This window comes from Chionomys nivalis, chromosome 11 (genome assembly GCF_950005125.1).
Source record: "Chionomys nivalis chromosome 11, mChiNiv1.1, whole genome shotgun sequence".
Taxonomy (NCBI): domain Eukaryota; kingdom Metazoa; phylum Chordata; class Mammalia; order Rodentia; family Cricetidae; genus Chionomys; species Chionomys nivalis.
The window spans coordinates 25,592,557-25,661,847 of NC_080096.1; the positions used below are offsets into that span (position 1 = coordinate 25,592,557).

General features: G+C 45.1%; 2 protein-coding genes across 2 annotated transcripts; both read right to left on the minus strand.

Annotated features, from left to right (window-relative positions):
• Positions 1–1,427: 1,427 nt before the first annotated feature.
• On the minus strand, positions 1,428–7,069 carry C11H1orf216 (chromosome 11 C1orf216 homolog). The gene is made up of 2 exons (XM_057785591.1): positions 6,875–7,069; positions 1,428–4,128 (listed from the first exon to the last, which is right to left on the minus strand). Exon 2 carries the CDS (start codon positions 4,121–4,123, stop codon positions 3,431–3,433), a length of 693 nt encoding a protein of 230 aa, XP_057641574.1. The 5' UTR covers positions 4,124–4,128; positions 6,875–7,069; the 3' UTR covers positions 1,428–3,430.
• A 16,950-nt stretch (positions 7,070–24,019) lies between these two features.
• Positions 24,020–58,930, minus strand: Clspn (claspin). Its single transcript, XM_057784377.1, has 25 exons — positions 58,907–58,930; positions 56,893–57,001; positions 55,916–56,355; positions 53,071–53,232; positions 52,068–52,145; positions 51,344–51,416; positions 50,323–50,431; positions 49,556–50,133; positions 44,233–44,424; positions 43,203–43,405; positions 41,156–41,331; positions 40,806–40,870; positions 39,663–39,862; positions 39,184–39,338; positions 37,683–37,912; positions 37,100–37,211; positions 34,474–34,549; positions 33,958–34,055; positions 29,659–29,823; positions 29,433–29,554; positions 28,672–28,799; positions 27,320–27,422; positions 26,705–26,787; positions 26,416–26,577; positions 24,020–25,230 (listed from the first exon to the last, which is right to left on the minus strand). The coding sequence occupies exons 1-25, from the start codon at positions 58,928–58,930 to the stop codon at positions 25,120–25,122; spliced, it is 3,954 nt and encodes a 1,317-aa protein (XP_057640360.1). The 3' UTR covers positions 24,020–25,119.
• Between the last annotated feature and the right edge of the window lie 10,361 nt (positions 58,931–69,291).

Below are 69,291 nucleotides of genomic sequence, written 5' to 3' on the forward strand. Positions count from 1 at the left end.
TGCAAGCTAAACAAGTACTCTAGCAACTGAGCTACATCCCCAGCCCAGCAATGCTCCCCCTCCCAAATTAATCTTATTTGATGTGAGTGTTCACAGTGTTTTTTCACAGCAGGATAAGCCCTAAGACAGAGACCCTTGTGGGCAAGATCTGGGTGAATGGAACCCTCCTCTCTCTCCCTATGGAGGGCTGTCTACCCTTAGCAGTTCCTTCGTGCTTCAGGTCTGGGACTGCAGAGCCTGTTATTTGTGTCAACATTACCACATGTTCTTCCTAATCAAGACCAAGTTCTTTTTTCTTTTCTTTTTCTCCCAGTGAAAGGGTTTCACTGTGTAGCCTTGGCTGTCCCGGAACTCAACTCTGTAGACCAGGCGGGCCTCGAACTCACAGAGATCCGCCTGCCTCTGCCTCCCAAAGTGCTGGAATTAAAGTTGTGTGCTACCACCACCGGGCTCCAATTTCTTCACGTAGCATCCAGAACCTGGGCTGGATATCCTTGCTGTGGTCATTCTTCAGGAGGGGAAGAAGGTAAAAAGGACTTTTGCTCGGACCTTTTCAAGTTCATGAGTCTCTCCTTATTCCCTTCTGCCCCCCCCCACTAAAAAAATCCCCATTCCAACAAGTAACACAAGTCTCCAGATACTTTATGTATATAGTACTGTTTATTTATTTTTATTGTTTTTATTGAACTATATATTTTTATCTGCTCCTCTCCCTTCCTCCCCCCTCCCGTTCTACCCTCTCCCATGGTCCCCATGCTCCCAATTTACTCAGGAGATCTTGTCTTTTTCTACTTCCCATGTAGATTAGATCCATGTATGTCTCTCTTAGGGTTCTCATTGTTGTCTAGGTTCTCTGGGATTGTGAATTGTAGGCTGGTTTTTCTTTGCTTTATGTCTTAAAGCTACTTAGGAGTGAGTACATATGATATTTGTCTTTCTGGGTCTGGGTTACCTCACTCAATATGATGTTTTCTAGATCCATCCATTGAGATAGGGTTTCTCTGTAGTTTTGGAGCCTGTCCTGGAACTCACTTGGTAGACCAGACTGGCCTCGAACTTATGGAGATCCACCTGTCTCTGTCTCCTGAGTGCTGGGATTAAAGGCGTGTGCCATAGTACCACAATAAGATAAAGACATCTGTGTCAGAGTCATGTGAAGACCCTCACACAGGCTTCTGCAGTCAGGACATCCTTCAGAGCAGGGGTGCACAGCATGGGATGCTCCCTCAGCATCTCCTCAAATCCAAGTGTGACTTAGGACAAGGACAATCCCTAGTGGTGCAGTCAGGGCAGAGGCCAAATCTCCACTGTCAGCTGGGGAGGGCCTGAGACTGCTAGGCAAATTCTCCAAGACTTTCAGCACTTGGTCCCAGCTACCGAGAACTCAGAGAGTGTGGAGGAGGCCACCAGGCAACAGATAGAGCAAAAACACATCCTCAAATGATTTAATTTTCTGTCTTAGTTTATTTATCCTGGATTGGTCCAAAGGCCAGGTTCACATTCAACATGCAAGAACTATAGAAAGTCCCCGGGACCACATCTCACCCACCCTCCAATCGAAGATGGAACTCTTTGGAGATAGAGTGAGAGGACCCCCACTTGGCAGGTGGGGAGACCGAGGGACAGAGGCACCATCAGTGCCTTCCCTGTCACCTGCCACCATTCCTGCTTCATATCATTGCATTCACTTGGCACCCAGAAACAAAACAAAAGGCTCCACTACCTTAACTGTTAGTCGACCCAATATGTGTTCATCTCCAAGGCTTGACGCCTCTGCTGGGGCTTGTCAATCCCTGTTCAGAGGGGCCATGCAGAAAAGGCAAAGAACCATCCCAGGATGCTGGACTGACACTGTCCCCGGCTCACTTGGGAAGATGAGCTCTGGCTCCTCTGGACTCAGATTGCAGAAAAATGAATGAAACCAATTGGCCATTCACTGTTGCTAAGGCAAGGTAGACAGCAAGGGCGAGGTGAAAAGAAGGAAGGTTTCCTCCTTGTGCCCCGACAGCCTTGGTGCATCTGGTCTATTACCTGCATGCTTCTATGCACACAGTCTCCTTCAGTAGAAATTTAAATTAACATGGTGGCCAGCCTCTCCTCACAGGGGGGCAATATGGTGTGTTTCAGAACACCATTCTCATGTTCTTCACAGAGTTCCACACCACCATTCTCTTCCATCCCCATCATCCATCCCATGGAGCCAAAGATAATTCAAGAGGACAGTTTCTTTTACTTTTCTTTTTCTTCCTTCCATCCATCCTTTCCTTCTTTCCTTCTTTCCTTCCTTCCTTCCTTCTTTCCTTCCTTCCTTCCTTCCTTCCTTCCTTCCTTCCTTCCTTCCTTCCTTCCTTCCTTTCTTTTTTCAAGACAGGGTTCCTCTGTGCAGCCCTGGCTGTCCTGGAACTCACTCTGTAGACCAGACTGGCTTGGAACTCAATAGTTCTGCCTATCTCTGCCTCCTGAGTGCTGGGATTACAGGCATGTGCCACCACCGCTGCACAAAGTTTCTTCTAGCTTTTTTTATCCCCTCCCCCACCCCTGCCATTACCTCCACCATCATGCCAGCTCCCTCCCTGACACCAGTTCTCCACCAACTCCCCTGACCAAACCGCAGCAAATGTGCAACGGAAGGCCAGAGCAGCCACAAAGACTCTAACCAGGGGCTGGGGGTGCAGCTCAGTGGTAAGCTGTTTGCCTTGCACGCACAAGGCTTGGGGCTCAATCCTGCGTACAGTAATGAGCAAAACAAACAAAAAGCAACCACCCCACACACACAAAAAAGCTCTTACCAAAAAGCCAACATTAGGGACAGAGCAAGACCTGGGTGAAATGAGGAGGAGGGATAGGAGGTACCCTGGGAAACTCCAGGAGAATGGAGCAACCATATCAACCACCACCTTCCAATATATGACAGCAAGATAGGCTCCTTTCTCCAGGAAGCTGGGAGATGCAGTAGAGAATGAGGCTGGGGTGGACTTTGGGAACTCGGGAATGGGTGGATGCCCTGCAATACAACTGAACATATATCTATCTGCTCACACCTGCTCTTAAGTCTCTCTGCAAATACACACATCCCTAACATACGCTTCTTATGCCAGCACTGGCACACATAGATCTCAACACACAAAGGTTCATTCATACCCAACATAAGCCTGTACATTTAACTGATACATATGCATACAAATATTTTGCATATACATCTTATTCAGGAATATATATATATACATTCTTGGGCATCTAGCCACACATGCATACATAAACATACATGCTATACATAATGCATACAACTTCATCCACACATGCCTGTAGATACCTACCTACATGTTAGCACACACACACTTATTACCTTCACTCATGCCTACCGATACTCACGTACGTACTTGTACATAACCACACACAGGCTTGCAAATATACACACTTGCGTACACCCTTAGCAGTGATCCTGGTGCCCGCACAATGCTTCCCTCTGTTGGAGGCAGCGAATAAGTTCTTTACGGTTGTCTAGGATGGTGTCGAAGCTCTCTTGCAGTCGGGCCTGCTGGTCAACCAACTGGTGCTGGAGAGCCCGGATCCACTGAAGCAGTGCCAAGCGACGGTACATTACCAAGTGCGCATGGTGCTTCTCCTTCTCCTGCTCCTTATAGCGCTCCTGAGCCTGTAGCTGCTGCACAGCTTGGGCCACAGAGGGCAGAAGGGGATCCAGAGGGCTTGGGCATCCAGGAGTCCCACAGGTAGGCTCTGGACTGCTGCTGAGGCTGTCGATGCTCAGGGAACTGCTGGCATAGCCAATGTCCTCCAGAGGCGAGCACACACTGCTAGCAACACTCAGCTTCTCAGGCTCAGCACCAGGGAGCTCTGCACCCTCGGGGGGACTGCGGACTCCCGCCTCAAGGAGCCCAGTGGCTTGGAAGACCTGGTTGTCAGAGGGTGACTCAGAGGAACTCCTCATCGGGAGGGGTTCCACTTTGCCTGGCACACCATGCCAATTCTTATTGGCATCCTTACCACTCTCCACAAAGTTGGAATTATTGTCTGGTTGGAGCTCGGACTGACATATTCCAGGAGGCAGGCCCCCCAGGAACTGGGCCCCCTCTGCTAGACCTGGCTGGATGGCAGCGAACATCTGGTCTGTGAAGGGGAAGCAGAAGAATAAGTCACAGCAGGACATGGTGGAGTGGCAACCTGGGCCCCAGTCACCGCTTCATGATTTCCTTCCCTCCTCTCTGATTATTTGGTGTGTCTTCCTCATAGGCTTTTCCTTTTTCCCTTTAAGGCTGACCGTCTCTCCATGCTACACACTCTCCCCAGCCACTTCATTCTCTGTGGTAGCTTCAAGAACCAGCAAGTGTGAGTGACTTGCAGGTATGTACCCCGCCCACATACAACCGCTATTCAACTTTGCAGTACCAAAGGTTCCTCAGATACTACCCATGCAAACAGCTCTCCTCTTCAGGGTCCTCCAGCAAGAGATCTACCAGATGCCTGGGAGCACCCTGAACTCTGACCCTCCTTCTTCACCCCCTCCCACCGCTGTCCACATTCTGACAGTTCTTCCTCTTCCCTCTCATTTGGCTCTGTTTTTTTTTTTGTTTTTTGTGTTTTTTTTTTTTTTTTTTTTGTCCAGATGAATGCCACAGACTTTTCCCTGATCCCCCTCCAGTTAAAAATATAAATGCAGTGGCTGGAGAGACGGTTCAGCAGTTAAAAGTACTAGCAGCTCTTCCAGAGACCCAGGTTCAAATCCCAGCACCCAGCTAGGATGGCTCACAACTGCCTGTAAAGCGAGCTCCATACCAACAGCCTCTTCTGGCCTCTTTGGGCATCCACATGTGTGTGCGCACACATACAAATACAATTTAAAAAAAAATTTTTTTAAATGTGCCCAGTTAAATAACAACAAATAATACTTTTTTTAAAAAAAAGAACATATATCAACCTGGTGGTGGTGGCTCATGCCTTTAATCTCAGCATTTGGGAAGGAGGCAGAGGTAGGTGGATATCTGTGAGTTGGAGGCCAGGCAGGTTTACAGAGCAAGTTCCAGGACAGGCAGGGATACTCATAGAAACAAACAAAAAACAAAATCTGTGTGTGTGTGTGTGTGTGTGTGTGTGTAGAGAGAGATGAGTGATCACACACACACGCACACACGCACGCACACACGCACACACACGCGCACACGCACACACGCGCGCACATACACACACACTTAGCCAGGTAGGACAGCTCATACTTATAATCTCAGCACTCTGGAGGCTGAGGCAGGAGGGTTGCAAGTTCAAGGCCAGCTTGGGCCACATAGCAAAACTGTATCTCAATAAAACAAAATGACCCTTCTTGTAAAATGTGTATATTTGACTGGAAATGGCTTTGAATGCTGCCCCCCTAATTTACTGTCAGACTGCTGCAGTCCTTGCTTTGCCTGGCCCTCTCTGCACTGTTCCCACTCTGTCTGTCTCATCCCAGCAGCCCACCAGAGACCCCTCCCCAAGCATACCACTCTCCAGAGGCCCCCCAGGCACACACACCATTATCCGACAGTGTTCATTTGGCCTTCAGTGTCCTGAAATTCTGATTTTGTGTTTAAAGTCTCCCTGTCTGAGCCAGAGAGACACTACACTGCGTCCTGCCCCGATATACACCAACTACACAGTAACTGTGACTCTGGCTCCCCACTGCCTTCCTGTATGCCGTCCTCTCCAGGTGTGTCTCCTATCCCTGGCACACACTGTTGATGGCTAGCAAATGCCTAGCCAACTGGAACTGATTGTTTAAACGATCTTGTGATCCTTTTTAATCCGGCTCCTTGGCCAACACTAAGGAACGCCTTTATACAACCTCTAGTGCAGTGCTTCTCAAACCGTGGGTGGGCCACGGCCCCTTGGGTTGGAAAAACCCTTTCATAGGGGTCCCCGAAGACAATCGCAAAACACAGATATTTACATTATATTATGATTCATAACAGTAGCAAAATTATTGTTATGAAGTAGCAATAAAAATAACTAAATGGCTGGGGGTCACCACAGCAGGAGGAGCTGTATCAAAGGGTCGCAGCATTAGGAAGGTTCTAGCACATACCCAGCAATAGCAGGTGTCGGTATTTACCTGCTGAGAGTGAGTGAGAGGAACTAGGGTGGGATTCCTGTCCTCAGGAGACAAAGTAAGGTAAGGGCAGCCGGAGGCTACTGCGGAGGACCCGGGGCTGCAGAGCTGGTCTCAAGCTCCTCCTCCACACTAAGGAGCCCCTCCCTCTGGAATCCACAATCACAAGCCTTTCCCCCCCACCCCCACCTCCAGTGCGCCGTGCCCAGTTTGCTACGTCCTGAACCCTCCTCCCCTCCCTTCCCTCACATCAGCTTTTGAGTCTGAACTGATAAGAGGTTCTACTGACCACATTACCAAGACTGGAAGAATCGATAACTCCTTAATAAGGAATACTATTAAGTCAAGCAGCCAATAGGAAGGTTCTCCCCATAGGTGGTGAGGACCCCACACCCAGCAATGGGCAGAAGGGGACAGATGCTTCAGAGGCTTCACCCTTTTGGCTCATGAGAAAAGGCCTGAAGCTCTTCCCTCGCCTCTATTTTAAAATTTTTCCTAAAAAGTCTGGCCGGGCTCACAAAGGCAGCTGGGGTGAGGCAGACTGAGATTGGAACTAAAGATCCAGGTTCAGAGTCAGTGAAAGATGAGTCCAGACATCCCAGGATCTGGATTTCCCCCGAGCTAATCAATCCACAGTGTAGGTGGGGAGGGGGCGGTAGTAGTATGGGGACTGGCAGCCGAGACTGCACAGTGACCCTAATCTCCGTAGAAGCAGCTCCCCACCCCGCTCTCCCGCAGCGGGGCCCCAGGCCCTCCATCAGAGCCCGGACTCACGGCCTAGAAGCGCCGGCTCCTGCAAGGCTGGCTACGGTTCTTCCGGGGCCTGATCGCAGCGGGGTAGCGGGGGGTGCTCGGCCTGCGCGTGCACGCGTCGTGGCGTGGCTGCGTGGTCCCGGCACCGCTCGCCCAGCCCGGCCCCGACCTGCAGAGCCCAGCGGCGTCTGCGTGGCTGGGCGGGGCGGTCTGACCCACGTGGGCCGGTTCTGTTCTCCGCGCAGGAACTGCCTCCTCCTGCGGCTCGACCCGATCCTTCCAGGTCCGGTGTCATCTCATCACCACCCTGGCCGGCGCCTTGTTGCAGACAAGGCGACGATGTGCCTCCTTCCTGGGTTTCCCGGTTGGGAGTCGAGAGGCCGCGGTTCGCCTGGTCCCGCTGCTGTCTTCACCCTGCCCCGCTCCTTTGATGTTTTGCACACACTTTTCTGCTATTAAAGTCCCCCTTCGTTTCCACTTGTAGTTTGGATCTTTGAGAACCCTTCTGAATCCTAGACCTGGTTATTCCCTCTTCTAGCCTGGGGGGAAGGGGATGGGGAGACGGACGACTTTTACATTTGTCTTTGTACTGTGCCTATTTGATTAAATTCATTTAGTGAAAGCTATGTGGATTTTGTTGTTTTGCTTGTTTGTTGTTTTGAGACAGAGTCTCTTTATGTAGCCCTGGCTGTCCTGGAACTCACTATGTAGACCTGGCTATCTTCCAATGTACAGAGAAATCTGCCTGCCTCTGCCTCTCCAGAGCTGGGATTAATGAATGGTGTGCACCACCATGCCTGGCTATGGTCTGAAACAGAGGTTCTCAACCAGTGGGTCGCGACCAGTTAGGGAATCACCTAAGACACCACTGCCTGGCTAAAGATTTAATATTCTCTCTCTCTCTCTCTCTCTCTCTCTCTCTCTCTCTCTCTCTCTCTCTGCTGGGAACCGAACTCTGGTCTTCGAAAAGAGCAGCAAACTTTCTTAACCTCTGCCATCTCTCCACCCCCAAGGGACTCAATTTTCAACCAAATAACAGCAATTCCTGACCCAGTGATAAAGGCATCCTCTTGGTGTCAACTTGATTTCAGTTCACTATTCTGCAAACTACTGACCGAATGACTCAATAAATCACACCAGCAAATAAGGAGACAAAAGGGGAAATGGGAGAAATGGTGGCAATCACTGTTTTAGAACGACAAAGCAAGTAACGTGTGGTGGCACACATCTGTGATCCCAGCACTTGGAAGGCAGAGGCAGAAGGATTCCTGTGAGTTCAAAGCCAGCCTGATCTTCCACAGCGAGTTCCAGCAGAGGCTACATAGACTCTGTATCAAAATCCAAACCAATCAGCCAAGCAAACTCAGGCCACTCCTTTGTATGTGTATATGTATGTGACAACCTCAAGCCCGTTTCTTCTTCAGGTGCTCTGAGGGCTGACTGGGCTAGGGTTATGCAGTGTTCTCTCTATCCTAGAGCTAGGAAGGGGGTGTAGCTTGGTGGTGGCTCACTGGCCTAGCACAAGGGCCTAGGTTCAAGGCCATCATGGAAAATAACAGCTGTTTAGAACAGCTCTTCCTTCAGGCTTCCAACTCTAACCACATGGCTCAAACTAGAGCCCAATGAATCTAAGGGTGGGTATCCTGCTCCAGGTAAGTCATGGTTCTTCCTTTAGAGGTGAAATTAAAAGACAAAGTAGGGGCTGAAGAGACGGCGCAGTGGTTAAGAGCACTGACTGCTCTTCCTAGAGGTCCTGGGTTCAGTTCCCAACACCCATATGGCAGCTCCTACCTGTCTGTAACTGAACTTCACTTCCAGGGGATCCTACACACTCACACCAGAAACCACTCTCCTGCCATCTGAATTGGGGTCATTGTTGTGGATTTGGGGAATTTCCCTAGCACCAGGTTTCTTTCTAACCCCATAGTGGCTCTATCAAGATCTCTCTTTCACTGCTCTCCCACTTCGTCCCTCTCCTCCCTTAACTATCCCATTTCTCCATGTTCTCACTCCTATCTCCTCCTTTCTCCCACCCTCTCACCCCCAGATTGAGTGCCGAATGCCGTAGTTCTATGACAATGGAGACGTACACCAAGTGTGTGTAAAAAGGCGTCTGAGGCCAGACAGTGTATGGCAGAGTGAGAACCTCTACCCAGAGTCTTTTTTTTTTTAAAGATTTATTTATTTATTTATTTATTATGTATACAACATTCCTTCAATGTATGCTTGCATGCCAGAAGAGGGCACCAGATTTTATTATAGATGACTGTGAGCCACCACGTGGTTGCTGGGAATTGAACTCAGGACCTCTGGAAGAGTAGTCAGTACTCTTAACCTCTGAGCTATCTCTCCAGCCCCTACCCAGAGTCTTTGAACAAACTTCAGGTCAGAATTTATTCGTCATGGGCAGTCCAGGACATTGGCAATGACAGGGATTTTAGAAATTGGCCAAAAAAAGATCCAGGCATAAGAGTAGCCTTCTCAAGAGACAGGACAAACGTGCTACAAGTGTTAGCGCTGTGGAAGCAGACCAGAAAACCTAGGGGGTCAGGAGGCTCAGGCGCTGGCGAGCCCCGAGCCTGTCTCTCTTCCTCCTTTACCTTCTGTTGGGAGGAAAGAACCTGGGGCATAGAGACCTAGGGCATAGAGGTAAGGTGGAGGCAGATGAGAGGCCCAACTGCAGTTAGAGCCCTAGGTAAAGTCCAGATGTGTGTTGGTTGGAGCCCCATGCCCAGTTAGCCTGGCATATCCAGATGAATAGACAAGGCTATCAGATCAGGGGAGTCAGCCGGGAGGGGGGCTAAGTCATGGGTAGAAGCCTAGGTGGCAGTCAGCAGCACAGCAGGGCCCTCTGCAGGATGCAGAGGAGTCAGACTGAGACTCAGAGGTCAGAATGTGACTTCTGCTCTCTGGGCAGGAGAGGGGCTGGCTGTGGAGTAGGGTGGTGTTTGAGACAGGACAGCCTGAGCCCAGCAGGGAGAGTGTTTCTCCAACCAGCGCACCCTCAAGCATCCACCATGTGCCAGGCACAGAGGCTGGCCGGGAGGGGAGTCAGTGGGACGGAGAACAGAAAAAGGTTCAGAAGGAACTAAGCACTGGGCTGGGTGACTGCAGTGACCGTTTTCTGAGGGCCTGCTGCCTACTTTGCTCAGGTTATGCCTGACTTCAGCGCAGTGAAAGGGAGGCTGTAAGGACGAAGTGATTGGCAGGTAAGATTTCTGTTTTCCTGGTACGACACCAGTGACCACGCTGACTTTGGGATGTGAGGAATCCCTGGAAGTCGGAAAGCAGCTTGTTCACCTGGGGCATTTCTCTTCTAGTCGGCACCACACATTACTATTCGGTGACTCCATGGGATGGGACGCACCTCCCCATGCAGGGGGACAGAGAAGCACTGTAATCTTGATAAAAATCGGAAGAGTGCTGTATTGAGTAAAGAGGGAGATGTGGTTAGTGCAGGGGCTTCTGAATGGGGCCAGCAATGTGGCTGATAGATCACCTGCGTGGGGACTTGTGGCTTCCTGTCAGGATGTTATCTAGAACCAGCCGGTCTGTTCTTTCATTATCACTTCAAGTACATAACTGTGAGGTGGGTTTGCTTTCTCGGCTTGCTGATAAGACGGGAGAATGCCATGCAGTAAGAGAGATGAGGTTCCTGGACACTTGCCCCAGACTATTGTTCGCTGTAGACCAAGATGACCTTAAACCTGCAATCCTGCTGCAGCCTCTGGAGTAGCCAAGATGATAGATCCCTGTCACCAGGCCTGGCTTCTATCGACCTGTTAAGCACAAGAAGCCTTTAATCCCAGCACTTGCAACGCAGAGGCAGATGGATCTCTGAGTTCAAGGCCAGCCTGGTTCACACAGCAAGTTTCAGGTCAGCCAGGGCTACATCATGAGACCTGTCTCAAAACAACAATAAAAACTGCCAGTTGCTTCTGAATGACACAATGACACATAAGTCAAGCGGATTCTAAGGGCACCAGATAGTGGCCTCTCAGTCAAGGGTGGCATTGCAGGAGAGACTCCAGCATTGTATAAATAATAGAAACAGTGATTCTGATTGTTTCATAGTTTTTGGAACCCCGAGACTGTGGAGAACAAAAAGGCCCAGAAAGCCGCGGCTAGCCACGTCTGCATGGAGACAGAGAAATAGATACAGAGGCACCTGCCATTCACTCGCCAGCAGCTTCTCCAGTCAGGACACTGGGAGATTAGCCACCCCAAATTCATGACTGCGTCCACGCCTCTCGTCACTGATGTCAGAGACACCGAAACTACGAGCTATCCAGGGCCCAGCTGCAGGCTGTGGCACCAGGAAGACCTACAAGTGAGCACTATGAATATTGGCAAGCAGAGGATAGGGAGAAGTCTCAGTGGGCAACGTGTTCACTGCTCAAGTTTGAGGACCTGAGTTTGGATCCCCAGCACCCATGTGAGAGTCAGGCAATGGTAGTATGCTCCTATAAACACTAGCACTGGGGAGGCAGATTGGAGATCTCTGGGCTAGTCAATGTAGCTGAATCATCTAACTCAGGGTTCAGTGAGAGACTCTCAAAAAAGGTGAAGGGGCCAGGTGGTGGTGGCTCAAGCATTTAATCCCAGCACTCAGGAGGCAGATACAGACGGATCTCTGTCAGTTTAAAGGGAAGCCTGGTCTACAAAGAGAGTTCCAGGATGGCCAGAGCTACACAGAGAAACCCTGTCTCAAAAAACCAGGAGGGAAAAAAAAAAAGGATTGGAGAGATGGCTCAGCAGTTAAGAGCACTTGTTGCTATTGCAGAGGACTATGGTTTAGTTTCAGAAACCAAATACCGGTTCATAACCATCTGTAACTCCAGTTCCAGGAGATCAAATGCTTTTTAACCTTCCCAGACACCAACCACACACGGTGGATATACATACATACAAGCAAAACACTCATACAGATAAAATAAATCTAAAAAAAAAAATAAGATGAAGAACAACCTAGGAAGATACTCAAAGTCAATCTCTGGTCTCCATATGTGTATACAGGTCCAGACACACCAACATGGGCACACACAGGCATAAGACAGACAGACAGACAGACACACACACACACACACACATACAGAGGAAGATACTCAAAGTCAATCTCTGGTCTCCACATGTGTATACAGGTCCAGACACACCAACATGGGGGCACACACAGGCATAAGACAGACAGACACACACACACATACACACACACACACAGAGGAAGATACTCAAAGTCAATCTCTGGTCTCCACATGTGTATACAGGTCCAGACACACCAACATGGGCACACACAGGCATAAGACAGACAGACACACACAGAGGAAGATATTCAAAGTCAATCTCTGGTCTCCACATGTGTATACAGGACTAGACACACCCAAATGGGCACACACATGCACACACAGGCATAACACACACACACACACACACACACAAAATGTTGGCAAACGATAAATGACAGAGCCAAGAGGGGTCAGCAGTGAGTAGCCAGGTTCAGGCCCCAAGGTCTGGGGTGTCAGACAAGGATAAAAGAAGAGAGGAATTCTTCAGAAAAAAGGACAAGGCTGAGAGTTCCTAATAGGTAGGTGAGTTTTCAGCATCAATATGCCCAGGAAGAGAGGGGTGGGTGGTACCGACTCATCTCATCTCAGCAACCTTGCCCCTTCCCATCCATCTGCTCACAAGCAATGCCCAGCTGATCTGGGATTCCTCTCTGTGTGCTGTGAATACCACTGGTGAATAAAGAAACTGCCTTGGCCTGTTGATAGGGCAGAACTTAGGTTGGTGGAGAAAACTAAACTGAGTGTTGGGAGAAAGGAGGCAGAGTCAGGGAGAAGTCATGTAGCCCCTAGGGAGATAGATGCTGGAACTTTACCCAGTAAGCTATAGCCACATGATGATTACTAGAAATTCTAGATTACTAGAAATATGTTAAATTAGGATATAAATGTTAGCCAATAAGAAGCTAGAGCTAATGGGCCAAGCAGTGATTTAAATAATATAGTTTCTGTGTGATTATTTCGGGGCTGAACAGCCAGGAACTAACAGGCGGGTTCTTACAACACACAGCCACCAATTGCTCTGCTCGGATGCTACACTGGGAATTCAGAACAGACTCAAGCAGTCTTGAAGAACTACTCAATGAGAAAAATAGACTCCACACTGTGATGGGTCCTGTAGCAGAGTTGCTAGAGAAAGGAATGAGCGCAGGAGATGGTGGGAAAAGTCTCCTGAGGAGCCACCTGAGACAGGGCTTGACCGAATAGATATCACCAACACAGGGCAGGCCTTTGAGAGTCTTATTCAGAGAGTACTGAGAAAATGGAATATGCCAGGGTGGCTGAACTTGGAGGCAAAACAGAGGTAGGACATTCGGCTGAAAACTCAGCCTAGTTGTGCAGGGTCTTGCCCGAATTCCAGGAGCACAGGCTTCATCCTGTGACAGCAGGTGGTAACTGGGGAAGGCCCCCAAGGACTCCATTTCAGAGCGTTCTAGTCATGGAGGACTACGGCTTTCGGTTTGCTTTCTTTTTCCTTTCCTGTTATCGCCTGCCAACTTTGGAAACTTTGACAAAGTCATTTCCACATTTTTGAACTAAATAAGGCCAAGGTGCCTTTAGAATAGCTGGAGTTACCTGTGACTTTGGCATGAGCTTCCAAACACAGGCACAGCCCAGGAGGACTGTTGACTTAACCAGAACGCCCTAAAGGCAGATTAGAAGATTACTCCCAAGAACTAGCTCTTCTTGGGCAAGGAAGGCCCAGGAGCCTGAGACCTAGCTTTGTTCATCTCTGCTCCAGCACCTCTTAAAGGTAAAGGGCCACTTTAGACTATCACGGAGGCACAGTGTGACCAACCTACTTAAAAGGATAGGATAGGCAATGAGGGTGAGGCACTTCTAACCAGAAGTTTGAAGGTTTTGTTTTGTTTAGGAGAGGAGAGAAAAAAACAAACAAGGTTTTCAGTGTTGGGAATTAAACTCAGGGCCTCCCTCAGGGCTGGAGAGATGGCTCAGATGTTAAAGGTTAAGCTCCAAATCAGAAATCAACTCAGGGCCTCTCACATGCTAGGCAGAAACTCTGCCACTGAGCTCTGATCTCACCCCTGGCCCTGTAGGCTTCCTGAGTTCTGAGATTACTATAGACATGAGCCACTAAAATGCCTGGGAACCACTGTTAATTTTCTTTGAATAAAAATTTCCTGTCCTTTTTTTTAACTGGGTCTCACTATATAGCCCTAGTTGTCCCTGAACTCACGATGTAGACCAGGCTGGCCTCTCATTCACAGACATCGCCTGCTGGATTAAAGGCAAATACACCACACAGGGCTTCCCTGGACAAAATCTTTTGGACACGACCAGTTTGAGATCTCTCTTGATATTTCCACTCTAAACGGCTCCTGAGAGGTGCTGGAGACTTGCATTTTTGTATTTTGTGGGTGGGTTTGTTTTCATTAGTTGTGCTGAGGATTGAACTGAGGACATCTTATAGACTAACCCTCTGAGCTACACTTCCATACTAAGGGAAGGGGTTCATTCATTCATTCATTTTTGTGGGGAGGGGAATGCAGGGGCAAGAGAGAGAGAGAGAGAGAGAGAGAGAGAGAGAGAGAGAGAACAACTGTACTTTCCTTCCACTATGGATTCCAGGGATAAAACTTAGGGCTTCAGTCTTGCAAGCATTTTTTGTTTGTGGTTGTGTGTGTGTTTTCTTTTCTTTCCTTCTTACTTCCCCCCACCCCCCACCCCAGACGGGTTTCTCTGTGTAGCCCTGGAACTCACTCTATAGACCAGGCTGGCCTCAAATTCAGAGGTTTGCCTATCTCTGCAGGGACTAAAGGTGCAGGGCACCACGACTTCACCGAAGAAGGTTTTTTTTTTTTTTTAATATTTATTTATTATGTATACAACAGTCTATCTGTGTGTATGCCGAAGGCCAAAAGAGGGCACCAGACCTTATTGCAGATGGTTGTGAGCCACCATGTGGTTGCTGGGAATTGAACTCAGGACCTTTGGAAGAGCAGGCAATGCTCTTAACCACTGAGCCATCTCTCCAGCCCCGAAGAAGGTTTTAAAGCTCAGTGCGGCACAGTTTCAAACCCGCTGAACCAGATGAACCCAGAAAATGGATTTTCCTTTTATCCCTACCCCCACACCTCAAGAGAAAAAGGACGCGGTTGCTTGAAACCATGTAGACTCTTTCTGCAATACGCTCAAGCTTCTCCCAACCCCTTGCTAGAGACCAGGGAAGCCAAACACACAGGCTGAGGTTGTGGGATATCCCAGAGCCCACTGACCAGATGAGAAAAGCGGAACCGAAGGAGGAATGAGGGAAGGGGCCGCCTGCTCATTCTTCCTACTTATGTCCTTCCTAGCAGCTGCGTCTGTGAGCTCCGTAATCCCCTCGCCTCACCTCCACCCCATCCTCTGGCCGCCCACCTCTTCTCCACCCACCCCATTCATCAGTAGGAGGGCACCATATTAGTGCAGCATTTCAGGGCCTGACAGATCCTTTCTGGGTGCCCCCCACATGTAACCACTTAACCCCTAGCACAAAAGGCCATGCTGAATGGGCTTGGAGTCAGTGGCTCGTGCGGAGGGGTAGGTCTCAATAGGATTTGGGGAGCTGGGTGTATGAAGCGCTCTGCTCCAGCAGCCCTCAATGGAAGAGCGGGAGTAGGGCATGTGCCGAGGGGAGGAGCCCGGCAGCTGCATCCCGCCCCCGAACAATGATTTATTCATTCTCTTGGCACGCTCAGAGAAAACAGGCTCCAGGGACCATGGCCCCACAAATCGCCCTGAGCCTCAGATAATTCCCACCACCATCGCTGAAGTTTAGAGACCCCTCAACCCCACCCCTACCCCCTTAATTTATTGCCTAAAGCTTGAGGTTCCTCTTCCCTGTGAAGCCCCGGGTGGGGGTTGGGGGGGGTGGGTCAGACAGACATCGTCCTTCGAAGGGGCTGCACCCAGTTTCAGTTTCTCCATGGTCCTTCTCATGCCTATCTCACAGCCTGTAGAGACCCTGTAAGCACCCCCGCCACTCCCCACACACAAAGTAAAGAAATAAACAGTAAGGCACATAGGGTGGCTTGTTTTAGAAATGTCCGCACAGGGTAGGGCACAGGAAGAAGCCCGAAGTTGAGTGGGCTAGCCGTGAAATAAATACCTAACAGGTAAAAGGAAATGCATAAAGGTTGCCGGATGAAGGACAGGCTGCTAACAGAAGGTGTTGTTCTTGCTGTCCTCACTCGTCTGTCCAGCCACCTTCCTGTAGCGAAACCGCTGGAAACCTTGGGGTCTAGGTAGGCATGGTGGTGCATAGCCAGTAATCCTAGTATTTGGGGAAACTGAGGCAGGAGAATCATAAATTTGAGGACAGCATAGGCTCCAAATAAAGAACCTACCTACCAAACAAACAAACAAACAAAAAGTCAGGCAAGTAGTTTCTTTATTGAAAAAAAAAATTGTGTATGAGCATTTTGACTACGTGTATACATTCTCCTATGGGCATGCCTGATGTCCAGCCACACCGTTGAAACCCTATCTCAAAAACAAAACAAACAAACAAACAAAAAAACCAACCAAACAAACAAACAAAAAAACCAAAAGTGCCCTTGGGGTGGAGGTCAGAAGAATTAGATCCCCCAAGAACTGAAGTTATAGATAGTTGTGAGCTGCCATGCCGGTGCTGAGAATCGAACCTGGGTCCTAGTGCTCTTAACCACCAAGCCACCTCTCCAATCCCAAGGCTAGTAGTTTCCAGAACAAAACTGTGACAAGTGAACTTGCCTCCTCACATTCATAGCTCATGTCACCGGAGCCAGACTTTAAAAAAAAAAAAAATCATAAATAAAACTAAAAAATCAATAATGTTAGCAGAATCAGAGTGTCAGATTGAAGTGGCCATCCTCAGACTGGCCCCTGGGCCTCCTAGCTCCAAGCTTGTAATTACCTTGTCACACAGAAAACAAATCTATTGCCGGCCTTGCCAGAGAGAGTTGGGAGATCCCAGGCAAGGAGGTTGCCCAGTGCCTGGTTGGGAAGGGGAGGAAGCAGAAGGAAGACTGACTGAGCTTCAGTGCTGGAGGTAAGAGAGCTAAACACCAACAAGTTGAAGTCTAGAGAAGTCAGAAAGTTTTCTTCCTTCAGAAGGGCTGACTCTCCAGGAGAGCAGAAGGTCTAGGGCTCAAGCCCCCTCCGGGACGCCTCAAGAGGGATGATTGCTAAGAGGCTGCTGCCCTCTGGTGGACATAAAGAGAACTATCAAGGCCTCCGACACGGAAACTCCCTTGTGAAAGGAGCCCCTTTTCCTGTGATAAAGCCTGGCATCCTCAATGGGGCGGTGGTGGCCTATGCCTTTAATCCCAGCATTTCAGAGGCAGAAGCAGGCAGATCTCTGTGAGTTCGAGGCCAGCCTGGTCTACAAGAGCTAGTTCCAGGACAGGCTCCAAAGCTACAGAGAAACCTTGTCTCGAAAAAAAAAAGCAAACAAAAAAAACCTAGTATTCACTCAGACCCTTTTATCAAGAGTTCCTTTTTGAGGGCTGGAGAGATGACTCAGTGGTTAAGAGCACTGGCTACTCTTCCAGAAGTCCTGAGTTCAATTTCCAGCGACCACGTAGTGGCTCACAACCATCTGACATGAGATCTGGTGCTGCTCTCTTCTGGTGTCTAGGCATGGTGCTGCTCTCTTCTGGTGTCTAGGCAGAACACAGTATACATAATAATAAACCTTAATTAAAAAAGAGTTCCTTTTTTGCATGGCATGGTGGCACCAACCTTTAATCCCAGAACTCAGGAGGTAGAGGCAGGGGCATCTGTAAGAACCATCTTTGTGGTCTACAAAATGAGGATCTGTCTGAAAGAGTGCCCTTTGGCTGGCTGGGGTGTGTGTGTGTGCCACATCCCTGCATAAACCAGGCATAGTGGTGCATGGTACAAACTATAATCCCAGCATTCAGAAGGTAGAGGTAGGAAGATGAAAAGTTCAGGGTCACTTTTAGCTATCTAGGGAGTTCAAAGCCAGTCTGGGCAGCCCAGTATTAAACAAGCAGACAAGCAAACACACAAAAGACCCAGCGCCTTTGGGCTCAATATCTGTGAAACAGGAAGCGGGTAAAAGACGCTGAGTCACAAGATAAGCCTGGGGTACAGTCTCGGCTCCCCACAAGGAGCTCTGAGGTTACAATGGCTCTTCTGAGATTTCCCGACCTGTTCCGAGCTGGCCCGGCCTTGCTAGGTGCTCTGTGGCTAAGTTCAAGGGGGCTAACACAGGAAGGCTGTCCTCATAGCGTCCTCAGGAGCTGGGCTGGTAAGGTCTTCAGAGAAGGGTTCGCTCCATACACCACAAATGTTCAACTGTGTTAAATGGACCCCAGGTTTAGCTCGGGTCTCAAGTTCTGGGCTCAGGGGGACCAGTCTGTTCTACGCGGAGCCTTGGAGATGGTCAGGCGAGCCTGAATACTCAGCTTTGGGCCCATTCATCCAGCCTTCACTGGGATTTCCGGGAACCAGGCCTGAAGGCAGAGTTTCCATCTTTTGTATTTAATCCCCACAACTGTGGAGTGAGTCAGATTACTCAGACGGGATCAAGCTATTAAGTGGCTTTCACAGTCCAATGACACTTTTAAAAGTCATACTCACAATGGGACAAGTGTCATTCCTGCTGTCAGAGACTCTTCAGGCCACAAAGGGACTTGGCTGTGCTCCACCGGTGTGTGCTGTATGAATAGGACGGCTTGAGGTCTGCAGCCAGTGCATCCTCAACTGTAGCCAAGAGCCGGTCCCACGGCACCCTGCTTCAGCGTCCGACTGTAGCCAAGAGCCGGTCTCACGGCACCCTGCTTCAGCACCTTCCTAACGGCGCTGCTTCCCAGAAGTAAAAGAGCCATGGACTGTAAAGTCCTGGTATAAGCCATTACCAGCTGAGAGGAAACAGGTGTTCGCTGCTCCAGACACCCCACGGCACCCCAAAGAGGACATCAGCGGCTACAGCCCTGACCGTGATGGTGCTGTTTACCTGTAATTGCAATACTTGGGAGGCAGAGGGAGGCTAGCCTGGGCTACATAGTGAGGCCATCTCAAAAAATAAAAACAAAACCTTTCAGCATATTCAGGCACCAACATGAAGGTTTCATTTTGTTTTGAGTTTCTTCATTTTAGTTTAACTTAGAAAGATAGAATACTTGGATATTATACAATTTTTTTTCTGAGAATGGTTGGATACATTTACTCAATACTCTTGGACTCCCCACCACTACACACACACACACACACACACACACCACCTTCCCTACTGGGCTCTCAGAACCTAATTTTTCACATTTAGAAAACCCAGATGATTTTTGCCTGGGTCCATCTGGTTTTCCAAATAACCTGTCTTTTTGATAAATAACGTAAGTTAAATTAGACAAGACAAAGAAAAGGGTGAGCAATCAGCTTTTTTCCCCTTCTCTTGGCCTCTGAGAAAAAGAGGGAGCCAAAAAGCCCACAGCAAAGTTCACTCCCAACCAGGCCCCAGAACTTTCAAGCCCTTGGTCGGGGCCCTGTGCTTCTGCAACCCGGAGCTGGGAGCTGCTCTCTGTCACCCCCTCCCCTCGCCCAGCAGACATAAAAAACACCACATGCCGTGTTTCATCTGAACGTTAGCAGAGAACCCAAGTGTTCAACCCCAAAGCGTCCTCTAATCACCCTTAGGCTGTAGCTACTCCAACTCCCTCTTCTCATTATGTACCCACCACGGGGAAGAGCGAAATCAATACACTGAAAATGAAAAACCTTTAAGGTGAGAGAAGATGGGACAGGAAAAGGGGACGGGTAGGGCATGGATAAAACTAAGGCACTACAGCCAAGGGACAGAGAGGTCTGGCGACTTGTTCTCAGAAGGCAACAATCTGAGGTTGACACAAGCTGTACACAAAGCCAAGTCTCTTTCCCTAGTTCACTTTGAGAGTGTTGGCAATACCCATAGGCCTCCACTCCTACACCTGTCAAGTCTCAGTATAGCGCTGATTGCCATTGGCTGCTGCAATAGCCCCATGGGCTGGGAGACTGTGGAGCTTCGCAGAGGCTTGGCCTCTTCTACCCACTCAGTCTTAGTGTGCCCAGGCATCAGCTCCATCCCTTCCTGAGCAGTATGCTGGACATGCAGCATTAAATACATAGATCATGCCACATTCTACAGTACCTTCAGTCCAACCATAGCCCAGTGAGCCGAACAAAGTTAGTCTACATGGGCACTCTCCTCCAGTTAAGGGGAAAAGTTCAGAGAATGACTTATCACACACTACTTGTACGCTTGTACGCTACAGACAGAACAAGGTCCCACAGTCATCTCTACCACCCCATCCCATGTTGGAAAGCTTTGCAAGCCACTGGGCATGGTGGCTCCAAGGGATTTACACCATCTTTTTTTTTTTTTTTTTTTTTTTTTTGGTTTTTCGAGACAGGGTTTCTCTGTGGTTTTGGAGCCTGTCCTGGAACTAGCTCTTGTAGACCAGACTGGTCTCGAACTCACAGAGATCCGCCTGCCTCTGCCTCCCAAGTGCTGGGATTAAAGGCGTGCGCCACCACTGCCCAGCAATTTACACCATCTTTTGGCCTTCTTAGGCACCTGTACACATATGCCACACACACACACACACACACACACACACACACACACCACATGCAAATAAAAATAATAAAACATTGCACAAAAATAAAATTTAAAAATACTTCTTTTTGAGACAGGGTCTCACTCTGCAGCCCTGGCTGGCCTGGAACTCACTTTGTAGACCAGGCTGGCCTTGAACTCATAGAGATCTGTCCACCTCTGCCTCCCTAGCGCTGGAATTAAAAGCATGCGCCACCACAACTGACCAAAGAGTACTTTTAAAAAGTGTTGCTGGCAATACAGCTCTAAGCTTTTTACCAAGTCTTTCAACATCTACTTCTCAAAAGTTATTAATTAAATAATTTTATGTGCCAGGCATAATGCTACCCCCAAAACAAAAATAGACACAGTCTGTTTTCAAGGGATTTATTATCTTCATTGCTAAAACAGACCCAAATACAAGGTGACAAATTGTGATAGAAGACCCAGAAGAGCAGGGAGCATTACAATAGAGCATTACAGCCCTTTTAGTGATGGTGGTCAGGGCTGTTTCTGAGGAAGGTGGAGGTAGAAAAAGTGTTTTGAGAATTATATACTAGCCAAAGAGGGAGTTTGGAGGCAAAGCAAGCCTGGAGATTGAAGGGGGCTTCAAAAGGCCCCCCGAGGCTGAGTGTATGAGAAGGGAGCATAGATGGAGGCCGGGAAGCAGGGTTTTCTCATGCAGAGTCTGCTGGGCCTTGAGGGGTGTGATAGGAGACATGGAAGAGTTTGTTTGATTAGATTTTAAAAAATATTTATAGATTCATTTGTGTGTGTATATATATACACATATATATAAATTTCATTCATTCATTTATGAATATGTATCACCTGAGTACCTGGGAATTACAGAAGGTTGTAAGCCACTGTGTGGGTGCTGGGAATCAAACCCAAGCCCTCTGCAAGAACAACAAGTGCTATTTACTTGGAAGCCATCTCTCTGGCCTCTAATTTTTTTTTGTTTGTCTGTTTGGGAGACACAGCATTTTATTATTATAGACCTGGCAGGCCTAAACTATGTCAATGAGGCTAATCACTGACTTGTGGCAATCCTCCTGCCTCTGCCAACTAAGTGAGAAGTTTTTTTGTTTCTTTTTTTCAGACAGTTTTTCTATAAATAGTTCTGGCTGTCCTGGAACTTGCTTTGTAGACCAGGCTGGCCTTGAACTCATGGAGATCTGTTTGTCCTTGCCTCTTGAGTGCTTCACCCCCCGGCTGAAAAGTTTGTTTTTGGGATTGAACCTCGAGTCTTGTGCCTGCTAAGCAAATACTCTGCCAGGGAACAGCCCATCCCCATGGGAAGGTGTGATGTCAGGCAGTGCGTCCTCCACACATTATGCATATGTAAAGGTCACCTTCTGGCTGCTATGTAGATTGGATGAAAGGGAAGCAGAAACAGAAGTGGGGCCAGCAGGAGACTACAGCAGTACCCTCGAAAGAAACGGAAATTCGGAGTATAGACTGGCTGCAGAGCTGGATAAGCGAGCCGGTTCAAGATGCAGATAGGAAAGAACTTAAAGAAAGGTCCTGGAAATGGACACGAACACTCTCCATTTTTCCTACTTGAGGGATGGGGGTACAGTGATAACCAATTTAAGATTTGTTTTTATTTTAAAGTTATGTGTGCGGCCGGGCGGTGGTGGCGCACGCCTTTAATCCCAGCACTCGGGAGGCAGAGGCAGGCGGATCTCTGTGGGTTCGAGGCCAGCCTGGTCTACAAGAGCTAGTTCCAGGACAGGAACCAAAAGCCACGGAGAAACCCTGTCTCGAAAAAAAAAAAAAAAAGTTATGTGTGAGTGTGAGAGTTTGTGCAGGTGCCTTGGGAGACGAGAGGGAGTGAGTTCCCTGGAGCTGGAGGTACAGGCAACTGTGAGTCACATGACATGGATACTGTATGGGATCTGGGACAGCCAAGAGTATGTAAAGAGACCCTGCCTCAAAAAATAAACAACAACAAAAAGAAAATAAGTAAATAAATAAAAATAATCTCAAACCAGGGAGATGTTTGCAGAGAAGTTGAGGTGATGGTGGGTGCTCTGGAGATCTGAGAGACTCTCTGGAGACTTGGGAATAGGATTTGATACTTTATCGGAGGAGACTATACAGTTTATGCAACTGTGGACTGAAATGAATTAGACCAGACCAGAGATTAGTTTAAATGATACCACACGCACCACTCACGAGGAGCGAGGAAGAAACGGAAGGGCCAACAGTGACATACAGTATCTCTCAGACTTAGGCTCATTCCTCCTGACATGAAATTCAGAAGATGGTGGAGCTGAGTTCTACTGGAGTTAGAAGGACAGACCTTGGACAGATGGTATACAGCCAGGCTGAAACTCCTCAATCCGATACAGTTAAAAAGATGGAAGCATGGGGCTGGTGAGAACGGGCTGAGTCTAATTTCCAGCAACCACATGGTGGCTCACAACCATCTATAATAAGATCTGATGCCCTCTTTGGGCATATAGGCATACACGCAGGCAGAACACTGTATACATAATATATAAATAAGTCTTAAAAAAAAAAAGTGAAAGAGGCCAGAAAGCATGCCTTTAATACCAGTACTTGGGAGGCAGAGGCAGGTAAAATCTCTGTGATTTTGAGGCCAGTCTGGTCTACAGAATGAGGTCCAGGACAGCCAAGTCTACACACAGAGAAACCCTGTCTCAACCTGCTTCCCCGACCTCCCGTAAAAAAAGAATACATTCTTGGGGCTACCAAAATGGCTCAGCAGGTAAAAGCACTTGCCGTCAAACTGGAGGACCCGAGTTTAATCCCCAGGACCCATAAGGTGGAAGGAGAAAACCAGCCCTTGCAAACATACACACAAGTATTAAAAAATAATAATAATAATAATGTATTTTCCCAGGGACTCAAGGAAAAGTAATTTATTTCCCAGATTTCTCAGGCACTGATTTTCCTATATTTAGTGGCCAGTCCTTCTTTTCATTTCTCCTAAAAAAGAGCATGTGGGGAGGTTAGAATATTTGCTTGATCTAGGCAAGACCTTCAGTTTAATCCCAAATAATTTACCACTCCAATAGGGCATGTGGAAAAGCAAAAAGGGAGAAAACCAGAGCCTCACTTCTTGGCTTTTGCTTAGGGGGGTAAGGGGATGCCTGCTTTAGGTGCAGAACACTCAAAGAGAGTGGCAATAAGCTTGACCTTGGGCCAGAGCAACACCGAAGTACATACAAAGGCAGCTAAAGAGAAAGTGCCACTCCAAGGATGGGGCAAGTGTTGTATGCGGAGGCTCTCCCCGACCAGCACTGCATTCGGACGACTCCAGAGGGATGGAGGAGCCAGCGAAGGGCAAATGCAGCACCCTGTTATCCTGGGAGTAAAGCATCCTGAAGATCAAATACTCTCTGAACTTGGGCACTGACTGACCTAGGAATGAGCACTCTCGCTGGACAGCAAACCCTGCCCTCAGGGCAATGAGATTTATTGAAAACCCACATACATATTAAAACAGCTTTATACACACTCTCCCATTACAAGATTACAAATATACAAATGTGTGTTCTGTAAAAGTCAGCATCCTGAGTATTAGAAAACAAAAACAAAAAACCCTAACAATGAAAAGAAAACCTACATCTTAATTTCATCAATTAAATTGGCTGTTTTATGTCTCTCAATAAAAGACAGACACAATCTCCCCCACTTTCCCATGCTCAGCTTTCGATACTGGAATGGCTTTTGCAAAGCAGCACTGAGTTCAATCCTGAGGGGGACAATTGGTCTATACTTCCGGAAGCCCAGTGGCAGGTCACAGAAGGTGAGTGATGGCAGTTCTCTTCAATGTTTTTTAGTAAAGTCCACTGGTCTGCTCTCAATATTAGGGATGAAATATTAAAATGTTCTCTTACTGGTCAGGGCAACACACTCAGCCCAAGAGATGCAATAAATAGTGGTCAGGTTTCTTCTTGTTGGCAGAAGGGAGGCTCACAAACAAATGCTTTGAGCCTCTAGTCCCAGGGAAGGTCTCTCTTCCACAGACTACCCAGTGTGGGTGGACACTGGGTATAACCTTCATTTTCTTCCCATGCTCCAGAAAGTGAACTCAGTACCAGCTCAAGTCCTTCTGTCAAAGGTAGTAAAGGTTAATTAGACATCAAGGCTAGAAGCTTGCAGGAAACACAGAAGGAACAAGACTGATGCACCAGCCGGCTGGGTGGTTCCTAGGTCCTCCATCTAAGTCGCTTGCACTGAGTCCTGGTTACCATGCTACGGGTCGCGTGGGTGTGGAGGAGTCATCCCAGTTCTGGCTTGCAGTGCTTTCTGTAATTTTCTATAATGCCACACTTTCTTCCTCTTCCAAACACCTCAATTCAAAATGGTGTCGACCCAGGAAACTGCTAAGAAAAATGTCAAGTGCGTAACAGAAGAACTGAGACTTCAATTATTCTGTAAGTCGCTGCTGGAACTGTAGTGATAAGAATAGTGGCCGAACTGGAAAATAACACCAGGAAAGAAAACTGCTATCGAGAGCCGTGGTAGGAAGAACTGGAAACTCTGCCCACGATGCATCCAAGGGAAGGAGAGGTCATTGGCGCAAACGTCAGTCCCACATTAGGGGCCAGACCTACTTAGAGCAATTTTAGCAGATGCTGGCATCCTGGATAGTGTTAGCTTTCCAAGTATCTGAAGATGCTTCGCTTTGGGCCTGGACTGCTATTATCTGTCTTTAGCCGTTTTGGAGATGGTGACATCATTAATGATGGCCCCTTTCTTCTCACCTAGAGAAAAAAACAGGGAGTCAGGGCCAGCTCAAGACTCATACAAGCCTACTTTCAGTGAGTTCTTTTTTTTTTTTTTTTTTTTTTTTTTTTTTTTTTTTTTTTTTTTTTTGGTTTTTCGAGACAGGGTTTCTCTGTGGCTTTGGAGCCTGTCCTGGAACTTTCAGTGAGTTCTTTAGCAACTCAGTTAAACCATAGATGATTGAAAAAAAAAAAAAAACACAATAGAAACTTTGAAGGCAAATTTAAAACCTGGTTGCCTATTGGAGCAGCAATTCACCTATATATTCTTTTTCTTTTTTGAGACAGGGTTTCTGTGTAGTCTTGGCTACCCTGGAACTAGCTCTTGTAGACCAGGCTGACCTCGAACTCACAGAGCTCCGCCTGCCTCTGCCTCCCGAGTGCTGGGATTAAAGGCGTGCGCCACCACCGCCCGGCTTCCCCTATGTATTCTTGAGAGGTGTAAAATTCTAACACTATAGCAAACTGTTAGATGAGAATTTTTTGTTTCATTTTATTTTACTTTTTTTGGGTGTGATATATGCATGAGGGCGTGCCGTGCGTGCATGTGGAGGCCAGAGGATGCTGCATCTCCTCTATTGTTCTTTGCCACGTGCCTTTAAGATAGAGTCTGTCTCTGAACAGAAAGTTCCACCTTCTCTGCCCTGTGTTGGGGCTGCAGAATCACACAGCCATACAGCCATGCCTGGCATTCTATATGGTGCTAGAATTCAGACTCAGGCCCTCAGGCTTGCACAGCAAGTACTCTTACTCACTAAACCATCCCTTCCTCCCTCCCTCCCTCCTTCTCTCTTCTTTCTCCTTCTTTCTCTTCTCTCTCTCAACACACACACACACACACACACACACACACACACACGTTTTTAAGAATTAAATCAAATAAATCTGAGGCTGGAGAGATGGCTCAGTGGTTAAGATATTTGCTCCTCTTGCAGAGGATCAGACTCCATTCCCACACGGCGACTTGCAGCTGTAATTCCAGTTTCAGAGGATCAGGTGCCCTCTTCTGGCCTCCCCAGGTAACAGACACACACAGAGTACATACATGTAGATGCAGGTAAAACAAACAAATCTTAAAAATAAAAACAAACAATCAAATAAACCCCAAATCCCCAGAAATAGGCGCTATCTGGGAAGCGCCACCTCAGTTCCCCAATTCTCTACCTGAGGCTTAGATGATTCCTTTGCTGCCTCTGCCTTGGTGGGAGAAAGTGTATGGAAGACAAAGTTTCTTGAGTTTCGGGGAGCGCTGGGGTTGAGGTCAGATAGGGTAGCAAGTTTCTGAAGCACAGTCTTGGGCTGGTTCAGCAAGGAACCCGTCTTCAGCTGAGGAAAGAAGAGTTACCTGATACCAAACTGCGGATACTGAAGCAGCCCTTCGACCTCCCTCTGTGAATGACGACACACTATCATCTACAGACCATGACGTCAGACCAACAGGGTCCCCACTAACCTGGTGAGCACTTCCTGGTCTGATGGTTTCAAAAGGGTTACTGGGCACAGACTTTGATTCCTGAACAACCACAGCACGATTGGCTGGAAAGAAAACACAAAAAGAAGTGTTCTGGGCAGAGCTGGGTAGAATTCCTTCTATATTCAAAGAAGCTAAGAAGACTTAAGAGCTAAGAACTCTTATTATATTCATGACCTTAAAACTATAGCAAGAGTTGCTAAGGAGACAATGAAGTCAAGATTATCAATTAATCATTAACAAGGACTAATTTAAGGGGAAAAAAGCAGTTGGTATAAGAGCCCACTTATGAACACCTATGTTCAATCCCAGCTCTAACCCTTGAGCCTATAAATCCTGGGCAACTCAAAGAGAAGCCACAATGAACCAGCCAAGCCTCAAAACAAGAAGCAAACAAGCTACACAAACCTAAGTACAACTCTGCTGACCAACAGCTTAAGAGCCAACCTCAGCCTCTCCTTACCTCCATGGCCTCTTTAAGACAGTATTATAGAAATGTTTATATTAGCTGCCATAGTCCCTGAAGGTTAGAATCTCCTCCTGGGCTCCAACACTGACAATCCAAGCAGCTAGACCTAAGCAGCAGCAAGAGCTCACCATTCTTCTGCAGCGCTTTGGCTGTGACTTTCTTGGCTAGTATCATAAACTGACTGTCTTCCCCAATGTCCTCTTCTTCAGCAGCAATCTTCCCCTGTTGAACCTGAATACGAAGATCATACAGGATCAGCCAGGTGTGGTGGCACATGCCTATAATCCCAGCACTTGGGAAGCTGAGGCAGGAGGAGTACCATGAGGTTGAGGTCAGTCTGGGATACAGAATGAGTTCCAGACCAGTCTGTCTTCAAAACAAACTCGTGAAACATTTGATGATGATTACAGTTTCCCTAAATAGTCAATTTAAGGGAGCTGGAAAGATGGTTCAGCAGCTAAAAGCACTGGTAGCTCTTTCAGAGGATTTGGGTTCAATTCCAAGCACCCACAGGTTAGCTCATAAATGCCTGTAGCTCTAGCTGCAGGGAGTGAGTCTAACACCCTCTTCTGGGCTCTGTTGGCACCAGGCACACACGTGGTGCACAGACATACTTGTAGGCAAAACACCCATACACATAAAATAATGATATATAATTAGAGGTCAGCACAGTGGCTCATTCCTTTAATCCCAGCACTCAGGAGGCAGAGGCATGTACATTTCTGTGAATTCAAGGACAGCCTGATCTACATAGTGAGTTCCAGGACAGTCAGAGATACATAGTGAGACCTCTTCTCAAAAATAAATAAATAAATAACAATAAAATGTTTAAAAATATATAAGAAAATAATTTAACATAGGCTGAGGTGTAAGTCAGGTTACTGAGAAATCAGTTTCCCTTTTTAGAACCTTTGCTACTTAGATCAAAAGATAAAAGGACTCTCGGAGAGATAGCAGAATGGTTAGGAGGGATGACTAAGTGGCTAAGAGCATGTGCAGCTCCTCTAGAAGACCCAGTTCAGCTCCCAGAACCCATGGTAATAGCTCAAAACTGCCTGTAACTCTAGCTCCAGGGGATCTGATGCCCTCTTCTGGCCTCCACAGACACTGTACTTACACGCACCTGCCCCACCCCACAAATACATAATTTAAAAAATTTTATTTATTTTGAGACAAGGTCTCACTATGTACTTTTGGCTGGTCTGGAACTCACAGAGATCCACCTGCCTCTGCCATCTAAGTGTTGGTATATAACTTGTGCAACACAACTCTCAGTCCTAAAATACATATATTTTTTAATTGGACAGTTAGCCAGAGTCGACTATGGTAATCTTAACAGTGCAAAAACAAAACAAAAACAACCCATGATTAAAGAAAGAATTAGGTTGTTGTTGCTTAAGTTTTCATGGCGGGTGAAGTAGCTGAATCTTAGTCCCCTTAAACTTGGTCAAGATAGGCAATTTTCTTGGATGCTTTTTACCTGTTCCCGAAGCCACTGCTCTCGCTCGATTCGCTCCTTTCTCCACCTGGCTTCAGTCTCGTCAAGCTGCTCTTCAACCTGATCATCATCAGAGTCTCTGTGGAACAGATCCATCTGGGAGGTGTCATCTAAAGGAAAGAGGTAAGGCGTTTAGAGTTTGTAATCCTCAGAGCGATCAGACAGACATAAAACAAGCCTATAGGTGCTGTACGTTGGCATAGACATTACCCAGCCACAAAGAAAATGGATGGTTATAGCTACGGCGATGTTTTCTGTTTGTGTATTTTTTTAACTCAGAAAGGAGCCAGGTTGGCATTGAACTTGCTATGGAACTAGAGATGATCTTGACTCCTGATTGTTCTCCTTCTACTTCCCAAATCCTGGGATTACAGGCATGCCATGCTTGGTTGGCTTCTTCCTTCCTTCCTCCCTCCCTCTCTCTATTTTCCAAGACAGGGTTTCTCTGTGTAGCCCCGACTGTCTTGAAACACTCTGTCGACCAGGTTGGCCTCAAACTCAGAGAGCCGACTACCTCTGGTTCCTGAGTGCTAGGATTAAAGGTATGCACCACCATTGCCTGGTTGGTGCCCAGTTGTTCTCTATGTGGTGCTGGGGATGGAACTCAGGACCCCCATGTTCTGGGTAAGCATTCCACCAACTGCACTATATCTCTAGCTGGTTAGTTTTGATTGCCATTTACCAGCTTACAGGAAACAAACATATGTACATTGGAACCAATTGTTTCTAAAGGACCAAGATACCTATGTGTTTCCATCGGAATTTTCTCGTTCGTCCAGGCCCATCGCTGTGCAGATCTCCGTCAGCAAGGTACCTCTCTTGGTATAACCGCAGCCGTCGCTTGTCATCATCCAACATGGTTTTCCTGTAACAGTGGGAACAAGGTGCTCAACACCACGACTTTTCTGCCTGACAAAATGGCTGCCTTGAGGTACCCTAATGCTGAGAAGGGCTTGCTGGGACACTAACATATGTATCTTCTTGATCTGACTCTCCAGCTCCTCATCAGAAGGAAGCACTTCATCGATGGCGTCTTCTTCGTATTCGTCAATCTCTTCCCCATCATACTCGTCCTCACTTCCCACATCACTTCCTGACACTTCTGCCTCATCTTCCAGGTATTTCTGTAATCTCCTAGAAAACAATGTGAAAGATTAGAAATTAGACAATGGATACGTACACAGAATATGGATACAGCAAGAAAAGCAGACAGCCACTATGAGTTATTCATGCTCTGATGGATAAGCCCCATGGGGGTGGCTCTCATTAAACCCAGTAAGTCAAAAAGAGATGTGAGCAGAATGGGCTCGGTGGGGTAAAGGGGGTGGGGTGACGGCTGTCAGGAGGCAGGGACAGTGAGGGGGTAGAGGAATGAATGTGAACAGAATGCATTGTATACGTGTATGAAATAGCCAAAGAACTAATAAAAAGAGCAGAATGTAAAATCATCAACAATAGGCTTAAATTTATACATTTTGATAATATCTCAAATACTTTTTGATATTTAAGTGTTGGTCACTTAACTCATACCATGTACTTTATAGATACAATCACCCTATTATCTTAGGAATGAGTAACTCTCACCTCTGCCACTGTATAGTTAAGAAAGAGAATATTAAAGACACAAGGAGACTGAAGCTATAACAATAAAGATGCCATTAGTTCTGGAAGGAACTAGAGATGTCTGTACAGAAATCATTTAAGGAGGCTTAGAGAGATCAAGCTATTACACAAGGTCCCATAAGCAGGTGGCACTCAGCCTAGCTTGGGTAATCCCATAGACAGAAACTTTTAAAATGTATTTTGTGTGTCTGTACGCAGAGGTCTGGGGACACCTTCTGGGAGTCAATCCTAGAGCCTTCCACCTTGTTTAGACAGGGTTTTTGTTTTAGCTGCTTCGTTGTATACTCCAAGCTAGTTGGCCCACAAGCTCCCAGGTCATTCTGACTCTCTTAAAAATAACCAAGTAAACAAACAAACAAGCCCTTTTAGAATTTGTTGATTATTTTATGTGTACGAGTGTCTATCTGTATACCACATGCTTGAAGTGCCTTAGAAGACAGAAGGGGATGTCAGACCTTAGGGAACTAGAGTGACAGATGGTTGTGAATCACCATGTGGGTGCTAAGAATTGAATCTGGATCCTCTGAAAAAGCAGCCAGTCCTCTTACCACTGAGGCCCCTCTCCAGTCCCCCATTCTCCTGTCTTTTAGCAGCGGTTGTCTTGCTTGGCTCCTTCCTTCCTTGCAATATGTGGGTTCAGGGATTGAACTCAGGTCATTAGGCTTGCACAGCCACCAGTTTCACCCAGAGCCATCTCCCAGTCCCAGAAACAATCTCAGTATCTTCCTACACCTTTGGTAATATCTGTTGGAAGGTTCAAACTAATTTTTGTTTTGTATTTAAGCTCGTCAGTGCTTAGAGAACAGTATGGTACAGTAAGATCATAGAGCATGATGCCTTGTTGATTAAAACTACTATAGTTTGTCTTTTCTATTTTCATTTTTGGTGAGGTGCTGGATTTTGTCTACAGCCTTGCACATGCTGGGCAAGCATCCCACCTCTGAGCTACAGCCCGACTCTCACACTTCGAGACATTTCTAACAAGCTGCGTAGGCCAGGGTGACTTTCACGTATCATCTTTCTACTCTAGCATCCAAGTAGCTGGAGTTACAGGCTTGCACCACCAGTCTGGCTTAGCAACCTTTCTAACTTCATTCTCTTTGAGAAGGAGGTAGCTATTGACCTTGGGTTCAAAGTCTTGTTATCTATAGTTATAAGAAGCAGAAATCTGGTGAGTCTGAAAGGTGACTTTTTTTTTTTTTTTTTTTTTGAGACAGGGTCTGTTTACCTAGCCCTGGCTGTCCTGGAACTCACAGAGATGCTCTTGCCTCTGCCTCCTTTAAAGGTGTGCACCACCTCACCCAGCTTGAAAGATGACGTTTTAACCAAGTATTTGTATTGTCTTTACCCTTTAAACCCTAGGCTTCCTGAGGAATTCTTTCAAGGGACACTAGCCACCAGATTTCCCAGTCTTCTGAGCAATGTTGCTGAGCAGTTCAGCCTTGGCTGTCATTTTTACAGGATTTGACTCAAAGACCTCTGCAGTTAAGGTTTAACACGCCTCTCAGGGGAAAAGATCTGTGGATAACCTAAAGCTGTGTAAAAAAGTTAAGGCAACAGGTGACAAATTAGAACGCGCTGTATCTTAAGAGAATGGAACAATAGGCTGAAAGATCAGTGTAAATTTAATAGAGATCAATATGATGTCCTGGTGTGGGGGCTCTCTTTCCCTCTCGGCCTGCTGGCCATCAGTGTAAGAGGGGAAAGAGGAAGAAGGGGCGATAAGGGCCCATGAGCACAGACAGAGCAAGGTCTCCAGGAGACAGACTTCAGTGAATGAGCTCAACTTTATAACAGAATGTAAGGAATATATAGGATTGGAGAGCCTGGGGACAAACCCTAATTTGCATTAAGCGGCACATTCCAATAATAAGGCTTAGTATATGGAAGCAGGGTCCTATAGGAGAACTCCTAGCACAAATCTTCTTAGCAGGGATCTGTGCCAAGGATCAAGCTAAAGATGAATCAGACACAGACATCTGGTTTTAGAGACAGCTTTTAGATAAGGTCAGTCCTCCAGGCACAGGGACATCCTTCAGGTAAGGCTGGGTAGAGAGCAGAAAGCTTTGCTGGGAGGGAGGGAGTTTCCATATTGCCGAGCTTAGAGAAAGCTGCCAGGCCATGGCATACTGCGACCTCTACCAGCCAACTAAAATTTCCAACAACCTAGATATGAATCCAAAAATCATGCACATGTTATACATTACCAAATATTTATTAGAATTATGTTTGTGAAAGTTCTTTAAAATCATAAAATACTATGGTGGCATAGCTGGGCACTTGGGAGTCAGAGGCAGCTCGGTCTCTGAGTTTAAGGGCATCCTGGTCTATAGAATGAGTTCTAGGATAGCCCAGGCGACATGGAGAAATTCTGTCTCAAAAAACAACACTCCCCACCCCAAAAAACTATGGATATGCAACAAGGAAGAAAAGTCCTGATGCAAAATTAAGCACATAGGGAAATTATTCAAATATTAATTGTGCAAGAACATTTGCAAAAAAAAGTTATGAAGAAATTATTATCAACATTTGCATACATTCTGGCCAATCAATATGAATAACTGCCTTACTTTTTCCCTTCCTCCCTCTTCCCGCTCCTTCCCTTCATGCTGATGGTGCTGGGGAGAAACCCAGTCGTGTGAACATCAGGCAGTGCTCTACTGTCGAGCTGCATTTCCAACCCATCTGGTTGTCCATCTGTAAGTTTGTAGGTACATCCGGGATGTATGTGGTGTTGGGGATCAAGCTCAGGGCCCCATTCACACAAGGCAAGCACTCTACCAAGTGAGCTATATTCCCAGCCCATATATTTTTTTGTTTGTTTGTTTTGGTTTTTTTCAAGATGGGGTTTCACTGTGTAGCTCTGACTGTCCTGGAACTCCCTCTGTAGATCAGGCTGGCCTACAGAGATCCACCTACCTCTGCCACCTGAGTGTTTGGATTAAAGACATGTGCCACCATGTCTGGCTTTCATACAATTTTTTTGAATACTCTAAAATGTATAACTTTTATGACCAGAGTGACAAATATTTTAAAAATAAAAACTTAAACAGGCCATTTGTCCAAGATGATAATCAAGAAAATGAGGAATGACAGCAATTCACAGGAGCAAAGTTCTGAGCAATGTCAGTCGGGTATAGGACGTGATTTGGCTCTTGTAATCTTGGATTACATGATAACAGTACTCATCCAGCCAACAGGCAGACCACACCTGAGCAGAAAGAGGACATCCAGGACATCCAGGACAGAAGCGTAGAAGCAATGCTACTGAGAGTGTCATTAGGTCTGGAGGAATCAAGGTATTTAGTATAGATATGATTTAAGTACTCAAGAAGTAGCCATGGGAGAATTTTTTAAAACTATTATTTTGAGTACCATGGCATGGGTGTGGAGGTCAGAGGACAACTTTCGGGAGTTGGCTTCCTCCTTTCCCTGTGGGATCTAGAGACTGAACTCAGACAGGGTGTACAGGAAGCACCTTTACCTGCCAAGTCATCCATTTGCCTAGAGTCCACGAAGGGTTTGTGTAATTTATGTGAACCACAAAAAAGCAGAAACCAAACCAGCAAGTTTATATAAAAAGGTAGCAAGCTATACCTCAATTTAGAACTGTCTAGAAGCTGAAGGAATAGACAGAACACCTACATTTGCCTTTTCATCTTCTCAGATTGCTTTAGGAGCTCTTCCTCATCATCCTCCTGGTCCAGGGCCAGCTCTTCATCACCAGAGTCACTATGTTCATCCTGCAAAGTTACAATATCACATGCAGAGTTGCACACAATAAAAACATGGATCACAAGAAGTAAATGCTGTCCTGCTGTGAGCATATAACAAAAGTTTGCATGCTCTTTCTCCTGTTCTTAAATTTATTTATTTTGTAGACAGGGTCTTATTTATATATATAAATATATATATTATTAATATTATATATATGTAATCCCAAGTGCTGGGATTACAGGCACGTGGTCCTGGGTTTAAGTTCCAGTACCTTGAGACAAAAGCAAAAAGGAACAAGAGGATTTGTGAAGTTCTGTCCCCATCCTCATCTTAGGACATTGCTTCTAGTAAGATACTAAACTCAAATTCTCAAGATCTGATGATGTAAGAACCCGAGGGAAGCAGCGTATGGAGCTTGGCTGTGTTCCTGCCACACTCACTCACCTCATCACTAGCAAATCCATCTTCCTTTGAAACAAGCTGAAAGTCTCCAAATTCCTCCTCTCCACCTTCTTCCTCCCTAGAAGACAAATCACTGAGTTACTAGAGCAAACTACAAGCAGTGAGCTAAGTGAAGGATTTAAGACATTTAACAATACCAGCAATTTCCTTAAGAAACAGAAAACAAGATAGTTTGCCTTCTGCAATTACAGCCTCATAGGGCAGAGATTCCCTATCTAGTCAGGCCCGGGATGGGCTGACTAGAAAGCCCAGTCATACGCAGGCATAGTGGTGCACGCCTTTAATCCCAGCACTTGAGGAGCTCTGTGAGTTTGAGGCTAGCCTGGTCTACAGTGCCAGTTTCAGAATATCCAGAGCTATATAGTGAGACTCGGTCTCAAAAAAAAAAAAAAAAATACAGTTCATTATTAAGTTATTAAGTATATTCATACTAGTTAGGTATGGTGGCACTCATCTTTAATGCCAACATTGGGAAGTCAGAAGCAGGCAGATCTCTGTGCATTTGAGGCTAGCCTGGTCTATATAGTGAATTCCAGGACAGTCAGGGATAGACAGTGAGCCCCTATCTCAAAACAAAACAGAACAAAAAAAATATGTTGATACTTTTAGCAGTCTCCAAAGTCAAGTGGCTACTAAACACTCTACATATGTTAGACATATCTTCATCCTCTCTTCCCAGTCACCATCAAATCTCACTTCCTGTCTACATAAAACTGCCTATTCCAAAGATTACAGAAGTGGACTTAAACAGTATCTATCCTTTATGACGAATATTTCTTGCTCCTAGCATAATACCTTCATGGTTCCTCCATGTTGAGGCATGTGTGTCAGAATTTCCTTCCTGTTGGGCTGGGTGTGGTGGTACACACACTTGGAAGAGGAGGCAGAAGGACCACCAGTTTGAGGTCAGCCTGAACTGACAGTGAACTCCAAGCCAGAGTAGGGAAAGCCTACTCTCAGATGACAAAACCAAGTTTCTTCCTTTTAAAGCCATTTAATGTGTATACATTGTATTTAGCAGATGTGCTGGCTAGTTTTATGTCAACTTGACACAGCTATAATCACCAGGGAGGAGGGAGTCTCAAATGAGAAAATGCCTCCATCAGATAGAGCAGTATGCAAACCTGTAGGGCATTTTTTGTTTTGGAGCCTGTCCTGGAACTAGCTCTTGTAGACCAGGCTGGTCTCGAACTCACAGAGATCCGCCTGCCTCTGCCTCCCAAGTGCTGGGATTAAAGGCGTGCGCCACCACCGCCCGGCTCTGTAGGGCATTTTTTAAATGAATGTTTGATGGGGGTCTGGGGTGTTGAGAGAGCAGGCCGAGCCAAGCCATGGGGAACAAGCCAATAAGAAGCACTCCTCCATGGTCTCTACGTCAGCTCCAGCCTCCAGGTTCCTGCCCCGACTTCCTTGCTGATGAAGAGTGATGTGGAAGTGTAAGCCAAATAAACCCATTCCTCCCCTGTTTGCTTTTTGTCATGGTGTTGTATCACAGGAATGACCTTAACTATGATAGCAGACCACTGCATTCCTTCTTCATTTTGGCTACTATCAAATAATGTTAAACACAAACTATAAAAGTCTGTTTTATTTATTTATTTATGAGAAAGGAGTTCACGTAGCTGAATTTGGCCTTTATACATTTGCTTATTTATTTAATGTGTATACATGCACTAGCATGTGCATCTCTAACTACATGCATGCCATTGTCTGCATATAAAGGTCAGAGGTCAACTTGTGGAAGTCAGTTCTCTCCTTTTACCATGTTAGACCTCAGGGATTGAACCCAGGTCTTTAGACTTCAAGCCAAGTACCATTACCCACTGAGCCATTTACTTGGTCCTAAACTTCTGAGTTTCTTGCCCCTGTTTCCTGAATACTGGAATCCAGGCATAAACTATACCAGGCTTTCTGTTTTTGAGAGGCAGGTCTATCCCATGTCACTTGGCCTGGAGCTCTCTACATAGCTGATGCCCTACCCGCTTCAGAGTCATAGGTGCATACCACCACCTGCCCACTTCAATTTTTGCTTTTTTTTTTTTTTTTTTTTTTTTTTTTTTGGTTTTTCGAGACAGGGTTTCTCTGTGGTTTTGGAGCCTGTCCTGCTGTCCTGGAACTAGCTCTTGTAGACCAGGCTGGTCTCGAACTCACAGAGATCCGCCTGCCTCTGCCTCCCAAGTGCTGGGATTAAAGGCGTGCACCACCACCGCCCGGTTCGCTTTTAAATCTGTGTGTGTCTCTTTTAAGATAGAATTTCAATATATAGGCTAGGCTGCCTCAGTCTTCCCAGTGCTGAGATTATAGGCTACCACACCTACCATTTAGACTTTTTTTTTAACCTAAGTGGAGTTGCTGGATCAGATGTAATTCTATTATCAATTTTGAAAAACCATACTGTTTTTTTCTAGCAGCTCATCAATGGTAAACAGAGATTTTCATTATCTTCACCAATAGTTAGTTGTTTATATAAAACTGTAGTCATTCTAATGTATGTGAGGCAATATCTCTGGTTTCCCTTTCCCAAAATTATTTAGTTTATTGCAAAACCCCAGGAAATTGGATCCTAGGGTTTTATCTTCCCAAGTTCCTACCAATCTTTGAGACTCACCTGTCCGTTGGGAAAGAGCCTGAGCAAAGAGCAAGTGCCTCTTCCATAGGATCATCCACGCTGGTCTCCTTCTCCTGCTTGCTCAGCTCCAATGGAGCCATAGGGGAGGCATCTACCACAACAAGAAAAGCTCAGTGAGAAGGAGACGACACCTTTACTCTCCCTGGCCATCTAAAAACCATCCAACTCAATTCAGTTCTTAGGAAAAATGTAGAAAAGTTCGCCATCCACTCTTTCACAAATCATCGTACTTACTATGTGTCAAGCCCCAGGAAGACAGCAATGAACAAAACAAATGCCCAACTACCTCACAGAGTCTGTGTCCTATTCCAGCACGCAGCGTTTACTGTGTACCAGATGAAGTTTTGAGTATACAGGTTAACTTTAAGTTATACATTATGTGGCTGAAGCTAACATTCCTCTGTTGACAATGTCATGTCATTCTAAGAAAGCAGGAGCTGTACAGGTGAGGAACTAAGGATTCTATTGCATGCCTGTTTTCTGTGTGCTCACCTCAAGGGGCAGGGTCACTGATGTAAGCTGTCTGACTGTAGGAATCTGGGTACTTTCACTGAATATTTACCTTGAGAAGGAAATTTGCCCGAGCAAAGATTCAGAAGTTCCTCCATGTTTTCCTTTTTGTCAGTTTTCCTAGGTTGACATTTCTCTTCAGACTGAGATGTAAACTGCCCAGTACACAAATCCAGCAGCTCGTCCATGTTGGCATCCATGGCATTCTCATCCATACTGGCCAGTGGCAACTGAGGCTTCAGAGCTTGATATCGATTCCGGTGATTCCTAATGTTTAAAAATCTACAAGCACAATGAAATGTTAGACATTGCCCTGAGAAGGGACAAAACTACAGGTAAAAGCTGTCTGATTTCTAACACCAAGGTTAGAAGTTGAATGTGGCTAGCAAGATGGCTGTGTGGGAAAAGGTGCCTGCTGCCAAGTCTGATGAACTGACTTCAATCCCCAGGATCCACAAGGTGGAAGGAACCAACTCCAGCAAGAGTCCTACGATCCTCTCATGTGTACTATGGTACATGTGTGCTCATATGCACACAAGACAAATGAAATGTAACTTTGAAAAAATTATATTAAAAAACAAAACAAAAAGAAGCTGATGTGAATCGTGAATTTCAACTTGATGGGGTTCAGAATCACCATGGAAACAAATCTGTCTTCAAGGATCATCTAGACTAGGTTAACTGAGGTAGGAAGACCCACCCTAACTGTGGGTGGTACTATTCCATGCGCTGGCATCCTGGGCTGATTGAAAAAGAGAAAGGGAGCCGAAAGTAAGCATTTGTTGCTTTCTTCCTGACTGGAGGCAATGTGCCCCACGCTTTCTGCTCCTGCCGCTGTGCCTGACCCGTGTGACACATGGTGTCCATTGGAACCATAAGGCACAATTAATTACCCTTCCCTTCCCTTCTTCAAGCTGTCTGCCAGGTTTGTCACAGCAATGAGGAAAGTAATCAGCACACTGAGCCTCAATCCAGAAAACAAGATCCAAACGTTAGCCTCATGCTAACCTCAGGAGGGGTTGAGGAGGCTTTGTTGAAGGTGAGGCACAAAGGTTGGCTGGCTTCTAGGGATAGGCATTCTATCCCAATCCTACCCGACAATCAGAACACAGGGGATGAACACATAGAAGACCTATGTGTCCGAAATAAAATCAGAGGATTGAGCCGGGCGGTGGTGGCGCACGCCTTTAATCCCAGCACTTGGGAGGCAGAGGTAGGCGGATCTCTGTGAGTTCGAGGCCAGCCTGGTCTACAAGAGCTAGTTCCAGGACAGGTTCCAAAAGCCACAGAGAAACCCTGTCTCGAAAAACCAAAAATAAATAAATAAATAAATAAAATAAAATCAGAGGATTGGAATGTCAGCAAGAGGTTATTTACATTTTATTTTCTGGAGACTTCGTTCAAGCTCGTACAATGTAAGACTAGTGGTCGGCACACCTTCTCTTTCTCAGAAGAGAAAGCACAGATGGAGTGACAGAAGCTCATTTTATTTTTAAACAAAATTAAGCAGCACCCAGCCCCATTCCCACCCACAGAAACACAAAACTACCTACCCATCTGCATCCAACAGTTGGCTCTGAGTGTCATCTTCTAAACAGAACTGGAAGTCTCCTGCCCCTAGGAAAAGTGTCTTAGGCTCTGGGGAGGCGGTATACAGATCCTGGGAATCCTCTATGGGAAGTGAAGGCTCAGACAGTTTTCCTGAACTCTGGCACCAAAACAAAAACAATAGCAAAACATTTTACAAATGCCATTCGGTGTCATGACAACAACAGAAGTTGCTACTTGCAATATGTCATCTGCTCTCAGGCAACTTCAGTTGAGGAGGACAATGCATCGTCAAAGGAGCCTAAGGAAAAATACCTCTAGGCAAGAAGCACGCTTGTTAATACACGAAGGAGGTGGATTTTTACAGCTGAACACACAGAAGCTGAGTACCAAGGTGGTGGGAGTCGGTTGGCTGGGACGCACTTTATTTAGCAATGTGGGAAGTAAAATGAGGAGGAGATTAGAAAAACTATCACCACCTTACCTTCGAAGCTGAGCTGATCAAACTGGCTCGAAACAGTCCAGGGGAAGGGGACCTGAATCCCCCTGCTGTAGGAAGAAAACTGGTCCCACGGCCTGTTTGTCTGTTGCAAGGCTGATAGGATGGAATTGTGGAGCCAATCAGCTCAAAGCTGCTATTGTGGCTGCTCTCCTTTGTTAGCAGTGAACACAAGTCATCTTCATCTAAAGGAGATTATATAGGAGAAAAATACATCTTAAAGGTATGATTACAGCAACACGGTGCATTTGTTTAGGAAAAAGAGTTAAGAATCAAACAGGTAAAATTCACCCGCAAACCCCTTAAATTCTAGGCTGCAAATCATTCTGTTAAAGGTAAATTACTTTAATTTACTACAATAGCATTGCATAATCAGGGCTCATTACTCTGAGCTATGTGACAGCTAGAAGTTCTCTTCCTTCTCTTCCCCTGCCTAAGGCCTTCATCAATCTTTATTAGTCCATCAAATTACATTAATCTCTTTGATCTCTGTATAGAAATATTTCATGTTTCACTCAACTAACAAATCAACATATGTCCAACTCAGGTCCTACCATATGTCCTTGATCTACTATAAAATGTAACCCAGGGGTTGGAAAGATGGCCATCTTTCTAGTGAAGAGCACTACACTAGTTAAGGGCTCTACAGTTACTGGCTGCTCTTGCAGAAGACCTGGGTTCAGTTCTCAGCACCCACATGGCAGCTCACAACCATCTATAACTTCATCTCCGTGGGACCCGGCACCCTCTCTGACCTCTGGGAGCACCCGTCACACACATTCATGCAGGCAAAACATTAATACTCATAAAGTAAAATATAAGTTAATGTTAAAAAGACAAAAGTAACCCCAAAAATGAGCCATGAAGTACATTCCAGTTCCTGGAAGTCCTTGTCACTGCAACATGTATGGATATGTGCTGTCACTCTTGGGAGGCAGAGACAGGGGGATCCCTGTGAGTTTGAGGCCAGCCTGGTCTACAGAGTGGTTCCAGGACAGCCAGGGCTACACAGAGAAACTCTGTCTCAAAATAATCCTCAACAGCAACAACAACAAAGGAAGTTTCCTGAGAATATGGTCCTTATGTATCAGAACTAAAGAAAAAGTCTACTTAAGAACCACTACTTACCCAGTTTGTCAGACTGCTTGCCCAAGTGTTCATCAGTTTCTGATTTTTCTTCAGTAGGAAAGTAACTATAAAATAAAATAGTAAACCGTTTGAGTATCTGTTCTTACTTCTTACTCTTCTGTAAGAAATTCAGAGTGGGCTGGAGAAACAGTTCCAAGGTTAAGAGTGTGCACTATTCTTCCAGAAATCCCAACATCAATTCCCAGAACCCATACCAGGTGGTTCACAACCACCTGAAACTCCAGCTCCTTTGGCTTCCTAAGGCATACCCACACACAGACACACAAACCTTTAAAAATACACGTCTTTAGAAATCCAAGAGAATTTTGTATTTCCTTAGAATAACTTACCCTGTCTTGGAAGAGCTGTCCTTAAACAGAAGTAAGGTGGAATCTGAGGAGAGAGGCTTGGGAACAGAGAGGTCAACACACTTGCCAATTTCACTGCTGCCATCTGTATTTTCTTTGTCTGTCTCCTTTTCATCTTTGGTTTCTGTATCTTCATTACCAAGAAGAAATTCTGTAGTCTATGCCATTTAAGAAAAAAAAAAAACAATAATAATAATACAAGTCAAAAAATATAAAAGCAAATCCATTCTTAGCCTGAAATATAGATTCTTTGTTACAGGTCACATCTCAAGTCCAAAAAGGTGAACTTGAGACAAGTTCAGTCTTGGTGTTGTCAGCAATGTCACCCCTGAAAAACTCTCCAGTCTCGGTGTTGTCAACAACGTCACCCCTGACAAACTCTCCAGTCTCGGTGTTGTCAACAACGTCACCCCTGACAAACTCTCCAGTCTCGGTGTTGTCAGCAATGTCATTCCCCTGACAAACTTTTCACAGCTGTTTTTATTTTTTGATTCTGGGGGGCAGGTACCTTGGTTTTTTTTGAACAGGATCTCACTATGTGGGTCTGACTCCCTGACTAGTCTGAACTCACTCTGTAGATCAGGACAGCCTGGAACTCACAGAGATCCTCCTGCTTCTGCCTCCTGAGTGCTGGGATTAAAGGCGTGTGCCATCATGCCTGGCTGAGCTCTGCACCCTCCCAAAGCTGCAACAGAATTATGAAGGAAGACTGGATAAGCATCTTTCTAAAGCAGTAAGGGATTTATCAGTCTAGAGGAAGGGTGGCAGTTGATTACACTCACCCAGACTGAGAGGGACTGTCCAGCTCAGCCAGATGTGCTGTACGGCTCAACCAGACTGAGAGGGACTGCCCAGCTCAGCCAGATTGCTGTACGGCTCAACCAGACTGAGAGGGACTGCCCAGCTCAGCCAGATTGCTGTACGGCTCAACCAGACTGAGAGGGACTGTCCAGCTCAGCCAGATGTGCTGTACGGCTCAACCAGACTGAAGAGGGACTGTCCAGCTCAGCCAGATGTGCTGTACGGCTCAACCAGACTGAGAGGGACTGTCCAGCTCAGCCAGATGTGCTGTACGGCTCAACCAGACTGAAGAGGGACTGTCCCGCTCAGCAAGATGTGCTGCTGTCCAGCTCTGCCAGATGTGCTATCCAGTCCAGCCACTGCCTTCTTGTTCTTTACTCAGGGTTAAATACTAGCCATGCCTTTCAATAGATAAGAGAGTTCTTTCTATAAATAACGCCATATAACCAATCGGTGCCTCCCCTGGTTCAGAAAAGCCGTTATGGAACAGGGTCAGAGTCTTGTCTATAAATGCCCTCTTTACAAGGAGTGAGATTAACTCAGGAAGACCTCTTGCTTGAGAACTTATTCCACACCTTAACCTAAATAAAAACAATTGCTTTTCAATATCAATCAAAGAGAAATGTAAAAGTCCTTATTAATAAGTTACTTTCAGCATTAGTACTATGTTAAAATACATAAGTAGAATACACGTAGAAAAAAACACACAGCTGTGAGCTACAAGTATTCAATGTTGCCAAAAGAACTGTATGCGTTGAGCTTTGAGCACATAGAAGGTAGATATTCTTTCCTTCCTTCCTTCTAAGACAGGGTTTCTCTATGTAGTTCTGGCTGTTCTGAAACTTGCTTTGTAGACCAGGCTAGCCTCAAACTCAGAGATTTTTCTGCTTCTGCCTCCTAACTGCCAGGATTAAAGGTGTGTGCCACCATCACAGGCACACGTGACACACACACACCCAGGCAAAATATGCATACACAATAAAAAAAAAAAAAATAACCTTTTTTGGGACTAGAGAGATGGCTCAGCACTTAAGAGCACCTTTTGCCTTCCAGAGAACTGTTTCAGTTCCCAGCACCAGCTAAAACCACTTGTAACTATAGTCCCAGAGGATCTAATGTCCTATTCCAGCCTCCACAGGTACTGCAGGTAAAACATCCATACTCATAATAAATAAATCTTCTCTTATTCATCATGACCAAGTAACAAAATTACATAATTGCCCCAAACCTCATGAGTGTCTTGATCCTCCTCTTCTACCTCCTCTTCTCCATCTTCTTCAGACTCATCTGTCATGTCTTCTTCTTCCTCTTCCTCTTCAAATCCATCTTCATTATCTAATTGAAATAATGCTTGGCGCTTTTGCCGCTCCTCAAGCCTCCGGAGTTTCATTGCCTCCTGCAATTTAGCTTTTAGTACCTGCAGTTTTTCACCTGAACAACAACAACAAAAAATTTTAGCATGCTTCAGATATGACTGACTACACAATACAATAAATAAACATGAAATTTATGTAACTCTATTTGTATTCTAGACACCCCAAAGGAAAACCAAAGACCTTACTACTCTAGGCGTTTACTTATTTTTGTTGTTGTTGTTGTTGTTTTGTTTTTCAAGTCAGGGTTTGTGTAGCCTTGGCTATCCTGGAACTAGCTCTGTAGACCAGGCTGGCCTTGAACTCACAAAAAACAACTTAGCTCTGCTTCCCGAGTGCTGGGATTAAAGGCATGTGCCACCACCACCTTACTGGCTTTTACTTATTTTAACATGGGATAGTACAGAAGAGAATGTCTGCACCCAGATAATGATAAATAACTGTTTAAAGGATAATGGGGAGGGAATGAGGCTTCAGAAGTCTCCAGCTCAAAGGGACAGGGATGTAGCCCAGCAGAGAAACATTTGACTAACACGCAGAAGCTCTGAATTTGAGTCTCAGCGCTGGGAAAGTCTCTGGCTCAGAAGCTATGATGGAAAACAGTGACACACTTATTTATAGAAAGACCAGCAACTAAAAAGTAAGCCTGATAAAAGGGATAATTCTCTCCTGCCTCAGCCTCCCAAATGCTGGGGTGTGTACTTGTGTGTACCACCATGCCTGGCTTCTCTATACATTTTTTTATAGTATTTATTACTTTTTGTAAATAGGTAAGTGCTATTTAGAAAAAATAAAGCTATCTTGCCCATCCCACATCTCTCATGGTACCACGGTCTCCAAGGAAAAAGGGTCTGCAATACGGCCTCCAATAATAAAGACAAATACCTGGTTTTGTGTGGCTTGCTTCATCCAGCTTCTCAGCTGCCAATGTCACGGGCACCACATCTGTCTTTAGCTCCTCCTTGCCGTCACTGCCCAAGTCCTTTACTATGATGTTCACGTTCACCGTCTGACGAGCCCTAGGAGTGGCTGCTGGATTAGCATGCCTCCAGAAACGCTGCTTCAAGGCTTCCAGTTCTAAATGCAAACAGGAACCAGTTTGTCAGTTTGCCATGCTCATGCTCTTTCCTTGAAGATTCCAGTTAAGAATGATAAGCATCGAGGAAAATAACAGGGAAACTAAAACCCCCTTGCTACTAAGATTTGCATAAAATTCATACACTATAACCTATACCTGTTCTCGCTGTTTTAAAAACCAAACATTTTAAAGCAAATTTTTACCACACTTACCATAGTGTGTGTTTGAATGCATGCCACGGCACGTGTGGAGGTCAGAACAGTTATTAGAGTCAGTCCTTTCTTTCCATCTTGTGGGTTCCAGAGATCAAACTCAGGTCAATAGCTTGATGGCAAGTGCCTTTACTCTTTGCCTCTGCAGTCTCTATTTCATTTTTAGTATCAAATTAGCCTTAATCCAGCTATTAAAAAGCTTAATTTGGAGCCAGTTGTTGTGGTACATACCTTTAATTCCAGCACTCAGAATTAAAGAGGCAGGTGTTTCTCTGAGTTCAAGGCCATCTTGGTCAACAGGCCAATTTCAGGCCAGTCAGGGCTACCTAGTGAACCGCTGTCTCAAAAAACATGAGTTTAATTTGGGGCTGGAGATGGCTCAGAGGTTAAGAGCACTGGCTGCTTTTGCAGAGGACCCGAGTTTGGTTCCCAGCACCCACATTGTGGCTAACAACTGCCTGTCACTCAAGTTCCAGGGAATCCAATGCCTTCTGACCTCCAAGGGCTTCTGCACACATACGGTACACATATACATAAAATGAAACAAATAAACAGTAACTTTTTAAAAAGTGGCAAAATTAGTTTTAAAAATATAAAAATAAAAAGCTTATTTTTTGGTGGATCTTATTAGTATTTTGTTTGTTTTTAGAGACAGGGACTCATGTTGTCCATGCCTATCTTGAACTCCTGATCCTGTTGCCTCTGCCATCTAAGCGCTGAGATTGTGTGCACCATCACACCCAGCTGATGATGAACTTTTTAAAAACATGTATTTAAATCCCATGTTAGTAGCAATATGGCTAGCACCTAGATATGTTCTTTACTTTCTCTAGAGGAGGAGACAAAATCTTCTATTGTGCCTTTAACAATTATTAGCAGTAAAAAACCCAGCTCTAAAAGATGTTATGTCTACTTACAGACAAAAGAAGAATGAGAGAAACCCTAAGGCTGCTTCCTATTTATAGTGGCTCGGTAACGTTGGAAGTAACAGGTGGTACCAGCAGAAAGGGAACAGAAATAGGCAGATCATTATTGATGCTAATAAAATAAAACAGTTGAGTAGGAAGATTTCACTAAGGCCCTGAAATAACCGTGAGGAAGCACCTTCATTCATAACTAGAGAAAGTGGCGACTCAAAGTTCTTCGTCCTGGAATCAGGTGAAGCAAACACTCTTTGCCCTTCGATACATGGCTCAACTGTCACATCTTCTCCTCCCCTCAGTCTTTTCCTAGTCTCTCTCATCTCTCGCCAGGTAGAAAACCTCTGCCCCAGTTCAAGTCTACACCAGTAGCTTCGGTCTACTGTTCTCATTTCCACTAACTAAAGCTAGATACTATTCCTAGGCCTTCATAAAGAATAGGAATGGTGTATTTCCTACATGATGAAATTTAAATCTATATTCATTTTTCTCATGAAAATTAACTCTATGAGATAAAGAAATTGAGATATTATCATTGTTTTCATTCTTGCTTGTACTTTTTGAAATTTATTTAAAAATTTTAAATTGTGTGTATGTTTATGTGCAAGTGACTACAGGTGCCCCTGGAGGCCCAGGGGCATCAGATCCCCTAGAACTGGAGTTCCAGATGGTTATGAGCTGCCAGACATGGGTGCTGGGACTGAACTTGGATCCTCTGCAAAAGCAGCACATTCTCTTAACCACAGAGCCATCTCTTTAACTTCCTTTTCTGTTTCTCAGGTTTTTGAAACAGGGTCTTGGCTAGGTAGCCTTGGCTGGTCTGGTACTTGCTGCATAGCCCACGGTGGTCTTGAACTTTCAATAATTCTCCTGCTTTGGCCTTTTAAGTGCTAGGATTACAGGTACATGGTATCATGCCCAGATCCCTAATATTAATCTTAAGCCCTTTTAAGGAATCAACTATACAAATGATCAGCTTGAACCTCCTAAAATGAATAATTGTGTCATTTTTTCCTGCTTAAAAAAATAAAATTTTTCGACCAGGCTGGCCTCAAACTAACAGAGATCCGCCTGCCTCTGCCTGCCGAGTGCTGGGATTAAAGGCGTGGCTCCAAAGCTACAGAGAAACCCTGCCTCAAAAAAACCTAAATAAATAAATAAATAAATAAATAAATAAAACTTTTCAATGGTCCTTGATTAGAAAGGCTCAACCATAGCTCTGCCATGCCACAGGATCTAGGCTATCGCCAATGCCCTACAACCATCATACCCACTAGCCGGCACTCCCAGTGACATCACAGGATCTAGGTTGTCGCCAATGCCCTACAACCATCATAACACCAGCCAGCACTCCTGGTGACACCTATTACCTGTGTCTTTTGCAGTTGTCTCTACCAAAAATGCTGCCTTTTCCCTCCCTGCCTTGGTATCTCCTCCTCAGTTTTCAGTACGCTGGTGGGTTTTTTGTTTTATTTCTTCTTTCAGAAACATGTCTGAATTTCTAACCCAGGTAAGTGCCATTTGCTCTAGGGTTCCTATGCATTTTCTCTAGTGGCATATACTGACCACTTTATTTACCACCTAGTAAGGAATAGTCTGTTTGCCTAAAGCCTGTCTCTATTCAATTTTCATTTTCTCGAAAAGACGGGTTGTGTCTTACTTGTATACATACTACCCAACAAAATGCTAACTCGAAGTTTATTGCATGAATGTTGATACAAACTTCATGTCTAGAGTAGCATGAAAAAGACTGGTCTCGAAACAGCTTTCATATCAATTATATTTAAAGGATAAATAAACTTTTTTTGAGTCAGGGTCTCACTGTGTAGCTCTGATTGTCCTGGAACTCTCTAATTAGACTAAGCTACCGATCTCAAGCTCAGAGATAAGCTTGCCTCTGCCTCCCAAATGGGACTAAAGGCATGTGCTATCATACCCAGACAGACAAAATGCTGAATTAAAAAAAGATGTACATCATGTGGCAGGTATATTGCTAGGTTCTGCATAAGCTAAATGTTATGCTGGAAAAATTATACAACTCCTGAGTCTGTTTCTTCATTTTGCAAAATAATCTCCAGGGCTTTAAGAATTAAGGAAGATAATAAAGTATCAGGATTTAATATAATAGATCCTCAAAAAAGGTTTTACTCCTGTATCTGAGCCCAGGACTACTTAGATAGTGCCTAGTGTCGTTCAGCATGTTCCTTGGTGCGGTGGGCAGCGGCTCCTTCTTGTCCCTCGCTAATGACTGTGCAGTTGTGTTTCATACCAGCCCAGCTAGATCTCTAGTTCCAGTCAGACGCCCATCTTCTCCCATTTTCTATCATCGTCTATGTCCTTCCCAGGCACACTTACAGTGTACACCTGTAACTCTAGTACTGTGGAGGCAGAGGTAGAGGAACGCTGCCACGTTTGAGGCCAGCTTGATTTACACTGTGAGTTCTAGAATAGCCAAGGTTACACAGTGAGACCCTGACTCAAAACAATACACACACATACACACTCACATTCCCAGAGTACTCTTCTCTCTCCTCTACAAAGCCCATCTACCCAACAAAGTCACCAGGAATATTTTACAACAGACACATTGGCTGACATAGCACCTGCCAATGATAAGCTGATAACTGAAACAGTATTTTGTGTGTGTGTGTGTGTGTGTGTGTTTGAGACAAGGTTTCTCTGTGTAGCTTTGGAGCCTATCCTGGAACTTGCTCTGTAGACCAGGCTGGCCTTGAACTCACAGAGATCTTCCTGCCTCTGCCTCCCGAGTGCTGGGATTAAAGATGTGTGCTACCACTGCCTGGCTAAAAGTCCCGATGTAAATAATTTTAGTTATCACTATTTTTTTTTTTTTTTGGATTTTTTGAGACAGGGTTTCTCCATAGCTTTTGGTTCCTGTCCTTAGTTATCACTATTTGAATGCTTCTTTATTCATTTGAATAAATTATTTCAATACAACTTCAGTATTATATCACTCTGGAGCCATACAGTATAGTATATCTTTCTTTTCTTTCTTTCGAAGATGGGTTAGAGAGAAGCTTGATTGAATGCTGGCACATACCGAATCCCAACACTTGTGAGGCAGAGGCAGGAGGACTGGGAATTCAAGGCTAACCTGAACTACAAAGAGAGACCCTGATTCAACAATAACTAAATATCCTAAACTCAGTTCAACAACTTGTAATATATTCTAAGGATAGGGAGTGACTCACCTAACATGCATGAAGCCCTAAATTTAATCCCTAGCATCCATGAACCAGGCATGGCAGTACGTGCCTACAATCCCAACACTCATAAAGTCAAGGTCACTCATGACTGCACAGTGAGTTTGAGACTAACCAGAGAAACACAAGACACAAGAATGTCAAGAGTCCTGGAGCTGCGGTTATGAGTAGTTATGAACCATCAGACGTAGGTGCTGGGAACCAAGCTCTCTGGTCCTCTGGAAGAGCAACAAGTGCTCTTAACCAAGGCCCACAGTGAAAGGACCGTTTACCTGGGTGTATGTTCGAGTGCCTTGCTTGTAAAACAGGACGCCTATGAGGTTATAGGTGACCTTGCTCTGTCAGTTCAGAAAGGGGTAAGGCATCTTATAAATGTAGCAAATAGTTTAGTATCTGCTGAGTATGGGATTTGGGGGAAGAAATTCAGTTTTGCAGACAATATAAGTGGACCAAAGTGTTTCTCTCTGGCTGTGAAAAATGAAATGTTTTTATGAATGATTTAATAAGATCTGACACAGGGTCCGAGAAAAATTTAGATGTTCAAATCAGAAACAAATTCCTAAATACCATAACTCAACAGCAATCTGCCTATTCTACATGTTAATTATCACAAGGCTTCCATCTGAAAAAAAGTCTTAAAGATCACCCTGACATTCTGTCAGACTCATCTGAATGAGATTCTAGTGCAATCCCTGGCTTCTCCCTCGTTCACCATCTTCCACACTAGCACAAGTTGCCGGTATGAACCACAGTCTCCCCAGTTTCAAGGGTTACCTCTGTTCGTTTCAGGTTCGTCAAGTATCACAAAGGAATCTTCATCAGCACCCAGTCGAGGCCGAATGGAGACATCCACTCCCAGCTGTCGAAGTCGGTCCACAGTGAATCTTCTCACCTTTTCAGGGGGTGCGACCGGTGACAATTTAGTCTTTTGCTCTGGCTCTTCCTCTTTTGAATATGTTTCTTCTGTTTTTTTCAGTTTTTCTCCCTCCAGGGCATGAGGGTCAGATGCTGTGAGTTCTCCAACCTGACATTCCTCATTGGCCTTGTTCCTGGAGATGGGGGATTCCTGCTGTGACGCTGATCTGTCCCCAGGAGAAGGTCTGTCATCACCGTGCTTCTCGGGCTCCTCAATTTCCAGCTTTCCGTGTCTTACTGGCTCCTCTGACCAAGCTTCATCTGACCCAGTGGTGATTCCAGCTTCTTCCGAGACCTCAGGGAAGACATTAGTACCCGTTCCGATTTCTGTACCTGGTGTCCGCTCAGTGCCTTTGCTGGGGTCATCAGTGTTCATCTCTGCTGCACCTGCTGTGGTTATGGTTTCCTTGTGATGGCTTGACTGATACTTACACGACCTAGTGTAAGGGGAAATGAGCTGGAATTGAAAATTCTCAAAACTCTCACTGTGAAACACTCTCATCCCTCAACACAGAATGAATCGTTTAAATCAGTTTTAAGGGACTATGGAGTCTGAACTTTTATACCAGATGCTACAGAACTGAATATTCACTAAGACAATAATCACAAGAAAAGCAGGTTCTTACTTCAGCAGGGCCATGGCATTTCCCTGGCAAGTGGGCCGAGGTTTACGTTTGAAGAAATCGTGAATGGTTTTATTCTCAGGCATATGATATGGAAGATTAAGTGCAGATTCTAAAAAATTGGAACAAAACAAGGAAATACTCGTGTATACTTTGAAATGCCACTTCATACTCAAGTTAATCAAATAGTGTAACACAAAGTCATCTTGAGAAACAGAAAGCAATCCTGCTTTACCAAGGGCAAACACAGATAAGCTCCTTGGAGACCCCTGGCTTTTGTGTTTGTTTTGTTACAGGGTCATGCTGTGTAACATGGGCTAGCCTGGAACCTGCCGTAGAGTCAGTGTTGATCTCAAACTTCCAATCCTCCCAACTTCAAACACCATAAGGGCCTTGGACCATAAGACAGGCAAAAATCAACCAGAATGACTTTAACAAACACATATTTTTAGATTCCACTTCAAACCTATTTAATCAGAATCATTGTGGGGCCTAAAATTTTATAGATTTCAAAACTTCCTACAGGGACCCTGATGTAGTCAGCCCATAGACAACATTTAAAAGCTTTCCCTCTAGGGGCTAGAGCACTAACGCTCTCACAGAGGATCCGAGTTCAGTTCCCAGAACCCACGTCGGGCCAGCAGTTCACAACTGCCTATAACTGAGCTTCAGGGGCTCTGACTTCCCCTGGCCTCTGCGGGCAATTACACCCACATGAATACAACCCACACACATATACATACATATACAAACAGCTTAAAATTTAAAAAATATATATCTTAGAAACAAAATTTCCCCTTAACTCTACCACAGTTCTGCAAATTTTCTTGCTTATATTAATGGTCCATGGACATTGAAAACAATGGACAATTATCAAGCTTAACTCTAAATTTCAAATCACAATGTGAATTCATATCAGGAGTATCAGCTAACCAACTCCCCTACATCCACGTTGAGGTGACAAAAACAAACAAACCACAAAACCATGATTCAGCTCAAAGTTTACTGTACTGGTTTGTATTACCTCGGACAAGACGCTGGGTCTCACTGTGTAGCTTTTTTAATGCTTCCTTACTTAACTTCGCTGCCTTTCTTTCCTTTAAAAAACAAAATGTGAAACTACATTAATGGTGTTTTCCAGAAAGATATTTATCTCTGAAGAGTTTTTCTCTCCAAGAAAACAGGAAGAGAAGGAAGAACGGGCACTAATAAACTCAGTACAAGAATAAAATGTAGAGGCAGAGGCAGGTGAATCTCTGTGAGTTCAAGACCAGCCTGGTCTACAGAGCTAGTTCCAGGACAGGCTCCAAAGCCACAGAGAAACCCTGTCTTGAAAAACCAAAAAAAAAAAAAAAACCAAAAAAAAAAAAAAAAAAAAAAAAGAATAAAATGTATTTATTAGCAAATCTCAGAAAACAAATTTAACCTAATGATATTTCTGCTCCTTCCATGTACAAAAAAAATCTTGGAGGACGGAGAGATGACTCAGTGGGTAGGAGCACTTGCTGCTCTTGCAGGACCCACATGGCAGCTCCAGGTCCAGGGTATCTGACACCCACTTATGGGCACCAGGCACTGCATGCATGTGGTGTATACATACACATAATAAATAAATAAATCAAAAAAAAAAAAGAAGTAAATAAGAAAAGAAAGATCTTGGAAATCAAATAAGATAAAAATTTATCTATGAGAAATGCACACTGTCCTGTGGAAGAGATCAATATAATTACTGGGTAGGGCTGTCTTACCTTCCTCCCATTGCCTTTAGATAACTCATTTTCTTCTTCTAATGAAAACGCCTCACTCTCCAGAGATGGTTCCTTTTTCTAGAAGATTGCAAATTGATTAAAGAAAAAAACTAAACTCAGATAAAAAGATATTTTTCTCTTGTTGGTAAGAGGCATTGAACTAGGCAAGTGTTTTTCCACTGAGATACATCCCCAGTTCTCAAATTTTGTTTTGAGACAGGGTCTCATTAAATTTCTTGGGCTGGCCTTGAACTTGCAATTCTCCTGCCTCCCAAAGAGCTGGGGTAACACAACCAACAGGCTGGGGAAAGGATGTTTCTTACTACATCATACTACTTTACCCTTAAGTTAATTACCAGTTAGAAACTTTTCCTACTGTGCTGAAAAAAAAGTTAGATACAAACGGAATCAGAATCTTAATTTTTCTATTCATTTATTTCCTAAGAAGGGAAATGATATCTAGGGAACTGAAAAAACAATCCCTCTTTTATGGGGACTGGAAATGTTAACTCGGCAGTTAAGAGCATTTATTCAGTTCCTAACACTTGTGTCAGAGCCAAAGTGCAGAGGACCACGATTTGACTCCCAGTACCCACAAGGCAGCTCACAACCACCTGAAACTTATGCTCTAGGGGATCCAATGCCCCCTTCTGGCTTCCATGGGCATTGTATGCATGTGGTACATAGACATATATGTAAGCAAAAACCCACATACATAAAAACAAATCTTTTAGAAATTAAGTTAAGGGCTGGAGAGATGGCTCAGAGGTTAAGAGCACTGACTGCTCTTCCAGAGGTCCTGAGTTCAATTCCCAGCAACCACATGATGGCTCACAACCATCTGTGATGAGATCTGGCGCCCTCTTCTGGTGTGTGGGAAGCAGAATGTTGTACACATAATAAACAAACAAAAAAAAACAAAAAAACGTTAAAAAAAAAAAAGAAATTAAGTTAAAGCAAAGGTTTGAGGAGGCGGCCTAGGTTGCGATGGCTTTTCACTTGCCTTGTGATTTTTCATTTTGTTCTTCACAGCTGCCCTTATCGACTCTAATGACTCTTCATCTTCCATTGGAGAGTCGTTTTCTTCTTCCAAACCTGTTTCAAAAAGATCACTATCTTCAAGAAGACAGCCACTGTCATTAAGCGGCTGGTCTGCAACACTTTCCTGGGTAATAAAGAAAAGGCACAACCTCGTCATTTTAAAGTCTAGCATTTCACATCATGTGGCAATTTGAAACAGACAACAAACCCCACCGTACATCAACAGACAAAATAGCGCACCTAGAACATTCTTAATGAGTCCTAACCTACAATTAGCCTTTGAAATCCAAGCTGTGATTTTTGTTTTTCAAGACAGGGTCTCTCTGTGTAACAGCTCTGGCTGCCCTGGAACTCCCTCTGTAGACCAGGCTGGCCTCAAACTCACAGAGATCTGCCTGCCTCTGCTTGCGCAGTGCTGGAATTAAAGGTGTGTACCGCCTCCCGCTAACAAATGAACTTTTGATTGATTATGTCTTTCAAAAATCCTCCCTTTGAAGTCAAGTCTCATCAGAGGAGCAGTTAACAAAGAATTACTACAAGAACACACCAAGAAACCAGAAACCCATCTATTCGGAAGTATCCTTCATGTATCCATAATGGCAAAGAAGATCAATAATTCTAAATTACAAAACCATTCCACCTTATGCAAAGCAGTCAATATAAAACTACAATTTGTGTACGGAAACAGTATTAGGAACTAAAACTTACATTTTTTTTTTTTTTTTGGTTTTTCGAGACAGGGTTTCTCTGTAGCTTTTGGTGCCTGTCCTGGAACTAACTCTTGTAGACCAGGCTGGCCTCGAACTCACAGAGATCCTCCTGCCTCTGCCTCCCGAGTGCTGGGATTAAAGGCGTGCGCCACCACCGCCCGGCTAAAACTTACATTTTAAAACATTAATCTACCTTAAAAAAAAATAAAACCTAATTATTCATTAGAATGTACTTCAACAAACACAAACATGAAATATTCATACATACATAAAGGTATATTGTTCACACTTAAAAAATAAAATTCTGCTGGGTGGTGGTGACGCTTGTCTTGAATCCTAGCACTTGGGAGGGAGAAGTCTCTGTGAGTTCGAGACCAACCTGGCCTACAGAGTGAGTTCCGGGATAGCCAGGGCTGTTTCACAGAGAAATCCTGTCTCGAAATAAAACAAACAAACAAACAAACAAACAAAAAAAAACCAATGAAAGAAATTCTGTCATCTGCAGCAATGTTGATGGGACTCAGAGGACTGCGGAAGTTTGAATGTAATTGGTCACCGTAACCTCATAGGGAGTGGACTACTAGAACGTGTGGCTTTGTTGGAGTGTGTATGACCTTGTTGGAGGAAGTGTGTCACTGTGGGTGTAGGCTTTGAGGTTTCCTGTGCCCAGGATGCAGCCCAGTGTCACAGTCGACTTCCTGTTGCTTACAAGATGTAGCACTCACTCCCAGCTGCCTCTCCAGCACCATGTCTGCCTGCATGCTGCCATGCTCCTCACCATGACAATGGACCGAACCTCAGAAATGTAAGCAAGCCACCTCAATTAAAAGTTTTTTTCTCGCCGGGCGATGGTGGCGCACGCCTTTAATCCCAGCACTCGGGAGGCAAAGGCAGGCGGATCTCTGTGAGTTCGAGACCAGCCTGGTCTACAGAGCTAGTTCCAGGACAGGCTCCAAAGCCACAGGGAAACCCTGTCTCGAAAAACCAAAAAAAAAAAAAAAAAAAAAAGTTTTTTTTCTCTAAGAGTTGTCGTGGTCTCTTCACAGCAATAGAATCCCCAACTAAGACAAGGACATTATGTTAAACTAGAAAGAAAGAGCACATGTTCCCACTTATATGTGGATATTAAGAAGTTGATTTTGGGCTAGAAGGCAGCTCAGCAGTTAAGAGCACTTGCTGCTGTTAAAGAGGACCCAGATTCAGTTCCCAATACTGTTCTCTGGTGGCGTCCAGCTGACTTTAACTCCAGCTCCAGAGGAGCTCTACAGGCACCTGCACCATCCACATGGTGTACATGAACTTACACAGGCACAAACACATACACATTAAAAGAAAAAAAAGTGTGAGAATTAGAATAGTGGGGCCTTGGATGGATGTGTTATAGAGATAACAGTCAGTGGGTATAGGAGTGTGGATGAATAAGAATAACTTTTTTGTTAATAATTTATTTTATGTGCATTGGTGTTTTGCTTGCATGTATGTGTGTGAGGGTGTCAGGTCCTCTAGAACTGGAGTAACAGACAGTTGTGAGCAGCCATGTGGGTGCTGGGAATTGACAGGGTCCTCTGGAAGAGCAGCCAGTGCTCTTAACTGCTGAGCCATCTTTTCAGCCCTCAAGAATAACTCTTAAGGCCCTACAACACAGTAAGATAACTATTGGTTGACAAGTATTAACTCAATATTTTAACATAACCAGTGGACAGAATTTTAATGTGCCCACCATAAAGAAAGGAGGTGATGGGTTTGCCAGTTGTTCTGATCTGATCCTTACATGCTGCACACATGTACTGAAATATCACAGAACCCCTAAGAACCCTAAATATCACAGAACCTGGACAATTACATGTCCAGTAAAAATATATTTTAGAAGAACCTTGAATAAAGACTGCATTATAAAGTTCAGAAAAATGATTGCTGGCTTGGTGGCGCACACCTTTAATCCCAGCGTTCAGAAGGCAGAGGCAAGCGGATCTCTGTGAGCCAAAGTCTAGCCTGGTCTACAGAGCGAGTTCCAGGATAGCCAGGGCTACATGGTGAAACCATCTCAAAATTAACAACAACGAAAAGGATTACAAAGTTCAGAAAATCATAACACACCTCATGTTTTGTTTCCTTCTTTTTCAGCCGCCGAATTTTTTCCACCATTCTCTCCTCTTTCTCGAGTCTTCTCTTGGATTTCATTTTTGCTTTTCCTTCAGCTCCTTCTCTGGAGAGGTTTTTGGCCAGCTTTCTGTCAGGGGTGAGATCCGTGGGGCGTCCAGACTGGTGGCTCAACTCTAAGGAAGGCGTCTCTTGAGTTCCAGGGCTCTCCTGACATACAGTTCCCTCCATGTCACTCTCATCGCTGTTGGCCAGAGTCTTAGAGATGCTTTTGTGCTTCCTGCTCTCCCTCGAGTGCAAGTTCTCTTTATTCTCCTCCGCGCTGCCATAGGTGGGCACCTCTGGAGCGACATCTCTGTCCTCAGCCTCCGAATCGCTGTCCTGCAGCACTTTCCTGCTCTTCGGTTTCTTACTCACAAATATCTCTTCGTCAGAATCTGGAGGGAAAAAAAATTTTTTTTTTTTTTTAAAAAAGAAGATACCCAATCATTTGGCCTTCTTCCTAGCTACGTAAAATTATATTTAATTATACATGTGATATGTCACCTTGTGGAGTTACACAACTGCCATTAAGAACTGGCTGTAGCAAAGCATATCTAAAAATACATTACAAGTTTTTCCTGTGCCAAAATCTCTCTTGCTAAAAATGTAATTATATGTACTTATAATGTGTGAAGCTGTTCTAATCATCCTGGCAGGTGTCAGAAATCCTTTTCTATAGTGAATGTGATTTAACCAGGCAATGTAGTAATTATCAGACATTTTATCTATTCAGTTATATAACAGAAATGGATATTCCTTTAAAAAAATCTATGTAAGCACTGTTATTTTCTATATGTAAAAAAGAAAATAAATAATAAAGTTGGGGCACTAGAAATATAATAAGTCAATAAAATAATGGAATAAACTGTAACTGCTTACAACCCAGGACCCCACACTTTATTTCTAAGGTTAATAGTAGGTATATTACAAACCTCTTTCACTCAGGGGCTCAAGTGTTTCAAAGCTGCCCTGTCCACTGTCTACAGGACTGTCTGCTGCTTCTTGTGAAGCGAATTTTGGATCACTGACTTCCAGGTTAACCTAGAAAATGAGAATAAACTTTGCGTTAACAAGGAGACAGTGCACCGAGTGTGTATGGATCCACAAAGCATGGGGTCATCTTGCTGCAACTGGAAAGAACCAACACAATGGTTTGATGAAGGGATAACATTTAGAATCAATGGCCAAAACAATAAACAAACAAAAACAGACATTAATTGCTACAGGATGCTAAGTGAACAACTCCTTTACTTTTAATTAATAAGCACATTAATTGCACCAATCAGATTCATTGTGTTGTTTCCTTTTTTAAATTGAAAAGACTAATTTATTTTATGCATATGGATGTTTTCATCTGCATATGTCCGTGCACCATATCCATGCAGTGCCTGTGGAAACCAAAAGGGGGCGTGAGAGCCCCTAGAACTGTAGTTACAGACTGCCCTCATGTGGATGCTGGGGATTGAACCAGGGTTCTCCCAAGAACAGCAAGGGCTCTTAATCACTGAGTCATCTCTCCAGACCCTTTAAAAAAAATTAAATTTACTTAGTTTATGTGTATGAGTATTTCTCCTGCATGCATGTAAGGGCACTCACTGTATGAAAGCTTGGTACCCATGATGGTCACAAAAGGGCACTGGATCCTGCCAAACTGAAATTAGGGATGGTTGTGAGCCACCATGTGAGAGACAGGAACAAACACAGGTCCTCTGGAAGAGCAGCAAGTGCTCTTATGTAATAAGCCATCTTTCTAGCCCCCTTTTTTAATTTTTTTAAAAAATTACATCATTTATTTTGTGTCTGCATGGGCATGTTTGGAGATGGGGTATGGAAGTCAGAGGACAACCTGCAGAAGTCTATTCTCTCCTACCAGGTGGGTCCTAGGGATGGAGTCAAGTCGTCAGGCTTGGCAACAAGTGCCTTTACTCATGAGCCACCTGTCAGGCCCCGCTGTGACACACACACACACACACACACACACACACCATGCAGTAATTGTGTTCATCTGCCATTCTAACTTTGCCTCCCCATTTCCCTGGTACTCCTCCCTGTCCCTAGTCTAGAAATCCTTTCACCTACTTTCAGGCTTTTCTTTTTTCCTTTTCTTTTAAAATAAGAGTCAGTAAAAGCATGGCTTATGAGGTCAGCCACCTGCTTTTGTATATAATTTTATTGAAACTAAGGCTTTTTTTTTTTTTGGATTTAGGTGAAGTGAGAAGGCAGGTCGGTGCTGGATGAGAGCTCATCTTGATTTGTCTGATATTTTTGCTCAATATCTAATCATGGAAACTTTATGTCAAAATATGGCTTTCGCTTGTTGATTAGGTTTTCTGGTACCCCATTAAATCTGTTCCCAAGGCAACTGTCTCGTCCTTGTCCTGACTCCAGAAAAGAACACAGATCCCGAAACAGTTTCCTACGGCCAAATTCCACCAGTGAGCCGTCAGCTACCAGCGGGACGCCGCGCGGGTAGCACTATTGGCGAACGGAGTGGGCCCACGCGCGAGACCCGCACAGGTCCCTTCCAGAACCAGTTCCAACTTCGTACTCCCCTCGCCCAGTGTTTACAGCGAATCCCGCCCCACATCCTCCAGCTAGGCTGGCCAAGGCCTCCTTATTGCCGGGGATGCTGTAAAACAGGAGCTTGCGCGGCAGGAAACGCGCCAAAGAGCAAGGCGGGCTGCCGTGCAAGCCGAGAACCCGGCTGGGCCGACAGCGGCTCGGGCCGCCGAACCAGGAACCTCAAGGTCCGAGCGCGGGAAGACGCCAGGAGGAGACCCGTGCGAGGCCCAGGCCCCGGCCCCCTTCCCGATTCCAGGGGTCTTGGAACGGTGCACGCCGGGAATTGTAGTCCTTCGGGCTCGGCTCTCGGGCCCCGCTGGGTCCCCTGTCATACCTGGCCCTCAGCGAGCGTCCTTCACAGCCCCGGCCGGAGCCTAAACTCACCTCAGAATCCACTTCGCCGGTCATGATTCCGGCCTCCGAACCGCGCGGCTCCGGAAGAACCGGTCCTCAATAACTTCAACTTGCCGGCGGCAGCTCCCGCCGTCTCCAGCCCGGCAGCGGAGTTCGAGCTTTCGCGCCTAGACGCACTACAGCACCCACCCTCGGGGGTTTGCACCAATCCGAGGGAGGATTTCCTTCCGAAGCCCCACCCCCTACCGTCCTGCCAATCAGGAAGCGCCTCCAGCCGGCCCTGCAAATGTAATTTTGGGTTGATTTGGCGGGTCGCGGCTACTGTTGTCAACCAGATCTAGAAGTGGCTTTGGGGTGGCTGGGGGTGCCCGGTGCGAAGAGGTCCGACGCTATGGCTTGGAAAGAAGGTAGATTGCGAATGGTGTCCTTGGACTTTTGATCTTTGTGTTTCATGGGTCGTACCAAGCGCAGTTTGAGGAGTGAAACTTCCAGGCAGGAAGTGAACTAGGGAGAAGTCCGTCCCTAGATATCCCCGGGGTGTCCCACACCTGATTTTTTGATAAGGGAGCCTGAGATCCATTGGAGGCTTTCTCCATCAGTTCATTCCTGGAGCAATCCTAACCTATAGAGTTGTGTTCTTGCCTCTGTTTTTCGATTCTTTGTCCTTTCCTTGCCCTGCTCTATGAGCAGTTAAGACTGACCTTTCTGGACTGCATAGTCCCAGCTGTCCTACCTTTTGGGTTCTATGTGGTCAGGCTAGTGGTAACTTACAAGGTTATTGTAAAGAGACCAGCTGGCACAAGGAAAGAAAAAGCTGAGAGTTTATTACCGCCTCCCCTCCCCTTGCCCTCCCTCTGGTATGGCAACCAACTCGGCCCAGCTTGCTGAGGACTTTTCCAATTTAAGCACTGAAAGCCTCACATCCCTAGACCCTGCTCTTCCAGAGGACCCAGGTTTGATTCCTATCACCCACATGGCAGCTCACAACTGTCTGTAACTCTAGTTCCAGGGGATGTGATATCCTTTTCTGGACTCCATGGGCAACAGGCACAAACATAGAGCACAGACACACATTCAAGCAAAACACCCATGCACATCAAAATGAGTAAAAACTTATTTTTATCCATTAGTCTACTCTTCCAAGAAGTTAGACACTCTGGGTTTTGCTATAGCACACAGAATATTTCCAAGTGTTGTAGGCCAGCAGGATAGCCCAGCAGGAAAAGGTGCTTGTTGCAGAGGCCGATGACCAGAGTTCTAGCCCTAGAACCCACAATGGAAGGAGAGACCTGACTCCCCAAAGTTATCATCTGATCTCCATATGGATGTTATGACACATACGTGCTCTGCTCACTTGCACGCAGCATACACACAAAAAATAAAAATAAATTCTGAGATTACACGTATACAAGAAAAACAGAACTTAACATGTTTAGGCCATTGGCAAGTGTTCTGTTACGATTTGTTCCATGGCAGATAAACAAAACAGATGCCAAAGATTAAGAAAAGTTTGAATGGTTGCCTAAATCCTATCTTTCACTCTTTTGCATTTTGTTGCCGTTGGGGAGAAAATCAAAGCCAGACCTCACCATGCTAAATGTGTTCTCCCACCCTGATCATTCTCTAGGTCTTTTTTTCTCTTCTTGTTATGAAAGACAGCCTATCATGTCACAGTTTATTACAGTTCTGTAGAGTTTATGAACTGCTTTATTTTAAAGGCCTAGGATGTCTCATTTCTGGAGAAGCACTGCCACCAAGTGGTAGGTCTCAGTCATGCCTCTCTGTCTCTCTCCTGTGATAGGGTTTCTCTGTGTAGCCCTGGCTATCCTGGAAGGCTTTCTGTAGACCAGGCTGGCCTTGAACTCATAGAGATTTGCCTGCCTCTGCCTCTCAAGTGCTGGGATTAAAGGTGTGTAGTGCCACTGCCTGGTTTACTTTTTTTAATGGTAATTTACCCCCCCATATTTTTTTTATTGGGGTACTAGGTGGACATGCCGTAGCCCTTGTGTGAGAGACTGATAACGAACTGCGGGATCTATTTTCTCCTTCTAGCATGTGGGTCCTGGGATCCTAATCCCCTAAAACTGGAGTTCCACGTAGTTGTAAATCCCCAGGTGTGGGTGAAGGAAGTAAGCACTCTCAGTCTCTGCACCATCTTTCCGGCTCCTTCGCTCTACTTCTCATCTGAAGCCACTTAGAGAAGGCTTGGGTTGTGTGCAAGTAGGAGAGCTGCTGTAAGATTAGTCAAAGAGTTATTTAAACTTGTCTTCGGTAGAATGACATATTTATATCATCAAGCAAAGGACTTGAGAAAAAATTATACGTCAATTTTAAAGCTCTTGAGAATGTCCTTATTAGAGGTTGCATCTGGCTTTCTTGCTTACCATACCTCCTAAGCAAAAAGAAAAAAAAAGGTCATGCAAAAACTGAAGCATAAGCCAGGCAGTGGTGGCGCATGCCTTTAATCCCAGCACTCGGGAGGCAGAGGCAGGCGGATCTCTGTGAGTTTGAGACCAGCCTGGTCTACAAGAGCTAGTTCCAGGACAGGCTCCAAAACCACAGAGAAACCCTGTCTCAAAAAAAAAAAAAACAAAAACCCAAACTGAAGCATAATAGTTGCTTAATAGTTGACTGAATGATCAAAATGTCAGACTAAGAGCAGAAAATGACCGAGGCCTTTCTTCAAGGTGAGCCAGCATACTTTCTGTGTAGAGGCTCCTGTGCCACAACTTTGTCCAACCTCAAGAACCTATAAAACAGTCACCTGTTCATTCAACAAACCCCAAGCTCCTTTTTAAGCCTATGTTAGACACGAAGAATACAAAGACACATAAAAGGCAGTGTGTTCTCAGAGAGCCTCCCACTGCTGTTGGAGACAGGCAAGCAAGCAAGTACATGCAATATGTAAATGTGGGCAAGAGATTGTGGGGAACTGGAGGGAGAGACAGCTATAGCTGGTGGCAGACTATGGCTGGGGCAAGGCAGGGGAAATGACTCACCAACTGCATTTCAAAGACGAGTTAGTTCCCCAGGCTGGCGCAAAGAGACAGCATTCCGTGTTCCTACATGGGCTTGATAAAGCATGTTGTGTTCCGGGAACTGAAAGTAGGTCACTAGGGCTCCAGCACAGGGTGTATGGAGGGTGGTGGGAGGAGGGGTCAAAACGTCTGGAATGTTCTACTCAGAATTTAAACAGAATGAACTGGGCAGTTGAGGGGTGGAGGTGGAAGTCGTTAAGGAGAGTGGTACAGTCAGATATGTGCCTGAGACAGATAATCCCAGCAGTGTGTGGAAGATGAATTCAAAGGGGGATTATACTGGCGGCAGAAAGACCTGTTGTCTCTGGGAGATTACGGGAACTTGAATTAGGTCAATGGTAGTAACAACGAAAGAGAAGGGATGGGTTGGAAAAAAGAGACAAAACTAATAGCGCTTGGTCGATGATTAACCTTGAGGGGTGAGGGAGAGTCAGGGTGACCCCAGTGATGTCCACATTTCTGGGTTGATGGTGACGGGCCGTGATACTCTCCACTGAAACTAAGAATGCACGTCACTAATTAAAAATTCACCCGACTCTCAGGAGGTGTGGGGAAGGAGGATTCTAAGTTTGAGGCCAGGGGAGGGAAGAGAAAGAAAGGGACAGACAGAGAGAACAAAGAAAAGGGGGATTTGAAATGTAGCTCAGTTGCTGAGTTACTTGCCTAGTGAACCCAAGGCCCTGGGTCCCACCCTTAGCGACACAATACCTGGGCATGGTGGCACACTTGCTATCCCAGCACTAAGGAGAAGCTCTGCTTAGCAGTTTCTTGTGTTCTACTCACATAGTCTCTTCACTACTCCATTTCTTCCTTGCTTCCCTACCCAAAAAATACGTAGAGCAGAAATTCCTCCACCCTGGCTGGATTCAGTTTTCTCAGGGATTTTTAGGTCAGTGCAAAGAAAATTTATTGAGACATTAGTATCTCCAGTACTTATTCAATCAAATATATCAGTCTGGGCTTGAGAGATGGCTTAGCAGCTAAGAACACTCGCTGCTCTTATAGAAGACCAGAAATCTGTTCCCAACACCCACATCAGGTGGCTCACAACTGCCTATAACTCCAGCTTTAGGTGATCTGACATCCTCTTTTGTCTTCCATTGGCACCTGTACACACATGTACATACTCACATATGTAAATAAACTACAGTTTTTAAATGTCTATGTTCCTATATACAGGACATATATTCTGTATATATTCCCATGCATCATTATAGAATAGCTAATCATATATATGTATACTTTGATCATATAAACCTCAACCAATATAGGGACTCTTATCTAGGTATGTGTGCTTGAGGAAAAGGATTCCGCCACAGAATGACAAAGGGTTGCTGGTCTGTTGCTACAGCCTGTTTAATTCCAGTACCTGCTCTATTGATTGATTAAGGCCCAGCCCCTTTCAGACATATCAGATAACTAAAGTATACTGAGAAAGACAGAGCCTCACAAGAATATGGCAATTCCTTTGCTTACAATATAGTTGGAATGTTTTCATAAAACAAGAGGTGGTACTGGACAGAATAGAACACTGTTCCCACCATAGGCCCAAAGGATGGCACCAACCAGAGATCTCTCATGGCTTTCTTCATGACTCAGACTTGATTGACGTTTGGTGGGTGAGGCCAAGTTTGTTAAATGTCAATGTGAAATGCTCAGATAGGCAAAGTGGAAGAGGAGGGGAATATTTTAGGCAGGGAAAACAGGATGAGCAAAGGTGTGGAGGTAGGAAGGACACAAAGGTTTGAGAAGAGTGGGTGACTATGACAGAAAAAGAGACAGCAAATGAATAAGACATAAAGGTTAAACCCAACTCTCTAAGAATCCAGTGTTATCTGAGCCTGAATATCCACTAACTTGAGTCACCTTTCTTTGGGGATAAATTATACACACAAAGCAGCAGATTAGGGAACATTTGGTGGGTGAGGATAATTCTTTTGGGTCATCCAGACCCAGTGAGCCTCCAGGTGAATGAACCATTTAAGTGAGCAAAGGAAAACCAGAGGGCCTGGCCAGCTGAGTCCAGTCAGGTTACAAAATTGTGGACGAACAAACGGCTATTGTTTGCTATAAAGTCTCTGCTCTTACAGAGATTACATTTTTGTAGCTGGCAATAAATGGACAAATAAATTAATAAGTAAATAAATAAATAAGTGCCTAGAAGAAAAATAACAAATGGCTGGGCGGTGGTGGCACACGCCTTTAATCCCAGCACTTGGGAGACAGAGGCAGGTGGATCTCTGTGAGTTAGAGACCAGCCTGTTCTACGGAGTGAGTTCCAGGACAGCTAGGACTGTTACACAGAGAAACCCTGTCTCAAAAAACCAAAGGAAGCCGGGCGGTGGTGGCGCACGCACGCCTTTAATCCCAGCACTTGGGAGGCAGAGGCAGGCGGATCTCTGTGAGTTCGAGACCAGCCTGGTCTACAAGAGCTAGTTCCAGGACAGGCTCCAAAACCACAGAGAAACCCTGTCTTGAAAAAAAAAAAGAAAAAAGAAAAAAAAAAAAACCAAAGGAAGAAAAAAAAAGAAAAATAACAAATGACATGATTTTAGAGGATGCTAAGTGTACCTGAGGGCTAAAGGAAAAGACTTCTACTTTACAGATCAAATGTTTAAAAGAGAATTGTGGCATGCACACGAGCATGTGTATGCGTGTGTGTGTAGTGGCCATATGGAGATTGGTTTTGTCCTTCTATCATGTCCAGGGATCAAACTCAGGTCGTTAGTCTAGCTGGCGAGCACTTTACCTCCTTAGCTTTCTCTCCAGCTCCAAGAGAAAACCAAGTCAATAAAGAAAAATACTGGCCAGGCGGTGGTGGCGCATGCCTTTAATCCCAGCACGTGGGAGGCAGAGGCAGGCGGATCTCTGTGAGTTCGAGACCAGCCTGGTTTACAGCGCGAGTTCCAGGATAGGCTCCATAGCTACACAGAGAAACCCTCGCGCCCCCCCCAAAACAAAACAAAACAAAAAGCGAAACAAGCGAACAAACAAAAAAGAAAAAGATGGAAGTTTATTCAAGAAAAGGATCTGGAGAAGTGGCTCAGATGTTAAGAGCGCTGCTCTTGCAGAGGACCCAGGTTCAGTTCCCAGAATGCACATGATGGCTCACTCCAGTTCAGGGGATCCAGCCCTCTTCTGACCTCTGCTGGCACTCACGCCACAAGCAAAACACTCATACACATAAAATAAAAATAAAATCTTAAAAAAGAGGTGACCGTTTACTGGCCTCAAACTCACAGTCTGCCTCCCGAGTGCTGAGATTAAAGGTGTGCACCACCACCACCACCTGGCCTTTTGTTTATTTATTTGTTTGTTTGTTTGTTTATTTTTTAAATGACTTATTTATTTCATGTGCATTGGTCTTTTGTCTGCATGTATGCCTGTATGAAAGTGTTGGATCCCCTAGAACTGGAGTCATAAACAGTTGTGAGTTGCCATGTGAGTGATGTCAATTGAATCTAGATTCTCTGAAAAGCAGTCAGTGCTCTTAACTGCTGAGCCATCTCTCCAGCCCATGTTTACTTAATTTTTTTAAATACAGTTCTTTCCATAATACTTTAAAGGTACTAGTCATTGTCTTTTGATCTCCATTTCTTTTTGAAAAGATTATATATAATGTTCTATCTGCATGTATGTCTGCAGGCCAGAGAGGGTGCCAGATCTCATTACACATGATTGTGAGCTGCCATGTAGGAGCAGCCAATGCTCTTAACCCCTGAGCCATCTCTCCAGCTCCTCTCCATTTCTTATAGTGTCCCTTTGTTTCATTATTATCCCATATATAATGTCTTTTATCCTGCCCCCCCACCCCCTGCTACTTTTAATGTTTTGTTTTTGTTTTTGTTTTTGGTTGGTTGGTTAGTTTTTTGAGATGAGGTCTCGCTATGTGTTGTAGGAGCCTGCTTGTTCATTCCCGACTGCTCAGCCCTGAAATAACCACACAGAAACTGTATTAATTAAATCACTGTTTGGCCTATTAGCTCTAGCTTCTTATTGGCTAGCTCTTACATCTTAATTTAACCCATTTCTATTAATCTGTATATCACCACGTGTCTGTGGCTTACTGGCAAGTTTCTGGCTCATCTGTTCCCATCAGCGGCTACATGGCATCTCCTTTCTCCGCCTTCTTTCTCCCAGCATTCAGTTTAGTTTCCCCACCTAACTTTACTCTACCCTATCATAGGACAAGGCATATTCTTTTATTCATTAACCAATAAAAGCAACACATATACAGAAGGACTTCCCATACCAACTAGGGAATCTTAGCTGGCCTGTAACTCTCTACATAGACCAGGCTGGCCTCAGACTCATAGAGATCCACCTGTCTCTATCTCTGCTAGGACTGAAACTGTGCCCCACCACACCCTGCTTTGATGGAGGAAGGTCATTGGCTAATAAAGAAACTGCCTTGGCCCATTTGATTGGCCAGCCTTTAGGTGAGTGGAGAAAACAGAATAGAATGCTGGGAGGAAGAGGAAGTGAGCTCAGATGCAGGGCAGCTCCTCTGAGAGACAGACGCCATGCTCTCTTCTCCAGAGCAAACACGATGAAACTCTGACCCAGGATGGACGTAGGCTAGAATCTTCCCGGTAAGCACACCTTGGGGTGCTACATACATGAACAGAAATGGGCCAAGCAGTGTTTAAAAGAATAGAGTTTGTGTGTCTTTATTTTGGGGCATAAGCTAGCCAGGCAACCATGAGCCAGGCTGTGGGAAGAGGCCCGCAGCTCTTACTACACTGCTTCCCCTCTGTTACTTTTAATACAGCTAACTGGGAATGTGCATATCTGTGTATAGGTATGTAAGTACAGGTGCTTGCAGAGGTCAGAGGGGTTGGAGTCTCTTGAGGAGATTTGTTTGTGTTGATTGTTCCGACACCACCTACAGACTCTGACCTCGAATCAGTAGAGCATGAGACTCTTAATCTCAGGGTCATGGGTTCGTGTCCCATGTTTGGTGTCAGATATTGTGATTTCTTTTTTTTCATTTTATTAAAAAAATAAAACTTGGGAGTAATTATTAGGGAATAAACCTGAATGATCCATGGAGCGATGGGGCCATGAACACCCGCCTCTCTCAATTCCTAGATCGAGAAGACCCCACAACCTCTTAGCTCCTCCCTTTTCTTCTCCGCGTATCCTTATATCTCCTTCTGAGTCTGTCAGGAAACTCTATGGTCCACTTCAGCCAGCTGAATGTGGACTCTGCCCTCTGACTTAAGGTTGAACTCTATTGGTGGTCTTGGAGCAATCAATACAAACAAATCTCTCCCAAAAGGAGCCCCTGAGCTAGAGTTTCAGGTGGTTGTGAGTGGAAAAACAAGCTGTGCTGGGAAAGCCAAGTGTGTAGAGATGATGCTAAAGACAAGCAAGCCTGTCCCGGCCCCGGAACTACAGCTCAGTTCAAATACCAGAAGACACAGAAATCCAAGTAGAAAGACCCAGGGATTCTGAAGACAGGAGCTAAGTAGGAAGTGCCGGTCTGGGGCTTTCTTTTGTGACTCTGAAGGCTTATATAGAACAACGAAAGAAGGGGGCTTGGAAATATAAGACTCCTTGTTCTCTCCCCTTTCAGCCCCCACAGATTCCTTGTTCTGTACTGAGGCATGGAAACGGTGAGTGCCCTGGAGAGCTGAACACCCCTAGAAAATGAAGCTTCTGTTGTGAAAGGCCATCAGCATAAACAGAAGATTCCAAACTTTTTTTTTTCATTTTGAGACAGTATCATACTCTGTTTTACAAGCTGGCCTTGAACTCATTATCCTTCTGTCTTAGCCTTGAAAATGTTGGCGTGTCAGGCCTGTGGCACCAGGTCAATTTTCTTTCTATTTTTAAATTTAACTTATTTTTTTTAAAGAAAACAAACTATCTTTTTTCATTTTACATACCAATCCCAGTTCTCCCTCCCTCCCTTCCTCCTGTCCCCTCTACCTATCATCCCCACCCTCCATCCATTCCTCAGAGGAAAAGGCACATTGCTTTGGGGAAGGTCTAAGGCCCCTCTACTATATTTAGGCTGAACAAGGTATCCATCCAAAGAGAATGAGTTTTAAAAAAGCTAGTACAAGGAGTAGGGATAAGTCCTGGTGCCACTGCCAGTGGCCCTGCAGTCTACCCCAGCCATACAACTGTCACTCACATTCAGAGGGACTAGTTTGGACCTATGCTGGTTCTTTCTTTTGTTTGGCTGGAGTTGGTGAGCTCCCATTAGCTCAGGTCAGCTGTTTCAGTGGGTGTCCCCATCATGGTCTTGACCTCTTTGCTCATATTCTCACTCCTCCCATTCTGGACTTTGGGAGCTCAGTCCAGTGCTCGACTGTGGGTCTCCACCTCTGTTTCCATCAGTTGCTGTATGAAGGTTCTATGGTAATATTTAAGAGATTCATTAGTTTGACTACAGGCAAGGACTAGGCCAATTTTCAATCAACTTTTATTTTTATTTTTAGTGGTATATATGCATGTGTCTGGCTGTGGGTTTGTGGACACGTATGTAATGCCCAAAGAGGCCAGAAGATGGCATCAGATCCCTACACACCTGTAATGGCAACATTGAGGAGGTTTGAGGAGTTTGAGACAGTTCTGGGCTATCTCACACATCACTGTCTCATGTTGTGAGGGAGTTAGGAGCTGGGCTATTTATACACAGATTCCAGAGAGCTTTTATGATGCAGTTTAATCTATGGCACTCCAGGTCTAAGATTGAAATTTTTAGGGTGGCTTTTTTTTTTTTTTTTTTTACTCAGGTACAGAGAGGCAGATACCTGGAACATCGACAGCACCAAAATTTTGAAATGATTCCTAATACCTCTCCTTTTTTCACATGCCAAATTCGGCTCATCAACAAATTCTATCAGCTTTGTAATAAAGTCACAGCTGGGACTTATGGCCACGCTCCTTCACCCAGGCCACTGTGATTGCTCCTTCTCCTGAGTCACTCTGTGACCTGCTTCTTCATCTTCCTGTTTTTGCCTCTGCTCCCCACATTGGTTTCCTAGAGCTGCCATAGCTGGATTGTCCGAGCAGCGGAAGTGCACTGCCTCACTGCCGCAGGCTAGAGATCCAGGTCAGGGTCTTGGCCCGGCCACACTTCCTTTGATGACTGGAGAGTTCGCCAGCTTTCCTGGTCTCGTCTTGGTTTCTGGTGCTTTGCCAATGATCTTGGAATCTTTGGCAGGTAGATGTCTCACTCTAAACATCTGTAACTCTAGCTGTCCTGGAATTCACTAGACACGAGGCAGTCCTCAAACTCACAGTTATCTACCTGCCTCCTGAGTACTGGGTTTAACTAGGGAGGCAGAGGCAGGCGGCAGGCAGATCTCTGTGAGTTCGAGACCAGCCTGGTCTACAAGAGCTAGTTCCAGGACAGGCTCCAAA

Excerpts from the sequence above, each read along its gene's own strand:
- C11H1orf216 (XM_057785591.1), bottom strand. The coding sequence starts at position 4,123 with ATGTTCGCTGCCATCCAGCCAGGTCTAGCAGAGGGGGCCCAGTTCCTG.
- Clspn (XM_057784377.1), bottom strand. The coding sequence starts at position 58,930 with ATGACCGGCGAAGTGGATTCTGAG. Across the intron at positions 44,425-49,555 it reads CGAACCTGAAACGAACAGAG|AACTGGAAGCCTTGAAGCAG; the intron begins GTAACCCTTGAA and ends GTTTGCATTTAG. Across the intron at positions 39,863-40,805 it reads CAAGCAGTCTGACAAACTGG|ATGAAGATGACTTGTGTTCA; the intron begins GTAAGTAGTGGT and ends AATCTCCTTTAG.